This window comes from Heterodontus francisci, chromosome 5 (genome assembly GCF_036365525.1).
Source record: "Heterodontus francisci isolate sHetFra1 chromosome 5, sHetFra1.hap1, whole genome shotgun sequence".
Taxonomy (NCBI): Eukaryota; Metazoa; Chordata; class Chondrichthyes; order Heterodontiformes; family Heterodontidae; genus Heterodontus; species Heterodontus francisci.
The window spans coordinates 111,025,514-111,096,697 of NC_090375.1; the positions used below are offsets into that span (position 1 = coordinate 111,025,514).

The 71,184-nt window shown below is 45.8% G+C and overlaps 1 protein-coding gene across 1 annotated transcript; it reads right to left on the reverse strand.

Annotated features, from left to right (window-relative positions):
* Positions 1 to 19,895: 19,895 nt before the first annotated feature.
* Positions 19,896 to 58,649, reverse strand: LOC137370275 (gamma-glutamyl hydrolase-like). Its single transcript, XM_068032651.1, has 9 exons — positions 58,547 to 58,649; positions 49,188 to 49,296; positions 42,938 to 42,988; positions 38,941 to 39,022; positions 36,831 to 36,969; positions 35,366 to 35,472; positions 23,421 to 23,514; positions 20,199 to 20,336; positions 19,896 to 20,017 (listed from the first exon to the last, which is right to left on the reverse strand). The coding sequence occupies exons 1-9, from the start codon at positions 58,647 to 58,649 to the stop codon at positions 19,896 to 19,898; spliced, it is 945 nt and encodes a 314-aa protein (XP_067888752.1).
* Between the last annotated feature and the right edge of the window lie 12,535 nt (positions 58,650 to 71,184).

Genomic DNA, 71,184 nt, shown 5'->3' on the forward strand with positions numbered 1-71,184 from the left:
ATGAATGGGACTTGGTATAAGAGTTTTGGATGAGCTTAAGTTTATATACGATGGAAGATGGGAGGGCATCTAGGAAAGCACTGGAATAGTCAAGAGGTAACAAAGGCATGGATGAGAGTTTCAGCAATAGATGAGCTGAGGCAAAGGTAGAGATGAGCGACATTACAGAGGTGGAAAAAGGCAGCCTTGGTGATGAAACAGATATGCGTTCAGAAGCTCATTGTGACACCAAGGTTGCAAACAGTCTGTTTCAGTCTCAAGTGTGGTGATTAGAAATGGACATAGTATTCCAAGTTTCAATAATCAGAACAACTGCTTATAGAAAAACGATAAGTGATAATTGTTCTGTTCGTAGTACATTTTATATAACATCTACAATAATAATAGTTTTTGTTTGTCCACATTTTCTGATTGGTCGGTGGATTGATTTGCTGGGCAGATCCTAGTGCATGTGGCTTGGTACTGGTCCCTGACTCTCGCCGCCTCCCAGCCCTGGTTACTTTTTTTTATTCTTTCGGGGGATGTCGACATTGCAGGCTATGCTAGCATTTGCAGGTGGTGGTGTTCCCATGCATCTGCTGCCCTTGTCCTTCTAGGTGGTAGAGGTCACATGTTTGGAAGGTTTGTCAAAGGAGCCTTGGTGAGTTGCTGCAGTGTATCTTGTATATGGTACACACTGCTGCCACTATGTCTGTGGTGGAGGGAGTGAATGTTGAGGTTTGTGGATGGGGTGCTAATCAAGCATGCTGCTTTGTCCTGGATAGTATTGTGCTTCTTGAGCATTGTTGGAGCTGCACCTCATCCAGGAAAGTGGAGAGTATTCCAATACACTCCTAACTTGTGCCATGTAGATGGTGGACAGGCACCGGGAGACAGGAGGTGAGTTACTTGCTGCAGAATTCCCAGCCTCTGACCTGCTCTTGTAGCCACAGCATTTATGTAGCCGGTCCAGTTCAGTTTCTGGTCAGGATGTTGACAGTGGGGGATTCAGGGATGGTAATGGCACTGTACATTTAGGGGAGATGGTTAGATTCTCTCTTGCTGGAGATGGTCATTGCCTGGCACTTGTGTGGTGCGAATGTTACTTGCCACTTATCAGCCCAAGCCTGGATGTTGTCCAGGTCTTGCTGCAGTTGGACACAGACTGCTTCAGTATCTGAGGAGTCGCGAATGGTTCTGAACATTGTGCAATCATCAGGAACATCCCCATTGATGGAGAGGTCATTGATGAAGATAGTTGGACCTAGGACACTCGCCTGAGGAGCTGTATGATCCTGGATCTGAGATGATTGATCTCCAACAACCAAAACAATCTTCCTTTGTGCTAGCTACGACTCCAAACATTGGAGAGTTATTCCCTGATTCCCATTGGCTCCTTGATGCCATACTCGGTCAAATGCTGCCTTAACATCAAAGGTAGTAACTCTCACCTCACCTCTGGAGTTCAGCTCTTTTGTCCATGTTTGGACCAAGGCTGTAATGAGATCAGGAGCTGAGTGGCCCTGGCAGAACACAAACTGAGCATCAGTGAGCAGGTTATTGCTGAGCAAGTGCTGCTTGATAGCACTGTCGATGGCCTCATCCATCACTTTGCTGATGATTGAGAGTAGACTGATAGGGCAGTCAACAGCCGGGTTGGATTTGTCCTGCTTTTTGTGCACAGGACATACCTGGGCAATTTTCTACATTGTTGTAACTGTACTGAACAGCTTGGCTAGGGGCGCGACTTGTTCTGGAGCACAGTACTATTGCCGGAATGTTGTCAGGGCCCATAGCCTTTACAGTATCAGTGCCTTCAGTCATTTCTTGATATCATATGGAGTGATTCAAATTGGCTGAAGACTGACATCTGTAATGCTGGATGGGACCTCAGGAGAAGGCAGAGATGGATCATCCACTTGGCACTTCTGGCTGACAATGGATGCAAATGCTTCAGCCTTGTCTTTTGCACTGATGTGCTGGTCTCCCCCATCATTTTGGATGGAGATATTTGTGGAGTCTCCTCCTCCTGTCAGTTGTTTAATTGTTCACCATCATTCATGACTGAGGATTGCTTAGCTCTGTCTACCGCATGCTGCTTCCGCTGTTTGGCATGCAAGTAGTCCTGTGTGGTAGCTTCACCAGGCGGACACCTCATTTTGAGGTATGCCAGGTGCTGCTCCTAGCATGCCCTCCTGCACACTTCATTGAACCGGGGTTGGTTCCCAGGCTTGATGGCAATGATAGAGTGGGGATATGCCGGGCCATGAGGTTTTTGATTGTGGTTGAATACAATTCTGCTGCTATTGGCCCACACGCCTCATGAATCCCCAGTTTTGAGTTGCTAGATCTGTTCGAAATCTGTCCCATTACCACTACCACAGTGGTAGTGCCACACAACACGATGGTGGGTACCCTCAATGTGAAGGCAGGACTTTGTCCCCACAAGGACTGTGCACTGGTCTTTCTTTTCTTTCTTTCTTTTGGGCCTCCTTATCTCGAGAGACAATGGATACGCGCCTGGAGGTGGTCAGTGGTTTGTGAAGCAGCGCCTGGAGTGGCTATAAAGGCCAATTCTGGAGTGACAGGCTCTTCCACAGGTGCTGCAGAGAAATTTGTTTGTTGGGGCTGTTGCACAGTTGGCTCTCCCCTTGCGCCTCTGTCTTTTTTCCTGCCAACTACTAAGTCTCTTCGACTCGCCACAATTTAGCCCTGTCTTTATGGCTGCCCGCCAGCTCTGGCGAATGCTGGCAACTGACTCCCACGACTTGTGATCAATGTCACACGATTTCATGTCGCGTTTGCAGACGTCTTTATAACGGAGACATGGACGGCCGGTGGGTCTGATACCAGTGGCGAGCTCGCTGTACAATGTGTCTTTGGGGATCCTGCCATCTTCCATGCGGCTCACATGGCCAAGCCATCTCAAGCGCCGCTGACTCAGTAGTGTGTATAAGCTGGGGGTGTTGGCCGCTTCAAGGACTTCTGTGTTGGAGATATAGTCCTGCCACCTGATGCCAAGTATTCTCCGAAGGCAGCGAAGATGGAATGAATTGAGACGTCGCTCTTGGCTGGCATACGTTGTCCAGGCCTCGCTGCCGTAGAGCAAGGTACTGAGGACACAGGCCTGATACACTCGGACTTTTGTGTTCCGTGTCAGTGCGCCATTTTCCCACACTCTCTTGGCCAGTCTGGACATAGCAGTGGAAGCCTTACCCATGCGCTTGTTGATTTCTGCATCTAGAGACAGGTTACTGGTGATAGTTGAGCCTAGGTAGGTGAACTCTTGAACCACTTCCAGAGCGTGGTCGCCAATATTGATGGATGGATCATTTCTGACATCCTGCCCCATGATGTTCGTTTTCTTGAGGCTGATGGTTAGGCCAAATTCATTGCAGGCAGACGCAAACCTGTCGATGAGACTCTGCAGGCATTCTTCAGTGTGAGATGTTAAAGCAGCATCGTCAGCAAAGAGGAGTTCTCTGATGAGAACTTTCCGTACTTTGGACTTCGCTCTTAGACGGGCAAGGTTGAACAACCTGCCCCCTGATCTTGTGTGGAGGAAAATTCCTTCTTCAGAGGATTTGAACGCATGTGAAAGCAGCAGGGAGAAGAAAATCCCAAAAAGTGTGGGTGCGAGAACACAGCCCTGTTTCACACCACTCAGGATAGGAAAGGGCTCTGATGAGGAGCCACCATGTTGAATTGTGCCTTTCATATTGTCATGGAATGAGGTGATGATACTTAGTAGCTTTGGTGGACATCCGATCTTTTCTAGTAGTCTGAAGAGACCACGTCTGCTGACGAGGTCAAAGGCTTTGGTGAGATCAATGAAAGCAATGTAGAGGGGCATCTGTTGTTCACGGCATTTCTCCTGTATCTGACGAAGGGAGAACAGCATGTCAATAGTCGATCTCTCTGCACGAAAGCCACACTGTGCCTCAGGGTAGACGCGCTCGGCCAGCTTCTGGAGCCTGTTCAGAGCGACTCGAGCAAAGACTTTCCCCACTATGCTGAGCAGGGAGATTCCACGGTAGTTGTTGCAGTCACCGCGGTCACCTTTGTTTTTATAGAGGGTGATGATGTTGGCATCGCGCATGTCCTGGGGTACTGCTCCCTCGTCCCAGCACAGGCATAGCAGTTCATGTAGTGCTGAGAGTATAGCAGGCTTGGCACTCTTGATTATTTCAGGGGTAATGCTGTCCTTCCCAGGGGCTTTTCCGCTGGCTAGGGAATCAATGGCATCACTGAGTTCCGATTTGGTTGGCTGTATGTCCAGCTCATCCATGACTGGTAGAGGCTGGGCTGCATTGAGGGCAGTCTCAGTGACAGCATTCTCCCTGGAGTACAGTTCTAGGTAGTGCTCAACCCAGCGGTCCATCTGTTTGCGTTGGTCAGTGATTATGTCCCCCGATTTAGATTTGAGGGGGGTGATCTTCTTGATGGTTGGCCCAAGAGCTCTCTTCATGCCATCATACATTCCTCTGATGTTTCCGGTGTCTGAGGCCAGCTGAATATGACTGCATAGGTGTTGCCAGTAGTCGTTTGCGCAACGCCTAGCTGTTCTTTGTGCAGTACTTCTGGCTGCTTTAAGTGCTGCGGATGTTAAATCGCTGGGGGCTTTCTTGTAGTTCAAAAGTGCAATGCGCTTAGCAGCTATGACAGGTTCCAGCTCTTCATTATGAGATTGAAACCAGTCTGCATTTCTCTTCGCACTTTTGCCGTAGGTGGTCAAAGCTGACTCATAGATGGCGTCTCTGATGTGGGCCCACTTGGTCTCAGCATCCCCTGTGGGAGTGTTTTGAAGGGCTGTTACAAGTGAATTTAGAAATTTTTGTAACAGCTGTGGGTGAGAAATTCTGCTCGTGTTGATGCGCGGATGGCCCTTCTGCTTGGAATGATGCAACTTCTTTGGTCTGAGTCTAACCTTGCTGCACACCAGGGAGTGGTCGGTGTCGCAGTCCGCACTGTGGAAGCTGCGTGTGATTTGAACACTGTTTAAGGCGGCTCGCCTTGTGACAATGAGGTCTAGCTGGTGCCAACGACGTGATCTTGGGTGCCTCCATGAAACCTGGTGACAGGGTTTAGTGTGAAAGAACGAGTTGGTGATGCAGAGGTTATGATAGGTACACAACTCAAGCAGTCTCTGCCCGTTCTCATTCATCCTTCCAACGCCATAGCGCCCAAGGCAGGAGGGCCATGAGTCATGGTCGGCCCCAACCCTGGCATTAAAGTCCCCCAGCAGGAATAGGTGTTCGGTGTTGGGGATGCTGCTAATGATGTTATGGAGTTGTTCATAGAACTGGTCTTTAGCTTCAGGTGCGGAGCAGAGTGTTGGAGCATAGATGCTGAGTAGGTGTACTGGACCAGAGGTGGTGAGCAGTCGGATGGACAGTATGCGTTCCGAGCCATTTGAGGGAGGCTCTATCATGCTGAGCAAGGAGTTTCTGATGGCGAAGCCCACTCCATGCTGTCTTGGTTCTTCAGGATCCCTGCCCTGCCAGAAGAAGGTGTAGTCTTGCTCTGCTAGAGAGCCACTCGCGGGGAGGCGAGTCTCCTGAAGTGCTGCAATGTCCACATTGAATCTACTGAGCTCGTTGTTAATGATGGCGGTCTTCCGAGAATCGTTGATTTGTGTAAGGTCTTCCGACAGGCCAGGACACATAGTTCTGACGTTCCAGCTTGCAAAGCGAAGGGCTGGTACCTTCTTTCCTTTTTTCATGTTGTTTGGTGCGGTGTATCAGTCCACCTTTCGGGCAATGACCCTGAGCTCCAAGCACCCATTGAAGCAGGCAGACTGTGGCGGGACAGAACCTTATTGACCGGGGGCTGCCCGGTTTGAGGCGGGCGGTAGCTGTCCAGTGAGGTGCAATGACCTCTCCCACCGACAAAGGCAACCCGTGGCGCCCAGTTTCTACGCCAATTTATCTGGACTTATAACCCGTAACTGCTGCCTTCCGTGTTGTTTTAGTCGCTGTGAGGCAACTATGGAGTGACCTCTCCATGGCGCATGCCTGGGCAAATTTATGGAGGTTGAGAATTGCCCAGTCGTCAAAACCCCCCTCTCGGCCTTTCTGGTGGGGTCCAAAGGAGTGCAGGACACGACGTTTGGCACCAGTATGGCTGCAGGAACTGCCGGAAACATGCCAAAGGTGACACATGACCGCCTACGGGGTTCCGCTCCGGATTTTCTGTTAGGGTTTACTCCCTTAGCCTTGGTCTCTCCCGAGACGCCCACAAGGCAGTGGGGTTGTTGGGGCCCCTACACAGGTGTAGGATGGTGCCGGTGGGAGGAGGGGATGCAAGGGGGAGGGGTAGAGGGAGGGGGTGGGGGGGGGGGTGCAGGGGAAGGGGGTGCGGGGTGAAGATGGTGCGAGGGGGGGGCGGGCTGGGACGGGGTTGTGAGGGGGTGAGCTGAGAGGGTGGAGCAGGGAAGGGGACGGGGGTGGGGGGGGGGGTGGAAGGGGGGGGAGGGGGGGTGGAATCTGGTGCAGGTAATAAGCCATTTCCTCAGTGCCCACCATCGACGTCCGGAAAGCTCATCCACGTCCTTCGGGAGGTGAAGCATCATTTGGCAGACTTAGAGGTGATTACATTTGCTAAGGGTTTTTTTTTGCAGTGGTTTAAATAAAGGCATGCAGCATTGCCGACAGTGCGCTGCAGATGCTCTCCGAGCCATCTCCCGCGGGCGCTTTGAAGTTGCGGCCGGGGGGGCCGTTCGTGGATGTTTTGGGTGTTCGGGGCACCTTTTCACAGGACTTCTCTCGGGTCCCGCAGCTCCTTCTTCACCTCAATGGACTTACCGCATGCCGTGGCTGCAGACACTCTGGACTGTGAAGACAGCAGGATCGGAGATTGAAGTATCGGCAGCTGTGCTCGTCAATTTCATCCGGATCAATTTCATTGAGAAAACAAAGACTGGTCAACAAGACTGTGCACTGGTCACTCTTGCCAATACTGCCATGGACAGATGCATCTGCGATAGGTAGATTTGTGAGGATGAGGTCAAGTAGGATTTTTCTCTCTTGATGGTTCCCTCATCACCTGTTGCAGACCCAGTCTAGCAGCTATGTCCTTTAGGACTTGGCCAGCTCAGTCAGTAGTGGTGCTACCAAGCCACTCTTGGTTATGGACATTGAAGTCCTCCACCAGAGTACGTTTTGTGCCCTTGCTACCCTCAGTGCTTCCTCCAATTGGTGTTCAACATGGAGAAGCACCGATTCATCAGCCAAGAGCAGGGGGGCAGTAGGTAGTAATCAGCAGGAGGTTTCTTTGTCCATGTTTGACTTGATGCCATGAGACTTCATGGGGTCCAGAGTTAATGATGAGGACTCCCAGGGCAACTCCTTCCCTACTGTATACCACTGTGCTGCCACCTCTGGTGGGTCTGTTCTGCCGGTGGGACAGGACATACCTAGGGATGATGATGGTGGTGTGTGGGACATTGCATGGTATGATTCCGTGAGTATGACTAGGTCAGGCTGTTGCTTGACTAGTCTGTGGGACAGCTCTCCCATATTTGGCAGAATAGCTCAGATGTTAGTAAGGAGGACTTTGCCCAGTCAACAGGGCGGGTTTGCCATTGTCTTTTCCAGTGCCAAGGTCGATGCCAGGTGGTTCGTCCAGTTTCATTCCTTTTCTTAGATTTTGTAGTTTGATACAACTGAGTGGCTTTCTAGGCCATTTCTGCTTTGCGTGGGTCAGATAAACTTGTTGAGCCTTTATGGAATAACCAGCAGAAACCCACAAAACATTTGCTGTGAAATTAGTACCTTTATTGTTACAGTACTTCCAGGGACAGCACTGACCCTGAACATGATGATCGTGAAGTGTCAGAACCCAAAGGCATTGAGCCGATGCCATTCCATTCTTCCCATGCCATCCTCTCATCCCATTCCTTTCATCTCTCTCATATCCCCATACCATCCCCCATCCCACCCCTGGCATTAAGAGTCATCCACATTGTTGTGGGTCTGGAGTCAGATGTAGGCCAGACCAGGTAAGGACAGTAGATTTTCTTCCCTAAATTACATTAGTGAACCAGATGGGTTTTTACAACAAACAACAATGGTCACCACTAGACTAGTTTTTTAATTCCAGATTTATTAATTGAATTCAAATTCCACCATCAAACCCATGTCCCCAGAACATTAGCCTGAGACTGAGGGTTACTAGTCCACTGCCTCCCGCTGGTGTGATGGCAGCAACGGGGAGGGTGACAGACAGCCTGCGGGGGGTGGGGGGGGGGTGCGGCGATGTTATGGGGGAGTGGGATGGGAGGTACGGCTGGGGGGGGGGTGAAATGACAGCATGGGGGTGGCATGGCATGGTGGGGGGAGGGTGGGACAGCCTAGGGGGCAACTGCAGGTGAAGGAGGAGGGATGGCTTGGGAGGGAGGGAGGGAGGTAGGGGGGACCGCATGGGAGGGAGGGAAACGGCATGAGAGGTGTGGAATGGGGGATGGCAATGACATAGGAAGAAGGGGTGGGATGGGGGATGGTATGGGGATATGAGAGAGATGAAAGGAATGGGATTTGAGGATGGCATGGGAAGAATGGAATTACAAGGGATTGGAATTTAAGGAAGTACTGTAACAATAAAAGGTACTAATTTCGCAGCAAATATTTTGTGGGCTTCTGCTGGTTATTCCATAAAGGCTCAACAAGTTTATCTGACCCACGCAAACCAGAAAGTCAAACCTTTGATCCCTGCTGCGTTAGCTGATCTCCATCAGGGCATCAGTAGGGGCACTCCAATTGGGTTCATTGCCTCTGCTATGGAGGAGAAAAGGAGCAAGGACTCACTTCTAATTGCTATCTGGTCCTACCATATGAAAATACACACATATGGACATTAGCTGAGGATAGGATTAGTTTAGCTGTTTCTCCATCCTCTAGGGTATGATGGCCTGTTGAAACTCACTATTCAAGACACGCAATTGAACAATGATCAATTGGTTGTGGTACCAGAGGATGAACAGCAACTGCGGAAACATATTCCAAAGAGTGAACATCTGCTGGATAGAGCAGGAGGTAGGAACTGAAGAGAAAATTAGAAAAGTATGCAAATAGTTTGTTTCTTTCAATTATTATACTATGAAAAAACTCAGGGTGTGATATTGGCACGACAGAAGCCTACCGTCGCTTTGCTGGGACATGAGGTGCTGGGACATGAGGTGCTGACAGCCGCTTTCTGCGTAGCCCACGTGACGTTCCATTTGTAAAAATGGTGCATGCACAGGCGAGCCCTGCATCAGTGGAAGACTGTTAATCGACACTATCTCAACGTGACACAGCCCAACCAGCTGATATGAGGCCAGGATACCAAATTTGGACCACGCAGGTCCAGGCAACATATTCATGTCACTCTGTAGTCAATAGGTGCAATACTGCAAGATAGGCCAAGCACTGGTGTTTCTTAAAAGGCCAGGCACCCAAATTGCAAGTAAGGTAATTAAGAACTTCTGCCATTGCAATGTGTCTGGAAGTACTCTGGATTGTTTTTGAAGGTGCTGTGGTGAGTTCCTGGATTTGCCAGAATGTTTCTGTATTCTGAAAGGGAAGGCAGTGGATTTGATGACCTCTTCACACACAGACTGCAACAGGTATGGAGGAAACAGTGCAGTGCCGCTGGATCTGCAGCATGACAGGGGAGATGGAGCAGAGGCTGCAGAGATGGGAAGTTCTGCACCATATCCTCTGCCAACTGATGCCAGACTCCGCCATGCTCAACAGTAATAGGAGGCTGTGTGGCAGGTCAGTCAATGCACCCAGCATCTTGGTGTGTATGCCCATAAGTGCCCTCCTGTAAGTCACCCCATCGAGGTCCTTATCTGAGTCCTCAGCAGCAGAATTAGTCAGTGACCGTGCCCTCCAGGGAGAGGGCAAACAAACCATCTTTTACCACTGTGCTGGCTACACCACACTCATGCCCACTTGACTCATCACTTTCTGATCCCAACTATGAAGAAAATTTGTTTTGCGGCGTATTTAGTTTTAGAGTCTTGAATACAAATTACTTAAAAGTAAGAACTCAAATTTGAATTTCAATCATACTTGAGACTTCCCAAAGTGAGTGGCACTCCCCACTAAGAGCGTTGGATCACATAATCATCCATTATGGCCAGATGTTGGAGTCCCAATAGCAGCGAATGCACCGCAACTTCTAGTGATCACACTTGCATCAGAAACCAGAAGTTGCGGTCCGCCTCAATGGGCTCTTGGAGAAGCCTACAACTGTACAGTGGCAGGGACCTGTATTTAGCACTAGATTTAACGTTTATTTATTTACAGCTGCTATGGAGCACATCCATATCTAGTTAATTAAGTTATATGCAAGGAATGTACTGCTTCTATTGAACAGTCAGAGGCAACTTTTAAAGGATTATTTCATTTGTACCAAAAGTAAATTACTGCAAATACCGAAGTCTCAAACACTGAGCTCCAATCTTGAATGCTTATTAGACCTTCAAAAACTGCTGCAGGCAACAGGATAGTAGCCTGTCAGGATAGCTTATTCCTGATATTCAGAGGTTTATTTAAATATCACATTAACAGCTTTAGGAAAAAATTAAGAGCTGAATGCAGCCACTGACTATATTTGGGGGGTCAAAGGGAGTCAATGCCTGGGATTGCAAGCAAGGGTTAATTCATCCCAGTTGGAACTGCTGCCAATATCCATGCAACTCTATCCCTGAATTAAAGTACTGATAATCAGTATTTAGAAATGTAATAAAAGGCATGTCAACACTTAGGATAACTGCGGCCTCTATCATAACCACAGAAAAGTATAACTGGGAACAAGTTTAGCTGTCTGTTTAACAATCTTGTTTCAGGGGAATTAATGCACTAATTGGTAGAGAGTGAACATGAATAGCTGAAAAGAAAGTCATTATTGAATTTATATTAATCACAAAAATAAATTGCAATATTTTAGAATAATACAGGCAAATGTGATAATTATTGTATCATTGATATTTAAGCTTATGACCCATTTATAAAATCATTGTAATATGATTTTATTTATTTAATAAAGTGTTAATAAATGAAAACTTCCTTGCTCTCTGTTGCTGTGGGGAGTCATTTAAACTGGAAATATTCTAGTGTAATCTGTAGAAAACTTTAAAATACAAATGGTTTTAATTAAATAATTAGCAAAAAAATGGGCTCACACTTCATTGTGTTTGGAGAAAGCTGAACGCGTGTGCACAAATCAAGGGCATCTGCTGTAAATACAATTTGATCTTACATCTTAGTTTTTATTTTAGAGACACTGATTAAATGGGAGCCGACTGTCCCTGGCGAGACCTGATACTCACTTAACTTTTCCGGGGCCTCCTCCATTGTTGCTGGTCCTGGCTGGGTGCAGTCCCAGCAGTGGCCACTATGTTGCACTGCTGGGGCTGAAGAACTGCCAGCCCTTTGATTGGCCAGCAGCTCTTGGAGGCGGAGCTCCCTGCCTCAGAGGGATGTAAGTCCCGTCCGAGGCCAATTACAGGTCCGAGCCACATAAAATTGCTGCGTGGTGTCCAGGCCCAGCAGAGGCAGGCTCGCCCTGAGTTTTCAGCCGGTTGGTGGGGCCAGCCACAGCATAACTATCCAGCCACAAAACTCACATTGACATTCCTTTATCCTTAACATTTTTCCATGATTATTTTATATATCTTTCTTTGGCCTCCTTATCTCGAGAGACAATGGGTAAGCGCCTGGAGGTGGTCAGTGGTGTGTGGAGCAGCGCCTGGAGTGGCTATAAAGGCCAATTCTAGAGTGACAGGCTCTTCCACAGGTGATTTAGATTTTTTTTTAGATTTAGATTAAGAGATACAGCACTGAAACAGGCCCTTCGGCCCACCGAGTCTGTGCCGACCATTAACCACCCATTTATACTAATCCTACACTAATCCCATATTCCTACCACATCCTCACCTATCCCTATATTCTCCTACCACCTACCTATACTAGGGACAATATATAATGGCCAATTTACCTATCAACCTGCAAGTCTTTTGGCTGTGGGAGGAAACCAGAGCACCCGGAGGAAACCCACGCAGACACAGGGAAAACTTGCAAACCCCACACAGGCAGTAGCCCGAATTGAACCCGGGTCGCTGGAGCTGTGAGGCTGCGGTGCTAACCACTGCGCCACTGTGCTGAAGAAAAATTTGTTTGTCGGGGCTGTTACACAGTTGGCTCTCCCCTTGCGCTTCTGTCTTTTTTCCTGCCAACTGCTAAGTCTTTTCGACACGCCACACTTTAGCCCCGCCTTTATGGCTGCCCGCCAGATATATATATATGTATGTTGGATTTTTTGGTCCCCTTTTAGATAATAAACCTATTTCTGGAATTTTTTGAATTGGTTGATCAGCGCCTATCATATATGAAGTGAAAGCTATTTCAACCTACCATTATGGGCGTGTCTTCAGATTGTGACACCATTAGGGGGTGTGGCTTTGCCAGGAATACACCTTGATGCAAGGCCTCGCTGATCCTCTCATCAGTGGAACATGCTGCAGCAAGAAGTTGAAATTCTCGCTGAAGTCAACCAACTAAGTAAGTTCACATTTCTCAGCGCTGTCAGTGGTGAGTGCTGCCATTTCGCCACTGACTGCAAAATCCAGGCTTATATGTCTAGTGTCCTGACGACACCTCCTGAACTCTGGGAGCCACAGTTCTGACTCCATCACATGGCTCTTATGAATGGAGGTTCTAGAGTTTAATATAAAATGTTCCAAGGCACCTTACTAGAGAACAGGCCATCCTAGACTGGGTATCGTGTAATGAGAAAGGATTAGTTAACAATCTTGTGCGGGTCCCTTGGGGAAGAGCAACCATAACATGATAGAATTCTTCATTAAGATGGAGAGTGAGACAGTTGATTCCGAGACTAGGGTCCTGAATCTAAATAAAGAAACTATGAAGGTATGAGGAGTGAGTTGGCTATGATAGATTGGGCAACGTTACTTAAAGGGTTGACAGTGGATAGGCAATGGTTAGCATTTAAAGAACACATGGATGAATTACAACAATTGTTCATTACTGTCTGACACAAAAATAAAACAGGAAGGGTGGCTCAACCGTGGCTTACAAAAGAAATTAGGGATAGTATTAGATCCAAGGAGGATAAATATAAAATGGCCAGAACAAGCAGCAAACCTGAGGATTGGGAGCAGTTTAGAATTCAGCAAAGGAGGACAAAGGGATTGATTAAGAAGCAAAAATAAGAGTATGAGTAAGCTTGCAGAGAACATAAAGCTGACTATAAAAGCTTCTACAGATATGCCAAGAGAAAATGATTAGCGAAGACAAATGTGGGTCCCTTACAGTCAGAAACAGGGGAAGTTATAAATGGGGAACAAAGAAATGGCAGATCAATTAAATACATACTTTGGTTCTGTCTTCACAAAGGACACAAATTATCTCCCAGAGATGTTGGGGAACATAGGGTCTAGTGAGGAGGAGGAACTGTATGAAATCAGTATTAGTAGGGAAATGGTGTTAGGGAAATTGATGGGATTGAAGACTGATAAATCCCCAGGGCCTAATAATCTACATCCCTTAAGGAAGTTGCCCTAGAAATAGTTGATGCATTGGTGGTCATTTTTCAAAATTCTATAGATTCTGGAACAATTCTAAGGGATTGGAGGGTAACTAATGTAACCCCACTATTTAAAAAAGGAGGTAGAGAGAAACAGGGAATTATAGACCGGTTAGCCTGACATCAGTAGTGGGGAAAATGCTAGGGTCCATTATAAAAGATGTATTAGCAGAGCACTTGGAAAACAGTGACAGGATCGGACAAAGTTAACATAGATTTATGAAAGGGAAATCATGCTTGACGAATCTACTGGAATTTTTTGAGAATGTAACTAGTGGAATAGATAAGAGAGAACCAGTGGATGTGGTGTATTTGGACTTTCAAAAGGCTTTCGATAAGGTCTCACGTAAGAGATTAGCATGCAAAATTAAAGCACATGGAATTGGGGGTAAGGTACTGACATGGATAGAGAACTGGTTGGAAGACAGGAAACAAAGAGTAGGAATAAACGGGTCTTTTTCTGAATGGCAAGCAATGACTAGTGGGGTACCGCAGGGATCAGTGCTAGGTTCCCAGTTGTACACATTATATATTAATAATATAGATGAGGGAATTAAATATAATATATCCAAGTTTGCAGACGACACAAAGCTGGGTAGGAGGGTGAGCTGGCAGGAGGAAGCTCCAGTGTGATTTGGACAGGTTGAGTGAGTGGGCAAATACATGGCAGATGCAGTATAATGTGGATAAATGTGGGTTATCCACTTTGGTGGCAAAAACAGAAAGGCAGATTATTTGAACAGCGATAGATTGGGGAAGGGGGAGGTGCAGCAAGACCTGGGTGTCCTTATGCACCAGTCGCTGAAAGTAAGAACATAGAACAGTACAGCACAGTATAGGCCCTTCGCCCCACAATGTTGTGCCGAACCTTTAACCTACTCTAGGATCAAACTACCTACATACCTATCATACTACTATCATCCATGTACCTATCCAAGAGTCGCTTACGTTAGCCCCTAATGTATTTGCTTCTACTACCACTGCTAGCAGTGCATTCCACGCACCCACCACTCTGTGTAAAGAACCTACCTCGGACATCTCCCCGAAACCTTCCTCCAATCACCTTAAAATTATGCCCCCTGGTGATAGCCCTTTCCACCCCGGGAAAAAGTCTCTGGCTATCCATTCTACCTATGCCTCTCATCATCTTGTACCTCTCTATCAAGTCACCTCTCATCCTTCTTCGCTCCAATGAGAAAAGCCCTAGCTCCCTCAATCTTTCTTCGTAGGATATGCCCTCCAGTCCAGGCAGCATCCTGGTAAATCTCCTCTGCACCCTCTCTAAAGCTTCCACATCCTTCCTATAATGAGGCGACCAGAACTGAACACAATATTCCAAGTGTGGTCTAACCAGGGCTTTATAGAGCTGCAGCATAACCTCGCGGCTCTTAAACTCAATCCCCCTGTTAATGAAAGCCAACACACCATACGCTTTCTTAACAACCATCAACTTGGGTGGCAACTTTGAGCGATCTATGGACATGGACCCCAAGATCCCTCTGTTCCTCCACACTACCAAGAATCCTGTCTTTAAGCCTGTATTCCGCATTCAAATTCGACCTTCCAAAATGAATCACTTCACACTTTTCCAGGTTGAACTCCATCTGCCACTTCTCAGCCCAGCTCTGCATCCTGTCAATGTCCCGTTGCAACCTACAACAGCCTTCCACACTATCCACAACTCCAGCAACCTTCGTGTCATCGGCAAACTTGCTAACCCAGCCTTCCACTTCCTCATCCAAGTCATTTATAAAAATCACAAAGAGCAGAGGTCCCAGAACAGATCCCTGCGGAACACCACTGGTCACCGAGCTCCAGGCTAAATACTTTCCATCTACTACCACCCTCTGTCTTCTATGGGCCAGCCAATTTTGTATCCAGACAGCCAACTTTCCCTGTATCCCATGCCTCCTTACTTTCTGAATGAGCCTACCATGGGGAACCTTATCAAACGCCTTGCTAAATTGCATATATACCACATCCACTGCTCTTCCTTCATCAACGTGTTTTGTCACATCTTCAAAGAATTCAATGAGGCTTGTGAGGCATGACCTGCCCCTCACAAAGCTATGCTGACTGTCTCTAATCAAACTATGCTTTTCCAAATAATCATAAATCCTGTCTCTCAGAATCCTCTCCAATAATTTGCCCACTACCGACGTAAGACTGACTGGTCTCTAATTCCCAGGGTTATCCCTATTCCTTTTCTTGAACAAGGGAATAACATTTGCCACCCTTTAATCATCTGGTACTACTCCAGTGGACAGTGAGGACGCAAGGATCATCGCCAAAGGCGTGGCAATCTCTTCCCTCGCTTCCCGTAATATCCTTGGGTATATCCCGTCTGGCCCCGGGCACTTATCTGTCCTCATGTCTTTCAAAATTTCCAGCACATCCTCCCTCTTAACATCAACCTGTTCGAGCATATCAGCCTGTTTCACGCTGTCCTTGCAAACGTCCAGGTCCCTCTCACTAGTGAATACTGAAGCAAAGTATTCATTAAGGACCTCCCCTACCTCCTCAGACTCCAGGCACAAGTTCCATCCACTATCCCTGATCGGCCCTACCCTCACTTAGGCCATCTTCTTGTTCCTCACAGAAGTGTAGAACGCCTTGGGATTTTCCTTAATCCTACCCGCCAAGACTTTTTCATGTCCCCTTCTAGCTCTCCTAAGTCCATTCTTCAGTTCCTTCCTGGCTACCTTGTAACCCTCTAGAGCCCTGTCTGATCCTTGCTTCCTCAACCTTAAGTAAGCTTCCTTCTTCCTCTTGACTAGCTGTTCCACATCTCGTCATCCAAGGTTCCTTCACCCTACCATCCCTTCCTTGCCTCATCGGGACAAACCTATCCAGCAGTCGCAGCAAGTGCTCCCTAAACAACCTCCACATTTCTGTCGTGCATTTCCCTGAGAACATCTGTTCCCAATTTATGCTCCCCAGTTCCTGCCTAATAGCATTGTAATTTCCCCTCCCCCAATTAAATATTTTCCCATCCCGTCTGCTCCTGTCCCTCTCCATGACTATAGTAAAAGGTCAGGGAGTTGTGATCACTATCACCGAAATGCTCTCCCACCGAGAGATCTGCCACCTGGCCTGGTTCGTTGCCAAGCACCAAGTCCAACATAGCCTCCCCTCGAGTCGGCCTATCTACATACTGAGTCAGGAAACTTTCCTGGACACACCTGACAAAAACTGCTCCATCCAAACTATTTGCACTAAGGAGGTTCCAATCAATATTAGGGAAGTTGAAGTCACCCATGACAACAACCCTGTTACTTCTGCACCTTTCCAAAATCTGCCTCCCAATCTGTTCCTCCATGTGTCTGTTGCTATTGGGGGGTCTATAGAAAACTCCCAACAAAGTGACTGCTCCTTTCCTGTTTCTGACTTCCACCCATAATGACTCAGTGGACAAACCCTCCTCGACGACCTCCCTTTCTGCAGCTGTGATACTATCCCTGATTAGCAATGCCACTCCCCCACCTCTTTTACCTCCCTCCCTATTCCTTTTGAAACATCTAAACCCCGGAACATCCAACATCAGTTCCTGCCCCTGTGATATCCAAGTCTCCATAATGGCCACAACATCGTAGCTCCAAGTACTGATCTATGCTCTAAGTTCATCACCCTTATTCCTGACACTTCTTGCATTAAAATAGCCACACTTCAACCATACTGGCTGCAACTTTGCCCTGTCAACTGTCTAACCTTCCTCACAGACTCTCTGCACTCTGTATCTGCCTGTTCAACAGCAACCCCATCCACTGATCCGTAGCTCCGGTTCCCATCCCCCTGCCAAACTAGTTTAAACCCTCCCGAAGAGCGCTAGCAAACCTCCCGCCCAGGATATTGGTGCCCCTCCAGTTCATATGCAACCCGTCCTTCTTGTACAGGTCCCACCTTCCCCAGAAGGTATCCCAATGATCCACATATCTGAAGCCCTCCCTCCTACACCAGCTCTGTAGCCACGTGTTCAGCTGCACTCGCTCTCTGTTTCTAGCCTCACTAGCACGTGGCACCCGTATCAATCCTGAGATTACTATCCTGCTCGTCCTGCCTTTTAGCTTCCAACCTAACTCCCTATATTCGCTTTTCAGGTCCTCATCCCTTTTCCTAGCTATGTCATTGGTACCGATGTGTACCACGACTTCTGGCTGCTCCCCCTCCCCCTTAAGAATCCCGTAGACTCGATGCGAGACATCCCTGACCCTGGCACCTGGGAGGCAACAAACCATCCGGGAGTCTCGTTCGCGACCACAGAATCTCCTGTCCGTTCCTCTAACCATTGAATCTCCTATCACTATCGCTCTCCTATTCTCCCCCTTTCCCTTCTGAGCCACAGAGCCAGTGCAGCAGGCAGTTAAGGCGGCAAATGATATGTTGGCCTTCATAGCGAGAGGATTAGAGTACAGGAGCAAGGATGTTTTGCTGCAGTTATACAAGGCTTGGTGAGACCACATCTGGGAGTATTGTATGCAATTTTAGTCTCCTTTTCTGAGGAAGGATGTTCTTGTTACGGAGGGAGTGCAGCAAAGGTTCACCAGACTGATCCGTGGGATGGCAAGACTGACGTATGGAGAGAGATTGGGTCGACTAGGCTTGCATTTGCTGGAGTTTAGAAGAATGAGAGGGGATCTCAGAGAAACCTTCAAAATTCTACCAGGACTGTACAGACTAGATGCAGGAAGGATGTTCCTGATGGCAGGGGGAGTCCAGGACCAGGGGTCACAGTCTAAGGATAAGGGGTAAGCCATTAGGACTAAGGTGAGGAGGGATTTCTTCACCCAAAGGGTGGTGAACCTGTGGAATTCACTACCACAGAAAGCAGTTGAAGCCAAATCATTAAATATATTCAAGAAATAGTTAGATATAGTTCGGAGGGGTAAAGGGATCAAGGGATACAGGGTGAAAGCGGGAACAGGGTACTGAGTTTGGATGATCAGCCATGATCGTATTGAATGGCAGTGCAGGCTCGAAGGGCCTACTCCTGCTCCTATTTTTCTATGTTACAAGAGCATTATGAAACACAGCAAGACACCAAGGCACAAAAGGAGATACTGGGTCAGATGACCAAAAACTTAGTCAAAGAGGTAAGTTTTAAGGAGCGTCTTAAAGGAGGAAAATGAATGGAGAGGTGGAGAGGTGTGGGGAGGGTATTTCAGAGCTTGGGGCCTAGCCACTGAAGGCACAGCCACCAATGGTGCAGCAATTAAAATCAGGCATGCAAAAGAGGCCAGAATTAGAGTAGCACAGATATCTTGCAGAAATTTCCTCCAATTAAATACTGGGAAGATTGAAGCCATCATTTTCAGTCCCCGCTCCAAACTCCGTTCCCTAGCTACCAACTCCATCCCTCTCCCTGGCAACAGTCTGAAATTAAGCCAGTCTGTCCATAACCTTGATGTCACATCTGACCCCAAGGTGAGCTTCTGACCTCATACTCACGCCATCATTAAGACTGCCTATTTCCACCTTGGTAACTTCATCCATGTCTCAGCTCATCTGCTGATGAAACCCTCACTCATACCTTCGTTACTTCTAGACTTGACTATTCCAACACACTCCTGGCTGGTTTCCCACATTCTACCCTCCATTAAGTTGATGTCATCAAAAACTCTGATGCCCATGTCTGGACTCACACCAAGTCCCGTTCACCTATCACCCCTGCGCTCGCTGACCTACACTGGCTCCCAGTCAAGGTTCTTGGTTTTAAAATTCTTATCCTTCTTTTCAAATCCCTTTATGGCCTCACCTCTCCCTATCTCTAATCTCCACAACCATCCGAGATATGTGCGCTCCTTTCATTCTGGCCTCGAGCATCCCCGATTTTAATCGCTGCCCCATTGGTGGCCATGCCTTCAGTTGTTTCGGCTCCAAGTTCCAGAATACCTTCCCTACACCTCTCCGCCTCTCTATCTCACTTTCCTCCTTTAAGGCGCTCCTTAAAAACTACCACTTTGACCAAGCTTTTGGCCATCTGACCCAATATCTCCTTATGTGGCTCAGTACCATATTTTGTTTCATAATGCTCCTGTGAAGCGCCTTGGGGCATTTTATTATGTTGAAGGCACTATATAAATATAAGTTGTTTTTGTTAATTCCATTTGGCCAATATCAACATTGTTGTCTTGAGTTATTCTGCATATAAAAATTAGAGTAACTAATTTTCAGTTCACTATAGATACTCTGCAGTGAAAGTCACTTCCCTATACATTGGAAAACACAACACACTAAATAATCAGTTTCTATTAAAGAGTCGGAGAACTGCAATGAAGTGGTTATATCGGATTTAATTGACTGTGACAAGTCCAGTTGAAATAATTTTAATCAATTAAATAAATTTGCTCCAACTTAAAAATGTTTCCAATGTAAATGGGTGGATAATGATAAATTAATGCCTTCTCTTCTTCTGCTGTATTAGAAAAATGATGGAAGTTCTTCCGTGCTGAAAAACAAAATTCAATTGTTCTTCAGGGAAAAATTTTGTTAATGATTTCCAATATTTGCACTTAAAAACTGAGCAAGCATATTTGTCATAAAACCTCAGAAAACATCAATTGGAAGACCAGGATATGCACAGAAAATAAACCCTAAAAGCTGTAAAATATTTACATTTTCTATCATACCTTCATTAACAAAAAAAGCAGCTAGATACCAGGAGACTTTAACAGCTTCAGGGGAGTGTGGGATTTCCCATGTCATGTTCCACTCATAAGGACTTCTCTCAGGGTGCCACTGAACTGCATAAATAGGGTATTTGAAAGCTACATTCAAAGAAAAAATAATCAGATCAAACAAGACTATCACCTCCAAAAGCACTTTGGCTATCAGATTACATTTATTGTGCACACTACAAGGGGGTAAAACCTATGTTGAAAATCTCCAAGGTGAAACATCACAAACCTTAACTTGAAAGCACACCTAAATATAACAGCAAAAAATGCATTAAGATTGTTCAGAGATGTCAGTGTTTTTTATTGTGAAAATATATAGTCGTTGCAGGGCATTATCCCATTTTAGACTCACTTTTAGTGGTCACTGAAATACAACAGATCCATCTGTAACAGCCAACTTCATAGGAGCACAAAAATATATGGGGCTGGATTTTAAGAGGTTGCTGCCAAACTCGGCGGTGAGCTTAAAAAATGGGGGCCCGCACACCAAAGAGCCGCCGTAACCTCCCGCGTGACGGCTCATTTAAATGTCTGGGACAGCCTGCACCCTCCAAAAATCACAGAGGGGGTAGGCTGTCCGTCACCAGCAATGACATCAGCCGCCTGTCCGCAGGGGCTGGCGCCATTTTTAAAGGACAGGCAGTCCTGCTGGCAATTTAAATTTTTAAAAAAGTAACCCCCACCCCTCCCAAAAATTAATTAACGCTCCTTTCCCATCCTCCCCCATTACAATTACAGTAACTATTTGCCCTTCCCCCTCCCAAAAGAACTTCCCTTTTACATCTGTCCTCTCCCCCCTGCATCCCCCCCAAACAAACTGCACTGTTTACAGCTCAATCCTTCCTCCACCCATTATGTTTATTTGACCACATCCCCCCACCACACTGAAATCCTTACCTCCTCCACCTGCCCGCCCTTGCACCCCACCCCCCCCCCCACTCCACCAGTGTGGCGCTGCGTTTCCCTGGACGAGGATTTGAAGGCGCGGCAGTGGCGGGCTGAAGATCACGGTGGGCCCTCAAGATCGCAGGTAAGTCTATTTAAATGTATTCATTTTATTGATTTGGATATTTCAATTGAGGTCCTGTCGCTCAGTGGCCTTGGGGGGTGGGTGGGGCGGCGCCATGAAGCCTAGTCACCGCTGGTAGGATCGGGCCAGGCCCTCACGGCGTCGAGGTCTGTGGCGGTCCTCATCCGAAGTTATTTATTTATTTATGTAGAGATACAGCACTGAAACAGGCCCTTCGGCCCACCGAGTCTGTGCTGACCAACAACCACCTAACCCTAATACTAACCCTACCAACTACCTACACTAGGGGCAATTTACAATGACCAATTTACCTATCACCGGCAAGTCTTTGGCTGTGGGAGGAAACCGCAGCACCCGGCAAAACCCCACGCGGTCACAGGGAGAACTTGCAAACGCCGCACAGGCAGTATCCAGAATTGAACCAGGTTCCCTGGCGCTGTGAGGCTGCAGTGCTAACCACTGCCCCACTGTGCCGCCCCTATCTTCCGGTACCCCTGCCACTGCCTGAGGGAGAACAAAATCCAGCCCATGGAGTGGGTGATGATACGGTTTTGATGCTACAAGCACACACTACATATACATGATATGCAAGAAATAATAATTATGGTTACCACCTATAAAACAGTTAATTTTAACCAGCAGCAAACTGCAATCTACAAAGGTCCATTCCTTGCTCATTTCAATAAGAAAGGAGCTTCTCCATCATGTTTTCAGCTTTTCGAGGCTTAGGTTTTGCCATGTAAACTCCGGCGATCTATACTGGAAAAAGCAATCAGGGCTCCCTTAATAGTTCAGAAAGTTTATGCAATAAATGGCCAAGATGTACATATCAGGTAGGCCCAGTTTCAGTTTTTGGTGTGTGCTGAGTTACCTGGTCTCAGTCAGTAGGAGCACTACAATTAGCCTCTTATATGCCTTGGCTAAGGTGGTGAGAAAAACAGCCAGTGTCCCTACTTCCGCGAGCTATCCAGTGACCACTGCTGGAAATGTGGGTGTGTAGCCACTGGGTGAGAACAGGACCTGGCATGCCGGTGATGTGTTCAAGGTTGAATAACTTGCTGACATTCACGGTGAAGGCTCGGATATAACGAATTTCAATATTTATAATGTCTTATGATGTACCAAGTGCTTTACATATTACTTTACAAATTACTCTGATAAAACATGGTAGTCAATTGTGCACAGCAAAATTTCATTAATTGCAAACATAAATATTCCCCAATTCTATAAAGAAAAGCAGAGGGTGGCTGTTGCCCTTGGAACTCTAATATTGTGAGCAGTCCATTTCTCCAAGAGGATAAAGCAGAAAAATTTGTAAGAAAAAACAATTTTAGATTTTTTTTAGAATTCGAAAGCCTTGTAAGCAGCGGTGTACCGTGATGCAATTATACCATCGGCACATTATAGCCATAACGAGAGGAAGCATCTGGTAGAATGAATGACTTTTAGAACTAAATGTGAAGCTCTATAACTAATAGAGTACAGCTGGAGAATAATGTTCATCTCTCTCTCAGCCTGCTCAAATCACTTGCCCCACGTCTCCTCTGCTTAACTGTAATACAGGAAACCATCTGGCAGCTTCACTGAGTTAGGAATTACAGTAAAAATAGTGGGATCGTTACAAGTTGGAAAGCCAATAAATAACTCAAAATAAAAATTTTGGGCGGTACAGTGGCGCAGTGGTTAGCACCGCAGCCTCACAGCTCCAGGGACCCGGGTTCGATTCTGGGTACTGCCTCTGCGGAGTTTGCAAGTTCTCCCTGTGTCTGCGTGGGTTTTCGCCGGGTGCTCCGGTTTCCTCCCACATCCAAAAAGACTTGCAGGTGATAGGTAAATTGGCCGTTGTAAATTGCCCCTAGTGTAGGGGAGGGGGGGGGGGGGTGATGGGGAATATGGGATTACTGTAGGGTTAGTATAAATGGTTGGTTGTTGGTCGGCACAGACTCGGTGGGCTGAAGGGCCTGTTTCAGTACTGTATCTCTTAAAAAAAAAACACTGATTCAGCTTTCTGAATATAAAGGATTAAATAAGGATATAAAAATAAACACCAAAACTGAAATTATATATTATACATATTGCACAATTAATTTCCAATGGTTTGCTCAAAAACTCTTTTCAGATCAGTGGTAGTTATTTTCATTTACCTTCCACAGTGGACACAAATTCCACTTGTTGGCTGTCCATATTAGTACTGAGAATTCTGTAGAAGTTACTCAACATTTTGTTGTTGGTAAAGTTCTAAAATTTATCACAAAAGAATTTCAACCAGAAATATGGAAATAAATCAAAAACATTTTTGTCACAGTATCTATATTGTGCAACTGAAGTGTGTTTTTTGTATAAGAAATGGAAGTTGTATATTTGCACAATGCAGTTGACTCTATAATACATGTAAAAACTAACTGTATTTTGATTTAATGTTAACCATTAAGTAATCGTGGTAACCACCATAGGAAAACAACTGTCCAGGTTGCAGCATCGCAATGGCCCTGAATTTCAAACAAATTAATTTGAAGCAATAAAAGTTTCACTAGATTGATTCCTGGGATAAGAGAGTTATCCTAATGAGGAGAGATGGAGTAGAATTGGCCAGTACTCCCTGAAGTTTAGAAGAATAAGAGTTGATCTCATTGAAATATGCAAGATTCTAAAAGGACTTGAAAGGGTAGATGCAGAGAGGCTGTTTCTCCTGGCTGGAGAGTCTAGAACTAGGCGGCATAAACTCTGGATAAGGGGTCGACCATTTCGGACTGAGCTGAAGAGAAACTTTTTCACTTAGAGGGTTGTGAATTTTTGGAATTCTCTTCCCAGAGGGCTATGGATGCTCAGTTGTTAAGTCTATTCAAGGCTGAAATTACTAGATTGTTGGACTCTAAGGGAATCGAGGAATATTGGAATCTGGCGGGAAAGTCATGATATTATATTACCTAATGGCGGATCAGGCTCAAGGGCCCAACAACCTTCTTCTCCTGCTCCTGTTTCTTATGCTCTTATGAGCCTCTTCTTATCCTGGCAGGACAAAGTCACAAATGCAGCCGTCCTCTCAAAGGCAGAACTCCTAGGTTTGTTGGCACTAATCAAACAGAAGCGGCTTTAGTGGACCGGACACGTCCGCAAGATGGAAAACGGTCGTATACCCAAGGCCCTTCTGTATGGTGAGGTAGTCAGGGCCAGACAACCAGTGGGGCATCCAAAGCTCCACTTCAAGGATCCTTGCAAGCATGACATGAAGGCCCTAAATATCGACTATCGCACCTGGGAGTCACTAGCTGGGGAAAGAGGGAAATGGCAACACATCCTGTGGACTGGTGTGCATGACCACAATGACCAGTGGCTACAGCAGCTTGGCAACAGATGCCAACATTGAAAACAACTCACTGCATCACTTGGCAGCTTCACGTGCGGTGCTTGTGGAAAAAACTGCCTCTCAAGGATTGGCCTTCACAGCCATCAGCAAAGGTGCACCAAGAGAAGACACCCACCTAAATGGATTGTTTGCTGTGTGTCCATCATCTTTCATAGATGAAAGGATGCCAACCACATCCTTCCTCATTTAACTATCAGCATAAATCTCTTTTCCCTTCTCCCTCTTATTTAGCTTCTCCTTAAATGCATCCATGCTATTGGCAACAATTGCTCTCTGTGATAGTGAGTTCCACATTCTCATCATTCTCTGGGTAAAGAAGTTTCTGAGTTTCATAAATAAAAGCAAAATACTGCAGATGCTGGAAATCTGAAATAAAAACAAGAAATGGTGGAAATACTCAGCAGGTCTGGCAGCATCTGTGAAGAGAGAGAAGCAGAGTCAACGTTTAAGGTCAGTGACCCTTCTTCAGAACTGACACATATTAAAAATGTTTTAGAAATTTATTAGAAAATATTTTCCTCAACCGAGGATTCCCCCCCACTGTGGTTGACAGGGCCCTCAACCGCATCCGGTCCATTTCCCGCACCTGTACCCTCACCCCTTCCCCTCCCTCCCAGAACGGTGACAGGTTCCCCTTTTCCTCACTTTCCACCCTACCAGCCTCCACATCCAAAGGATCATCCTCCACCACTTCCAGCGTGGTGCCAATACCAAAGGCATCTTCCCCTCCCTGCATTCCAAAAGGGTCGTTCCCTCCGCGACACCCTCGTACACTCCTCCATTATCCTCACCACCTCGTCCCCTTACCCTGAAATTGCAGGAGGTGTAATACCTGCCCATTTACCTCCTCTCGCCTCACTATCCAAGGCCCCAAACACTCCTTTCAGGTGAAGCAGCGATTTACTTGTACTTCTTTCAATTTAGTATACTGTATTTGCTGCTCACAATATGATCTCCTCTACATTGGGGAGACCAAACGCAAATTGGGTGACCGCTTTGCGGAACACCTCCGCTCAGTCCATAAGCATAACCCCGAGCTTCTGGTTGCTGGCCAATTCAACACCACCCCCCGCTCTCATGCTCACATCTCTGTCCTGGGATGCTGCAGTGTTCCAGCAAACATCAACGCAAGCTCGAGGAACAGCATCTCATTTACTGATTAGGCACGCTACAGCCTGCGGACTGAACATCGAATTCAATAATTTCAGAGCATGGCGGGCCCCCCCTTTTTATGTTTAGTTTATTTTTTCTTTTTTATTTGGTTATTTTATTTTAGATTTTTTAGTGTTTTTAATTTGTTTCTACGGTGCCTACCAATTGTTGCGGTTTAAAAAAAAGTTTGTGTGTTTGGAGTGCTTTGTGCTTTACAGTCTATTCACACCCTCTCTGTACTAATGCTTTGTCTTTCAGCACACCATTAACATACCGTTTGCCTTTGCTCCATGACCTTCTGGCCAGTTATTCTCTGTGACCTTGTCCTATCAACACCTCCTTTGTTATCTCTTGCCCCACCCCCCCCTTTACTTGCTTAAAATCTTTTACATTTCTAATATGTCAGTTCTGAAGAAGGGTCACTGACCTGAAACGTTAACTCTGCTTCTCTCTCCACAGATGCTGCCAGACCTGCTGAGTATTTCCACCATTTCTTGTTTTTATTTCTGAGTTTCATAGTTGATTTTGGTGACTATCTTATATTGATTGCCTCTAGCTTTGCTCTTCCACACAACTGCAAATATTTTCTCTGAGTCTACTCTATAAAACCTTTCATAATTTTAAAGACTTCTATTAGGTCAGCTCTCAGCCTTCTCTTTTCAAGGAAAAGAGATCCAACCTGTTCATCCTTTCCTGACGGGTATAACCTTGCAGTTCTGCTATCATCCTTGTAAATCTTTTTTTTTACACTTTGTCTAGTGTCTCTATTGCTTTTTTATAATAAGGCAATCAGAACTGTACAGTACTCCAAAGAGTGGTTTAACTAAGGTTTGATACAAGTTTAGCATAACTTCTCAACTGTTGTTGGAGTCATAAAATCTTTTATAAAAATAATTTATTTCAAGAGGAATATTAAAATAATGGTGGAAAGCAGGAGAGTGGGATTATTTGCGTAGCTCATGTTACAAAAGTGCTTCCATTATTTTTAATTTTTATTTGAGGACGGAGTACGGGGGACATGAACAAGATACTGGAGAGTAATAGGGAATTCTGGTCAAAAGGAAAAGTAACTCCTTATCCCTCAAGTGATGCAGGTAAACGTATAGTTATACTTATGGATACAGGAGCCACCCAAACTCTTTTGCTGGGGGAAAGCATAACTTTTCCACCAGACAGCACATTGAATACCAAGATTTTAGTGAATGGTATCGGTGGGGAATATATACCCATACCTTTGTATCGGGTGCACCTGGAGTGCGACCTAATGTTTGGAACGGTAACTATAAGAGTTGTTCATAGGTTGCCTGTAGACGGAATTGACCTACTCCTGGGGAATGATTTGGCCAGAGCTAAAGTTGTAGCTTCTCCAATAGTCATGGAAAAACCAAGTAAAGTTAAAGAGACAGAACAGTTGCAGAAGTGACCCGAGCAATGGCTAAACAAGTTCCATTGCCAGAGGTAAAATTGGCACCACAGACACATAGCCGAATATCTGAAACTTTCTTTGGGGATTTTAATAATCTGAAGGAAATGTTCATTAAGTCTTTTTTGATCAAGCCTCAGCAAACCGATCATAGTTAAATAAAGAGTCATAATCGGCTCTAACTGAAGCTGAAGCAAAAGGAGTTCCGGGAGGCTACTATATTAAAAATGGGATTCTGATGAAGAAATGGAGATCTGAGGACAAAGAATGGACAGTTGTTCATCAGATAGTAGCCGCACCCAAATATCACTGGAAAATATTAAGGATAGCCTATTAAATTCCGATGGCGGGACATGTGGGGATCCGGAAGACCCAATCACGTACAGGCCGACATTTTTACTGGCCAGGTCTTTCCAAGGAGTGGTGCAGTTTTGTAAAACGTGCCATACATATCAGATTGTGGGAAAACTGCAACCAGCCATAAAACCGGCACCTCTAATTCCCATACCAGTTTTTAGGAAACCATTTAGTAGGGTGTTGGTAAACTATGTACGACCTTCACTGAAAACAAAAACGGGACACCAATATATACTCATTATCATGGATATGGCTACTTGGTTCCCAGAGGCCATTCCTTTGAAAACAATTTCAGCTAAGAAAGTGGTAGAGAAGTTAACCCAGTTCTTGACTAGATATGGATTACCGATTGAGATTCAGTTGGATCAAGGTTCCAATTTTCTGTCCAAAATTTTCCAGCAAGTTATGAATAATTTGGGTATAACACAGTTAATGCCTTCAGCCCACCACCCACAGACACCAGGAGCTTTAGAACAGTACCATCAGACCCTCAAAACGATGATCAGGGCAAACTGTCGTGAATCTGAAGATCGGGATAAAGGGCTAGAATTTCTTTTATTTGCCACTAGGGATTCATCTAACGAGTCTACCAGTTTTAGTTGTTTTGAATTAGTTTACGAACATGAGATAAGAGGTCCTCTAATATTAATTAAAGGTTTTTAGAACAGAGGGATTAATCTTCTGATAGATTACGTACTCGTGTTCCGGGAGCAGCTCACGAGAGCCTGCAAAGTGGCTCAGGACCACCTGAAAGCTTCCCAAACAACCATAAAGAAATGGGGAGACAAGCATAAGACCCGAACATTTCAATCAAGGAATGAGGTGTTAGTATTACTGCCTTTACAGGATGAAGCGCTGAATGCACGGTTCAGTGGTCCGTATCAAGTGGTCAAAAGAATTGGTAAAGTAAATTATTTGATTGACACCCCAGATCGCCAGAAAAATCAGCTGTGTCATATCAATATGTTGAAACAATATCATCGCTGGGAGGAGGATAAACAAGCACAGGTATGTCAGGTAGCAAGGAACAGTGAAGGATGAAAGGGATAGTGAAGTTGAGGCAGGAGGAGACCTAGACAATTCTCATATTAAACCTCCGACTATCCTGTTAGCTAATACTGAATTGTTAGGGAGATTGGACATTATACTTTCATATTTAGTTGCAGAGCCAAGCAAGGCTACTCACAGCAGTTAAAGAAATCTGTAGGGACAAGCCATGATGTACAACCTTAACCACACATGATGTGGATGTCGGGGAATCCTTTCCTATAAAACAGCATCCTTATCACCCAAGTCCAGAGAAACAGGCCCAGGTGAAAACAGAAATCCAATACATGTTGGAAAACCACCTAATTGAACCTAGTCAAAGTAGCTTGAGTTCCCCAGTCATGTTAGAGCCTAAACTTGACAGTTCAACTAGATTCTGCACAGACTACAGAAAGGTTAATGCAGTAACAAAGGCAGACTCCTACCCAATTCCTCACTTGGAAGACTATATTGACAGAGTGGGCAGTGCCATGTTTCTTACAAAGATAGATTTATTAAAGAGATACTAGCAGGTTCCTTTAACAGCCCAAGCTAAAGAAACATTGGCCTTTGTCACACCGTACGGTCTTATCCAATGCCGAGTGATGCCATTCGGGCTAATAAATGCCCAGTCACTTTTAAGAGACTAATGAACCAAGTGGTAGCCAGTGTTCTTAACTGTGTGGTTTACCTTGACGATGTGCTGGTACACAGTGACAGTTGGAAGAACCACTTGGAACAATTAGAAGCTCGGTTTACAAAATTACAGTCGGGTGATTTGGTAATAAACTTTGCCAAAAATTCAAAAATGCCAGACTATTCCGATGGGGTTTACTATTACAGCCCCATGACTTAAAGATTATCTGCACTGCAGAACAAAAACATAATTGTGACTACTTTTTCTGGAACCTAACTTTTCTTTGAGTTATCGGAGTGCAAAGATGGTACAAAGCCGAACTGTATTAGCTACAGGTGAAGAGTGAATGAGAATGAGTATGTAAATGTGTTTTAATATTTTTCATCTTCTGTTTTTTTCACTTTGTAATAAAACGCATTTAAAAATGGCATTGTATTCCTCCAAGGATGGAGGTGTTACAAAAGTGCATCCTTTTTAAAATATTTTATTTTTTGAGGACTTGCGTTAAGACTAAAACGATTCCACGGATGTGTTTTTTTTTTAAAAACCAAGTTCACCAAAAGAACACTTGAGAAGTGGCTTGAAAACCACCTGTGCAGGAAATCATGTGCGTTGGGCTCAATAAACAACAGAACCCTTGGTGATGTGGGGAAAAACAGTTACAGAGAAGCCATAGGTCAAGAGTTATACAAGTCAGCAGATCGAATCTCTGTTTGGGGTTTGGGCATTGTTTTCAGCAGTTGGGGTGTGAACTGCTTGAAGACAATTGGTATTTTCCTGCCAAGGAAAAAAAGAAACCAGCTCTCCTCCTTCTCTACCTCTTTGAAGAAATCCTGCAAAGAGCCAGTGCGGGACAGCTAAAATCCCTGGTGCTGCATAGCTCCCGAGAAGCTGGAGAAAAAAAAACGGCGATTCATAGGAATAGGAGTAGGTCATTCTGCCCATCGAGCCTGCTCTGCCATTCAATATGATCTATGCCTTTTTCCCCACACAATCCTCATATCCTCTTATGTCATTTGCACTTAGAAATCTGTCAATCTCTGCTTTAAACATACTCAATGACTGAGCTTCTACAGCTCTCTGGGGGTAGAGAATTCCAAAGATTCACAACCCGCTGAGTAAAGAAATTTCTCCTCATCATTGTCCTAAGTGGCTTCCCCCTTATTTTGAAATTGTGTCCCCTGGTTCTAGACTCCCCAATCAGGGGAAACATCTTAGCTGCATCTACCCTGTCTATCTCTAAGTATTTTGTAGGTTTCAAGGAAATCACCTCTCATTCTTCGAAACTCTAGAGAATACAGGCCCAGTTTCCCCAATCTCTCTTCATAGGACAGTCCCGCCCTCCCGGGAACAAGTCTGGTGAACCTTCATTGCACTCCCTCTATGGCCATAATATCCTTCCTAAGGCAAGGGGACCAAAACTGCACACACTACTCCAGGTGCAGTCTAACCAAGATTCTATACAATTGAAGCAAGACTTCACTACTCCTGTACTCAAATCCTCTTGTGATAAAGGGCTTCTTAACTGTTTGCTGCGTCTGTATGTTAGCTTTCAGTGACTTATTGACATGCACACCCAGGTCCCTTTGTACATCTACACTTTCTAATCTCTTACCATTTCAGAAATAGTCTACACATCTGTCCATCCTACCAAAGTGGATAACCTCATATTTTTCCACATTATATTTCATCTGCCACGTTCGTGCCCATTCACCAAGTCGGTCCAAATCCCCTTGAAGCCACTTTGCATCTTCCTCAACACATATTCCCACCTAGTTTTGAGTCATTCGTGAACTTGGAAATACTACATTTGGTCCCCGTGTCCAAATCATTGATATATGCTGTGAACAGCTGGGGCCCAAGCACTGATCCCTGCAGTACCCCACAGCCTGCCAACTTGAGAATGACCCATTTCTTCCTACTCTCTGCTTTTTGCCAGTTAACCAGTCCTTAAGCCATGTCAGTATATTACCTCCTATCCCATGTGCTTTAATTTTGCTAACCAACCTCCTGTGGAAGACTTTATCAAAGGCCTTTTGAAAATACAAGTATATCATGTCCGACTCCCCTTTATCAATTCTGTTAGTAACATCCTCAAAAAACCCCAACAGCTTCGGCAAACGTGACTTCCCATTCATACATTCATGTTGACTATGCCCAATCAGATTATCATCCAGGTGTCCACTTATCACATCCTTTAGAATAGATTCTAGCATTTTCCCCAACGACTGATGTAAGGCTAACAGGTCTGTAATTCCCCGTTTTCTCCCACCCTCCTTTCTTAAATAGCGGGCCGACATTTGCCACCTTCCAATCTGCAGGAACCGCTCCAGAACCAATAGAATTTTGGAAGAAGATCACCAATGCATCCACTATCTCCATAGCGACCATTTTTAACACTCTTGCATGTAGGGCGGCACAGTGTTTAGCACCGCAGCCTCACAGCTCCAGCGACCTGGGTTCAGTTCTTGGTACTGCCTGTGTGGAGTTTGCAAGTTCTCCCTGTGACCGCGTGGATTTCTGCCGGGTGCTCCAGTTTCCTCCCACAGCCAAAGACTTTTGCAGGTTGATAAGTAAATTGGCCATTGTAAATTGCCCCTAGGTGGTAGGAGAATGGTAGGGAATGTGGGATTAATTAGGATTAGTATAAATGGGTGGTTGTTGGTAGGCACAGACTCGGTGGACCGAAGGGCCTGTTTCAGTGCTTTATCTCTAAAGTAAATAAATAAATATCAGGTCCTGTGGGCTTATCAACCTTCAGCCCCATTAATTTCTCCAATACAACCTTCTTACTAATATTAATTTCCTTCAATTCCTCATTCCCCTAACCCCGTGGATCTCTAATTCTGGGAGATTTCTTGTATCTTCCTCAGTGAAGACAGACACAAAGTAATCATTTAGCTTCTCTCTCATTTCTCTATTCCCCATTATAAATTCTCCTGACTCTGCCTTTAATGGATCCACATTTGTCTTAGCTAAACATTTCCTTTTTTCATGCCTACAGAAGCTTTTACAGTCCATTTTAATAGTTTTTGCGAGCTTACATTCATATTCTATTCTCCCTTTATCAGTTTCTTCATCCTCCTTTGCTGTATTGTAAAATCCTCCCAATCCTCAGGTTTACTACTATTTCTGGCAACTTTACGGGCCTTTTCTTTTAATCTTATACAATCCTCAACTTCCTTTGTTATCCATGGATGACTGCCTTTACTTTTGGGATTTTTGTGCCTTAAAAGGAATATATAGTTGCTGTAAACAATGTAATATTTCTTTAAAGACTATCCATTGCCAATGTACTGTCATCTCAGCCAATTTGCCCCTCACACCTTCATAATTTCCTTTGTTCAAATTTAACACCCTGGCTTCAGATTGAACTACCCCATTTTCAAACATAATGTAAAATTCTATCATATTATGATAACTCATACCTAAAGGTTCTTTTACAACACGATTAATTAGCCCTTTTTCATTACAGAATATTAGATGTAAAATAGCCTGTTCTCTAGTCGGCTCCTCAACATGCTACCCTAGAAAACCATCCCCAACAGACTCCAGAAACTCGTCCTCCATAGCATTAGTACTCATTAGGTTTATCCAGTCTATATGCAGATTGAAGTCACCCATGCTACATGCTTCTCATCTCCTGATTAATACCATGCCCCACACTACTGCTACAGTTTGGTAGTGAAGGGGTTAAGTAGAAACAAGTTGAGTTTTAGAAAAGCATCTCAGCAGAATTTAACAGTCAGGTTAAACAAACCTGAAACAAACACGCTGCTAGGGTAAAGGGCAGGATTAGGAAGTGAAGGTTGGAGCTGGGGCTACAAGGCCACTGTTTCCGTGGAAGGTTGGTGTGATGGAAAACAAAGAGATAATAGGCTTCGGATGGAGCCATCTGGTATGTGTATTGATAAGGTTGAGGATGTGAGTGCATTGGAATATGTAATCAATCACCATTGTTTTATGATCGGTCATATCAATCATCCGCTGTTTGAACACATGGCATGATAAGAATGGTATATAAGTTTGTGCTCTTGAATGTAAAGTCACAGTATTACCTCGGAATACCCGAGGTGGTATCTCTCCCTGCGTACGCTTGAATAAACGATTGAACAACCTGTACCCGAGTCTCCTCGTGTGGTGATTGAGTTGTCCCACAACAGTAGCCTATAAACAACTCCTACCAATGTTTGCTGCCCCTTGCAGTTTCTTAGCTGCACCCAAACAGATTCCACGTTTTGTTCTGCCCATCGGAGATCCTCCTCTACAAATGTACTGATCCCATCCCTTATTATCAGCGCACCACCACCCCCTTTTCCTTTTTGCCTGTCCTTCCTAAATGTCAAAATATCCTTGAATATTCAGTTCCCACTCTTGGTCACCCTGTAGCCACGTTTCTGTTATGGCAATTAAATCATACCCATTTACCTCTATTTGGGCCTTTAAATCAGCTACCCTGTTCTGAATGCTGTGTGCCCTTTACCTTGTCTTCTTGACATTCTGCATTCTAGCCTAGTTGATGCTCCCCTTTGTTTCGCCTGCCTTCTAATGTCACTTGCTACTTTTCTACCCCGTGTTGCCAGCTTTATTTCCTTCCAATTTGAGTTACCCTTCAGACAAGCTAGTTTAAACCCTCCCCAACAGCACTAGCAAATCTCCCTGCGAGGATGTTAGGTCCGGTCCTGTCAAGGTGTAGCCCGTCCATCTTGTACAGGTCCCACCTGCCCCAGAACCGGTCCCAATGCCTCAGAAATTTGATGCCCTGCCTCCTACACCAATTCTCCAGCCATGTGTTCAGTCGATCAATCCTCCTGTTCCTATGCTCACCAGTACGTGGCACTGGGAGTAACATTTACTGCCACAGGAACGCCTGTCTGATCCCCTATCAAATCCCATATCACTATTGCTCTTCCACTTTTTCTTCCTCCCCTCCTGTGCAGCTGACCCACCCGTGGTGCTACAGAATTTGCTCTGGCTGCAGTTCCCTGAGGAACCATCGCTCTCACCAGTATCCAAAATGGAAAGTGTGCACTAGCAGAAAACACTGATGCCACATTTCTCCTGGAAAGCCTACTAGAATAATTCTCGACATCTTCAGAATGGACTGCTTCTAAAATGATCCCAGTGTCCCATCTCCGTATACCCGGACGCCAGACAAAAAAGGGACAACTGACATCCTTCCATATCTTCTTTTTTCATCAATTAGCAAGTATTTGGCCAAAGCAGTCTTTTTTTTTGTAACAGTCCTCTGCAGAGAGAATTTCTGTATTTTCTTTCCAGTGTGTGTGTGTATAATTAGGGAATTTAAAAAAGGAACTTTCATATTTCAATCTGTGTGTATTAACTTTGCTTTGTTACTGGTTAAAGTTTTGTTTTATAATAAACTAATAATTTTGTTTACTACAGAAACCTGTTAGGTGTGCTTTATTCCAGGATATAAAAAAAAAATCGGTTATATGACTGGCTGTATCGGTAACTGGGTAAACATTTAAATATATGTTTTAATCTGTGGAGAAGTGGAACTAGAAAAGACAGTGCACTCCTGCCTTGGTCATAACACTCATGTGGTACGCTCTTTTGAAGTTGTGGCTGGGTCACATTGTTGAAAGAGAATAAAAAGAATTCTACCTATAGCTAATTTGCTCTTTATTGCAACTGAGTCCCAATGTTGACACTGTGTGCCAACAATGAAATGTATTCCATTCCCCTGCATTAACTGTGCCTCATCTTAATCACATTTTCTGGTTTTGCATTTTTAAAATGGAGATTTTTGCATGTCTTCAGAGTCAACTTGCAAACCAGCTTGAAACAGCTACATGTCAACTTAGATTAAAGGAAATATATACCAACTGTCAAAAATCTCCAATCTGTAATCAGAGTTGAACTTTATTCAACAAATGAGTCACAATAGATACATAAATGATCAGGTTTAATAATATAAATCTTTATTTTTTTTAAAATTATATTTTAAATTTGAAGAAAATCTCCCTAAAAGACGCCACGTTTCTACATCTTAAACTTAAAATGAGTATCTCAAGGAACAGTGTAACTACAGTTTAAGGATAATTACAACTTAAAAGTATATTAAATAAAATAATGGTAGTTGAAAAGGCTTCCTAAATCTTACCTTCATAGAGATGCTCCAATCGTGGTGGTGTCCTGTCAGAGGTTTAATTTGTAATGCCTGCAACAGATCTTTCGGAAAGTTCCTGAACATTCGACTATGCAGAGCATCTGAACAAAATAACAGAAACTGAAACAAACGCTTATTCAGCTATTCCTTCAATCGCTTGATGATTAATTCTTCACTTTTAGGATCCTGATCACTCTCGACCAGTAATTATCCCTCAACCAGCATCACTAAAACAGATTATCCAGTCGTTATTGCATTGGTGATTGTGGGACCTTGCTGTGCATTCATTGGCTGCCACAGTTCCTACATTTCAACTGTAACTACACATCAAAACCACTTAATTGGCAGTACAGCGCTTTGGGATATCCTGAAATCATGCAAGATGCTATATAAATGCAAGCCTTTCTTTAATTGGACGCCAAGTTGTAGACAGTTTTACAGACTGAAATTATAAAATTTTATGTTTGTAATAATCAAATATTACCTATTGATAGCTTTAGTAAATGCAACAGGTTTAATTAAACACTGATGAAATTGAAGTCACATCTGTTGAGAGTACAAGGATACATCTGTCCTGTGGATATGCTTATCACAGTAAATCACATTTCACGAGCAATGCAAGAGCTGTCATATTATTGCAGAATGTACAGTGGTGGACATCTTCATTTATTATTCAGGAAGCCAAACAAAAAGGGGTTGCTGTAAGAGATTTTTAATTAAGTATGGTTTCATTTCTAAATTTGCGTAGCAAACCAACTTAATAGTATCATCACTGCTTATCTGATCAGGAGCAGCAGCATCTATCAGCTAATTATAAAAATGTAACTTGAACATATATTGGAATGTAAAACCTAAAAAAGGGACGGGAGGAGGCATGTGTGTTTATTCTTTAACATCATGTGGAAGGAAAAGCCAATGCACATGCACAAAGCAGATACATATAGTGGTTAGCACCGCAGCCTCACAGCTCCAGGGACCCGGGTTCAATTCTGGGTACTGCCTGTGCGGAGTTTGCAAGTTCTCCCTGTGACCGTGTGGGTTTTCACCGGGTGCTCCGGTTTCCTCCCACAGCCAAAGACTTGCAGGTGATCGGTAAATTGGCCGTTGTAAATTGCCCCTAGTGTAGGGAGGGAATATGGGATTACTGTAGGGTTAGTATAAGTGGGTGGTTGTTGGTCGGCACAGACTCGGTGGGCCGAAGGGCCTGTTTCAGTGCTGTATCTCTAAATAATAGTTACAGACTTATGTGTTTTAGGATTATATTGGATTTAAAGAAAACAATTCAGAGTAATTGCAAATGAACAGTACCCAATACAACGAACATCTGGCCAGCAGGAACCTTGACAACAAAATACAAGTTGTTGTACTGCACAGTTATCTAGATCATCAGAACAAGATAGTTTGTGGCATAATAAGCAATATTAGCAAAATTTTGAAAGGAATTTTCAGCATATCTTACCTTTTGTAAGATTCAAAGGGAGAGGTAGATTAGAAGTATTTGTTGTAGTAAGGAGGTTTTCTCCACTGGTAAGAACTGTCAGTTCTTCAAACCCAAGACAAATTCCCAACACTGGGAAGTGAATCCCTTCATCTTTTGCCTGCTAAGTCAAATAAATAGTAATAGTACCCTCTACCAAAAATAATACTCCTAATAGCTAGTGCTTTTAGATTTTATTAGCAGTGTCTCTCCAGTTACTTAAATGAATGTTAATGTAAAAAAGTATCATCTTTAACAGGGCACGAGCTTCAAAAAAAATAGATATCAAATATAGATGGGGAGTTAAGAGAGGTGACTTTTTAATGGTTGAATTCGTAGGTTTTAAAAAGGCATTTAAACACAGAGAAAGATGATGTGAGATAGAGTTGTTTCGGGAGAGAGTCCAAGGAGTAGAGCCAAGACAGCTGAAAGTTCTGCCATAATTGATAGAACCTGAATAAAAGGGGTAACATCAGAGGCCAAAATTAGAGGAACACAGGACCTGGGACATGCCATAAAGCGATTTGTAGATGAGGACAAGAATTTTGAAATTAATGTTCTGGGAGATAGGGAGGTAATGTAGGTTGGCAAGGATTGGAGTGATGGGCAAGTGTAACTTAGTATGCAATAGGATGAGGCAATTTTGGATGAGTTGGAATTTATGGAGTGCAGCGTGAGAGGATGGCCAAGAAGCCACTGGAGAAATTGGTATGCATTTCACTGGTTTTTGGTGGATCGCAAAACACATCAATTTAGCTGTGGGATGACCTTGTGCATTCCACTGCAAGATTCACGAGGCCCATTTTTAAGCATACCAGCCAGGTATGTAAAACAGGAGTGAGGCCCCTTAAATATGTAAATTGGGGGCCTAAAGCCTGTTAAAGGACTCTGACAAATTCGGCACTAATGGGATTTTTCAGTGGTCCCCATGGCCACCAAAGGTGAATGTTCAAAATGTGTTTTAAGATGCACCTTCCTGTTGAGCTAGGAGGAACAGGAGTGCTCCCTTTCCCAACTCTCTCCCATCCCCACCTGCTCTATGCCCCGCATGCCTCTCCATCCTGGGGGTTACCTGAGGACCACTGCTCCAAGGCAGGTAGCCTGACATTGACATCTCCCATCATTTGAGCTGTCTGTGGAGGAGCAACAGTGCCAAAGAGACTTAGCTACTCCACTTCAGCAGCAATCTAGCTGACTGAAATGACTGAAATTTCAAAGTGTAGACAGCAAGGACACCTTCCTGAAGCCAGTAGGGTCTTTCTTTAAATAAGCAGATTGAGTTCCAAGTGCATCATTGAGTTCCAAATGGTATTTTTACCTGCCTGAGCAGGGGAAAAGTGGTAGCTTCCTTGCTAAGACAAAGCTACAGGATATAGATCCAGAGCCAGAAGACACCCAAGCAAGTGTGATTTTTCAATAGGGTTTTGATTGCTGTACAAGCATTTGTAGAAGTTCCTTGATCCATTTCTTTGTGTTAACCATGTGCAAATTTTCTGTTCATGTTTAAAATAATATGCAAACAAATATGGTCTGTATCACCTGATGAAACAAGACAGTTTGAGCATATGAACTCTTCTGGTTCAGGACAAGGTAGGAAAAATTAATATGTCCCCTAAGCAAGGTGGTCAAAGTCCAAGAGTTACCGTTAACAAACAGCACGATCAAAATCATCTTGCACCTTTCAGTTTTTTCGAGGCTCCATGAAAGAGACAAGCAAATTGGAAGAGACTACCAAGAAGAGGAATACTATCCAAATGGAAAAAAAAATGTCCCGAGTCCTAAAAATAAAAGTGGGTTAAAACAAACAAGTCCAAACAACGCCCAATAGTGAGACAGGGCTTTCGCTGCTAGTTATTTTGATATTTTATAGCTAAGTAATTACACCAACCTTTCAGTCCTCTATCAGACTCCAGAATATATTTTTTGTGAAGTCTTGGTTCTAACTCTCTCAGTTGTTATCCTTACCATGGAGACCAGTTAAAATGTAATGTTCTTTGCGGAAAAAGGACAATGACTTAGTTAAAGACTTCCTCTCTGCCTTATATATTCTTACTAAATTCATCTACACTTTGTACAAGTACTATAGTATTACCTTTAGTGCAAGATTATAAAAGATGGCTGAAACCTCAGCAAATTTAGATGTTTGAAGATGAGCAACACCTGGAAACAGAACCCTGAATGAAGATAGTGAATAGACATATTTCATGTACATAAATAGTATAATTATCTGACTTAACACTAGTAAAGCAAGATGTACTTAGTAATAATAATAAAGTTATACCCTCATTATCACAGTCAGTCATAATGTTTTAGGAGCATGTAGCAAATTTTTACAGCACAAATAACAAGAGAATTATTCTTCTACTCCTTGTGCAAGTTCTTCTGACATCTATATATTAAAAATCTGTGTTTAGCATGTTCCTATTGTTTATGACACAATTTCAACATACCTACAGTAATGCTTGGGTATTTCCATGCATATTTATATTTACGTGTCAGTCTTGGCAATTCTGGGTGGCACTGATGCTGTTGCAAGCTGTTTGGATAGGTAGGTGAGGGGAACAGAAGAGAGGTGTTGGTGTTGACTGTCTCAAAAGTTGCAGAGGTCACACAGGAAAGTGCCAACTAGCCGGGGGCCAGGAACGACAGTCAGCAATTTAGTGGGATTTGTTTTTTAATTCGTTACAATTTTGAAGAGACAGTAGAACAACTTTTCACAGCTCAGATCTGCCCCATTTGCAGAACCCAAAATAGAAACCCCTAAGTAAGCATTTTTAAAAGCCAGAAGCCATAAAACGGTGGCATATTGTCACTGGACTAGTAACCTAAAGACCCAGGGTATTGCTCTGGGGACATAGGTTCGAATCCCACCACGGAAGGTGGTGGAATTTGAATTCAATTAAATCTGGAATTAGCTAGTCTAATGATGCTCATGAAACCACTGTTGATTGCCATAAAAACCCATCTGGTTCACTAATGTCCTTTAGGGAATGAAATCTGCTGTTCTTACCTGGTCTGGCCTACATGTGACTTCAGACCCACAGCAATGTGGCTGACTCTTAAAATGCCCTCTGAAATGGCCGCGCAAGCCACTCAGCTGTATCTAACCGCTACAAAGTCAACAAGGAATTAAATCGGACAGACCAACCGGCATCGACCTAGGCACCGGAAACGATAAGGGAAAACCCAGCCCTGTTGACCCTGCTATGCCCTCCTTATTAACATCTGGGGGCTTGTGCCAAAGTTGAGAGAGCTGTCCCACAGAATAGTCAAGCAACAGCCTGACATAGTCATACTTACCGAATCATACCTTACAATGTCCCAGACACCGCCATCACCATCCCCAGGTATGTCCTGTCGCACCGGCAAGACAGACCCAGCAGAGGTGGCGGCACAGTGGTATACAGTCGGGAGGAAGTTGCCCTGGAAGACCTCAACATCGACTCTGACTCCATGAACGCTGATGGCATCAGGTCAAACATGGGCAAGGAAACCTCTTGCTGATTACCACCTACAGTCCTCCCTCAGCTGATGAATCTGTACTCCTCCATGTTGAACACCACTTGGAAGTAGCACCGAGGGTGGGATCTTCAATGTCGATCACCAAGAGTGGCTCGGTAGCACAATACTGACCGAGCCCTAAAGGACATAGCTGCTAGACTGGGTCTGCGGCAGGTGTTGAGAGAACCAAGAGTGAAAAACATACTTGACCTCATCGTCACCAATCTGTCACAGATGCATCTGTCCATGACAGTATTGGAAGGAGTGACGATCGCACAGTCCTTGTCGAGACAAAGTCCCGTCTTCACATTGAGGACACACTCCATTGTGTTGTGTGGCACTATCACCGTGCTAAATGGGATAGATTTCGAACAGATTTAGCAATGCAAAATTGGGCATCCATGAGGTACTGTGGGCCATCAGCAGCAAAACTGTACTCAACCACAATCTGTAACTTCATGGACTGGCATATTCCCCCACTCTACCATTACCATCAAGCCGGGGGATCAACCCTGGTTCAATGAAGAGTGCAGGAGGGCATGCCAGGAGCAGCACCAGGCATACCTCAAAATGAGGTAACAACCTGGCGAAGCTTCAACCAGGACTACTTGCATGCCAAACAGCATAAGCAGCACGCGATAGATAGACTGAGCTAAGCGATCCCACAACCAACGGATCGGGTCTAAGCTCTGAAGTCCTGCCACATCCAGTTGTGAAAGGTGCTGGACAATTAAACAACTAACTGGGGGAGGTGGCTCCACAAAATATCCCCATCCTCAATGATGGGGGAGCCCAGCACATCAGTGCAAAAGGCAAGGCTGAAGCATCTGCAACAACCTTCAGCCAGAACTGCCAAGTAGATGATCCATCTCAACCTGCTTTTGAAGTCCCCCAGCATCAGAGATGCCAGTCTTCAGCCAACTCGATTCACTCCGTGTGATATCAAGAAATGACTGAAGGCACTGGATACTGCAAATGTTATGGGCCCTGACAACATTCCAGCAATAGTACTGAAGCTCCATAACTTGACACACCTCTAGCTGTTCCAGTACAACTACAACATTGGCATCTACCTGGCAATGTGGAAAATTGCCCTGATATGTCTTGTACACCAAAAACAGGACAAATCCAACCCGGCCAATTACCGCCCTATCAGTCTACTCTCTATCAGCAAAGTGATGATAGGTGTCATCGACAGTGCAATCAAGCAGCACTTGCTTAGTAATAACCTGCTCACTGACACTCAGTTTGGGATTCACCAGGCCCACTCAGCTCCAGACCTCATTACAGCCTTGGTTCAAACATGGATAAAAGAGGTGAACTCCAGAGGTGAGGTGAGAGCGACTGCCCTTGACATCAAGGTGGCATTTGACAGAGTCTGGCATCAAGGAGCCCTAGCAAAATTGGAGTTAATGGGAATCAGAGGGAAAACTCTCCGCTAGTTGGAGTCATACCCAACGCAAAGGAAGATGGTTGTGGTTGTTGGAGGTCAATCATCTCAGCTCCAGGACATCACTGCAGGAGTTCCTCAGGGTATTGTCCAAGGCCCAACCATCTTCAGCTGCTTCATCAATGACCTTCCTTCAGTCATAAGGTCAGAAGTGGGGATGTTAGCTAATGATTCACAATGTTCAGCACCATTCGTGACTCCTCAGATACTGAAGCAGTCAGTGTAGAAATGCAGCAAGACCTGGACAATGTCCAGGCTTGGGCTGAAAAGTGGCAAGCAACATTCACGCCACACAAGTGCCAGGCAATGATCATCGCCAACAAGAGAGAATCTAACCATCTCCCCTCGACAGTCAATGACATTACGATCACTGAATCCCCACTGTCTACGTACTGGGGGTTACCATTGGCCAGAAACTGAACTGGAGGAGCAATGGCTACAAGAGCAGGTCAGAGGCAAGGAGTCCTGCGGCGAGTAACTCACCTCCCAACTCCCCAAAGCCTGTCCACCATCTACAAGGCACAAGGTCAGCAGCATGATGGAATACTCTCCACTTGCTGGATGGTTGCAGCTCCCACAACACTCAAGAAGCTCGACACCATCCAGGTCAAAGTAGCCCACTTGATTGGCACCCCATTCACAAACATTCACCATCAATGCACAGTGGTAGCAGTATGTACCATCTACAAGATGCACTGCAGCAACGCACCATGTCTCCTTACACAGCATCTTCCAAACCCATGACGTCTACCACCTAGAAGGACAAGGGCAGTAGATGCATGGGAACATCACCACTTGCAAGTTCACCTCCAAGCCGCACACTATCCTGACTTGGAACTATATCACCAGGTCAAAATCCTGGAACTCCCTTCCTAACAGCAATCTGGGTGTATGTACCCCACATGGACTGCAGAGGTTCAAGAAGGCAGCTCACCACCACTTTCTCAAGAGCAATTAGGGATGGGCAATAAATGCTGGCCTAGTCAGTGACATGCACAACCCCCAAACGAATGAAGAAAAATTAAAAAAAGGCAAGCTACAGCACAATAAAGAACGCCAATAGCATTATTACCAATGTAAATAAATATTATTGTTATGAAAAGACAATAAAATAATTCCAATCAATTGTATAACTCACCCATTTATGGAATGAAACAACTTCTTATATTCAGCCTCGGTTAGTTTAATACTTTTGAGAAATAAAAAAGTGCATAAATTAGTTGTTGTAAAATTTAGTTAAACACTAATTTTCTTGTGCAAAAGTTGTGTAGTTCAGGGGCATGGAACTGGAATGTGGGATGCAAATCAGATATGCCAGCATTACATCTGTAGTAAAATACATGTTAATTTCCAGTAAAATCGGCTACTCGCAGAAGATGTATCGGCCCTAAAGTCTTGGATGTAGGCAAACAACAGGATAGAGAAGGCAAAAGCTGACCCAGAAGTTCTACAATCTACATCAGATTTGTACCTGATTTAACTTAGCCTGTCAAAAACAGGGGTGCTATCTGCCTGACTCGCCAAACCAGGAAGTAATTGAGTTCACAGGTGTTGAATGTTCACACAAGTTGTCTGGAACATCAATTTTGACTGAAACGATTCAAAATATATTTCCTGAATCGTATAACGGAGAAAGGATTCTAAAAATTGCCTTGCAGCTGTTGCAGCTAGGGAAATATTTTATTTCTACTTTTCTACCTTGGATTCCTCATCATAGGGTCCACAGTGGACATTTCCATTTACATCTTTATGATACAAGAAGAAGAGGAAGAGAAGGAAAATAAAATGAGGATAAATCTGCACCAAAAGGAGAAAACCTTTTACTACAATCTACAAACCACTGCTTCCTTGAGGAGGTCTCAGAAGATGTCTGTTTAAGGAGGCAACACTGAAGGAATTGTATTTCCCATTGAAATCAATGTAAATCAGGGGGAAAACTTTCCACTGGTTGGAGAACAGTGAGGCTTGGGCTGGTAAGTGGCAACTAACATTCGCACCACACAAGTGTCAGGCAATGATCATCTCCAACAAGGGAGAAGCTAGCCATCTCTTTTTGATGTTCAACAGCATTGCTATTACTGAATCCCCCACCATCAACATCCAATGGGTTACCATTGACCAGAAACTGAACTGTACCAGCCATTTTGTTATGATCCCCATGGATACCAGCAACAAACCAAAAGAACTCCACCAACTGACCCAAATTTAGGAAGCCAAACAGACAAGATTCCATTTTCATAAGGACAAGGAAGCAGATATGGAAGTAATGAGGTCCTGCTGATAGTGAGCAACGTAATCTTTCCTTTAACAGTTCTGTCTTGTTGCATCGCCAACAACCTTGGCCCAATACTGTCCTGATGGCATGCTAAGACTGATAACTTTTCAATCACCGAAGACAACTGCCGTAAGTTATTTACCAATTGTCTGTGGTCAAACTGCTTCAAACAGCTACTTTGTGGTCTGATTCTCTAGAAACCCTGAAACTTGCAGCTCTCAGCCTATCTCCATAGAACCATTGAAAAGTTACGGCACTGGAGGCTAGTCAGCCCATCATGTCTGTGCCGGCTTAAAAACTAGCTGCCTCACCGTCTCTTTAAAACAAACAATCTGGCTGATTTTTCATGCACTGTACAGTCCTTCACAACTCTCCAAAAGTCTTTTTTCGAAAAACACACAACCTCTAGCTGGCTTAACACTGTAGAGTTTTTTTGACAAACTGAAACTAAAACCTCCAGTCATATGTCCTTGGTTAAGAAAAACAATGCTTGTTTGTTCGTCTAACCTGTGTTTGACTCCCAGAACCTGGAAACCTCCAGCCACAAATCAGGGACCGTCTCCAAAAAAAAAACACAAGCTGTACAGCATCACAATATAATACTCTGGCTACAAGAGCAGGCCAGAGACTGGAAATTCCGCATCTCTGACTGCCCGAAGCCTGTCCACCATCTACGAGGCACAAGTAAGGAGTGTGATGGAATATTCTCCACTTGCCTGGATGAGTGCAATTCCAACACTCAAAAAGCTCAACACCAAACAGGACAAAGAAGCCTGCTGGATCAGCACCCCATTCACCATCTTACACATTCATTCTCTCTACCACCGATGCATAGTGGCAGCAGTGTACACCATATACAAGATGCATTGCAGCAACACGTTAAGGCTCATTTGGCAGCACCTTTCAAACTCATGACCTCTAACACATAGAAGACAAGGACAGCACAAGCATAGGAACACCACCTGTAAGTTTCCCCCCCACCCCCAATTCATAAGCCATCCTGACTTGGAAATATATCTCTATTCCTTCACTGTCAAAATCTTGAAACTCTCTCCCTAACAGCTCTGTGGATGTACCTACACCACATGGACTGCAATAGTTCAAGAAGGTGGCCCACCATCACCTCAAGGGCAATTAGGGACGGGCAATAAATGCTGGTCTTGCTAGTGACGCCCACATGCCACGAACAAATAAAATGAAAACTTATCTACAAACATCCTCTCAAACATTAAAGAAAATCAAAGAACAGTTTGACTTCAGAACACTGGACTGCATACCAAAAAGTGTTTTACTGTGCACATATATATTCTTTTCATCGGTGCCTCTCTGAAACCTATCCTGTTGCTGCACTGATACCTTGAGAGCTAGGAATGCTAGTGGTGCTTGGCTATGCTGTGGAATCGTGGCCCTCTTGCATCAGTTTTTCAGGGCTTCATTCCTTCATACTGTATTCCAAACAAAAAGCAAAATTTGGAAGGAAGAGAGAGAGCACTGCATTTCACAGGCAGTAAAAACTCCTACAAGCTGAGTGATAGCACTGAACAGACACCATGATATATAAAACTGATACAAATTATAGTTCACACTTCTGCATCTAGGTGATTTTATCTATAGTTAATATCCTAGATCTTCCACTCAGCTATGATGCCAGTGTAGCAGGGTGGAAATCTCAGATCACAAGAATGCATTCCTGATCCCTGTTGAGATTCCAGGGTCAGGGTCAATTGAATAACTTTGGTGGGTTCCCTGGATTGCCATATGCGTGCAGTCAGTGACACCCTGTACCTGTTACAATCCAGCTATTGCAGTGAAGGCAAAAGTCCTCTGTGTTTGACTGACCTCAGACTGTGGCAGAGTGTGCATAATTGATGGTCTTGGAAAGCAAGGTATCAGTGAACCGGGAGATGCACTAATGGATTGAGATATCCTCAAAATGTCATCAGCAGATTCCTGGAAGGAGCTGGAAGTGGAGAAATTCAGCACTGTGGTGACCTTGATGGTTCCTGGCAATGTGTGCCCACCTAGGCCTCTTGGAAGGTCGTTTTGTTCCAGGGGGCTGCAGATGTCAGCTACAATCTGCCGTGAAAGATTGAGCCACAAATCTTTTTTTTTTCTTTGGCCTCCTTATCTCAAGAGACAATGGGTAGGTGCCTAGAGATGGTCAGTGGTTTGTGCAGCAGCGCCTGGAGTGGCTTTAAAGGCCAATTCTAGAGTGACACTCTTCCACAAGCGCTGCAGATAAAATTGGTTGTCAGGGCTGTTACACAGTTGGCTCTCTCCTTGCACTTCTGTCTCTTTACCTGCCAACTGCTAAATCTCTTCGACTCACCTCTCTTCAGCCTTGTCTTTATAGCTGTCCGCCAGCTCTGGCGATCGCTGGCAAATGACTCCCACGACCTGTGGTCAATGTCGCAGGACTTCATGTCGCGCTTGCACGCGTCTTTAAAGCGGAGACATGGACAGCTGGTGGGTCTGATAGCAGTGACGAGCTCGCTGTACAATGCGTCCTTGGGAATCCTGCCATCTTCCATGCGGCTCACATGGCCAAGCCATCTCAAGCGCCGTTGGCTCAGTACGGCATATATTCTGGGATGTTGGCTGCCTTGAAGACTTCTGCGCTGGAGTTATGGTCCTACCACCTGATGCCAAGGACTCTCCAGAGATAACAAAGATGGAATGTGTTGAGATGTTGCTCTTGGCTGACATATGTTGTCTAGGCCTTGCTGCCATAGAGCAAGGTATTGAAGACACAGGCTTGAAACACTCGGACTTTTGTGTTCCGTGTCAGTGTGCCATTTTCCCCACACCCTCTTGGCCAGTCTGGACAAAGCAGCATTCGCCTTTCCCATGCGCTTGTTGATTTCTGCATCAAGAGACAGGTTACTGGTGATAGTTGAGCCTAGGTAGGTGAGCTCTTCATCCACTTCCACAGCGTGGTCACCGATATTGATGGATGGAGCATTTCTGGCATCCTGTCCCATGATATTCGTTTTCTTGAGGCTGATGGTTAGGCCAAATTCATTGTAGGCAGCTGCAATCCTGTCGATGAGTCTCTGCAGATATTCTTCAGTGTGGGATGTTAATGCAGCATCGTCAGCAAAGCGGAGTTCCCTGATGAGGACTTTCCGTACTTTGGTCTTCGGTCTAAGACAGGAAAGGTTGAACAACCTGCCATCTGATCTTGTATGGAGGAAAATTCCTTCTTCTGAAGACTTGAATGCATGTGAGAGCAGAAGTGAGAAGATGATCCCGAACAGAGCAGGTGCGAGAACACAACCCTGTTGCACGCCACTCAGGATAGGAAAGGAGTCTGATGAGGCACCGCTATGCTGAATTGTGCCTTTCATATTGTCATATAATGAGCTGATGATATTTAGTAGCTTTGGCGGACATCCGATCTTTGCTAGTAGTCTGAAGAGAACACATCTGCAGACCAGGTCAAAGGCTTTGGTAAGATCTATGAAGGCAACGTGGAGGGGCATCTGTTGTTCGCGGCATTTCTCCTGTAGCTGGTGAAGGGAGAACAGCATGTCAATGTTGGATCTCTCTGTTCGAAAGCTGCACAGTGCCTCTGGGTAGACACGCCCAGCCAGCTTCCGGAGTCTGTTTAAAATGACTCTAGCGAAGGCTTTCACCACTATGCGGAGCAGGGAGAGTCCACAGTCGTTGTTGCAGTCGCCGCGGTCACCCTTGTTCTTATGGAGGGTGATGATATTGGCATCGCGCATGTCCTGTGGTACTGCTCCCTCGTCCCAGCACAGGCAAAGCAGTTCATGTAGTGCTGAGAGAATAGCAAGCTTAGCACTCTTGATTATTTCAGGGGTAATGCCGTCCTTTCCAGGGGCTTTTCCACTGGCTAGAGAATCGAAGACATTACTGAGTTCCGATTTTGTTGGCTGTTCGCTCAGCCCATCCATGACTGGCAGAGAATGGGCTGCACTGAGGGCGTTAACAGTGACATCATTTTCCCTGGAGTACAGTTCTAGGTAGTGCTCCACCCAGCGCTCCATTTGCTTGCGTTGGTCAGTGATACAAAAGCAAAATAATAACAGAAAATGCTGGAAATAATCAGGTCAGGCAGCATCTGTGAAAAAAATTAAGGTTATCAACCTGAAACGTTAACCATGTTTCTATCTCCATAGATGCTGCCTGACCTGCTGAGTATTTCCAGTATTTTATGTTTTTATTCCTCCTGAGGCACTGTTGCTCTGTCATGTTGAGGAAGCTCACCCGCTGCCAATGGACCCTGTGCTGGGGTATCGTCTCCTTTGAGCTGGAGCTCCCTGTCCATACTCTGTCCTGTGGAGCAGCATGTGGTTGCAGAGAAGGAAACTGCTGTAGATATTTTTGCAGCTCTTGGTGCTAGTGATGTTGTTCCTCATCAAAGGTCCAGGCTCCTGCTGCATGGGTTGCTTCCATGTTGCCGTGAAGGCTGACAGCAAGGAAGTTGAGATGAAGGTGAATAAGCTCTAAGACAGTTGAAAATACTTCCAAAAAGTTGAAATTGACCCTCAAAATAGTAATTTCAGGCTCTCACGTTTGCGCTTGCAAGATTAGTTCTTTCACTGTGGCTGGCCACAAGCTTTGTGATTTCACTTTTTATACTCTTTGCAGCACGTCAATTTCATTAAACAATCACACCCCACCGTGCTCTCACCTCAGTGACCCTGGCGTGATGGAGAGCTTGGGAAACCTGGGTGCTGGCTGTTAAAGCAAGAATGCAGGATTGAATTCAAAGTCAATTACCTGTTTGGATATTGTAATGACTTTCCTGATAGCTGCATGGGGTTGCCCGTTGGCCTGCAAACCTGCCCTGGGTCAAACCTGGAAGTGGACGGGATTATGTCGCGTTCCGACCCGACGCCACTTTTCAGGGATTTAACCCAGCACCCACCTGCTGCTGGCAGTTAAAATTCTGCCCGTTACACTCATGAAGAGTTCCCCGACTCATTTTGCTCAAGTTACATCTGGGAGTTAGAGCAAGTCTAGCAGGAAATCTAAGCTAGTGTTCCTACTGCGGAGTTCAGGTAAATTACTGTAATAACTTTAATCATTTATTGAGAAAGGAGTTCTGTATTGGATAAACAGTGAAAAATCAGGGTTACAAACCCACCTTATGGGCACCACTCTTGCACCAGCAGATTCTAGAAACTTCACATATGAAGCAGCAATATAGCTGTTGCCAAATTGAAAAATATCATCTGTTTTCTGAGCCAACACACCTTAGCAAACAAAAATAATAAAAGGAGCACAAATGTAAAGACAGATTTAATACCTAGCGAGTCTGCATTGATAATTTACCGTATGAATGCGACAATTGTAAATCTTATTCACTATATCATTTTGCATTACTGTTTTAATTTGAATGCTGCAATACAGAAAATTTACAATTCTTAATGATTTTCTGGCAAGTGCACCATGGATGCAGCTGATAAAACAAATGAAAGTATATTAGTATATTATATAGTATATAATTTATTATTTTATAGTTCAGGGGTGAGAAACCTTTTAGGGTGCAGCACCCACAGGAAGGCTGGCCCCCAGGTCTCCCACTCTTTCCTGGAGGTCCACCTGTGGAAGCTGAGGAGCTACAGTGAACTGAGTTCTCTTAAGCGCAGGAGGCAGAGGAAACCTTCTTCAACCAAGCAGGCATGACTGGAAGTGGCCGAGGAAATGAGCAGCAGCAGTGTGGCCCCTCTAACCTGGATACAGTAGACCAGGAGGATCCAGGACCTCAGAAAGGTATAACATGTGAGTGGTGCAAAACTGCCAGGAGCCAAGCCTCGTACTGACCTGTACAGCATTCTTCTGCACAGCACGGCTCTGGTCAACACACCTTGCAGCTCCATTCATTCCTCTCTCTGCAGGCACTTCACATGCCTATCTGAGCAACCAACACTCGCAATGACCCTCAGCCAACTGTCCTCTCGTACCCATGCCTCACAATCACCATAAACAAGGTTGTCCTTCACTCCTCTAAATAAAATCCATTCCTAGCATGCCCACCTCCCTGATTTCTCCTTGCAGGAAAAGAGATTAAACAAGTTGGCAAGAGTTAAAGATGCGGGATTGCGGGAGGCGGTGGGGTGGGGGAGGTGGGTGGACCTCCAGCCACTGGCAATACGTGCCCGCCTGATCTATTGGGAAAGTGTCTTACAGCATGAGGATGAAGATGTCAGCAGTGACATGCCGTGACAGGCTTCACTTCCTGAGGCACTGGTGCTCACATTTGTCTGGATAGCTGGTCCTCTGCAATGCAGACACTCTGTTGAGGGTCTTGCCTCCTTCCACCTGCATCTCAATGGTCATCCCCTCTATCCTGTAAAGGGTCACGTGGCTGTAGAGAAGGCAACTGTTGCAGTGGAAAGCTCCCTGCCCTAGACCCTCAGCAGAGGGGGACAAGTGTTACTCCATAAGCTGCTCCCGTGCCACTCGGAAGGCTGGCAACAGGAAGTGCAGCCGAGGGTGGGCAAAGTGGTGGTCAGGTGAAGTGCCTTCCAGGCAGTTGGCAATCACCCATCAAGCAATGATAGTGCTCTCTGACAGATGGAGGGCTTTGCAAGGCAGCCTCATAGCCTGACCATGTCTGCAGTTCTTCAGTGCAACTGATCAAAGCCTTCACAACTTGTCAGTTTCACTGAGGCAGTCCCTCCCACTGTGCTATCATCTTCTCTTGACTGCCAGACTGGAGATAGTATGAGACTGCTCCCCTATTAGGAAAGATGTAATCCCCTGCCATTATAGTTTAAACCCTCCCCAATCACTCTAGCAAATACTCCCCCTAGGACATCAGTCCCAGTCTTGCCCAGGTGTAACCCATCTAGTTTGTACTGGTCCCACCTCCCCCAGAACCGGTCCCAATGTCCCAGGAATCTAAAACCCTCCCCCTCACACCATCTCTTCAGCCATGTATTCATCTGATATATCCTGCTATTTCTACTCTGACTAGCACGTGGCACTGGTAGTAATCCTGAGATCACTACCTTTGAGGTCCTACTTTTTAAACTTACTTCCTAGCTCCTTATATTCTGCTTTTAGGACATCATCCTTTTTTTTTAAACCTATGTTGTTTGTACCAATGTGTACCACGACCACTGGCTGTTCACCCTCCCCCTTCAGAATGTCCTGTAACCATTGAGACATCCTTGACCCTAGCACCAGGGAGGCAACATACCATCCTGGAGTCTCTTTTGCAGCCACAGAAATGCCTATCTATTCCCCTTACAATTGAATCCCCTATAACTATTGCATTCCCACACTTTTTACTCCTCCCCTGTGCAGCAGAGCCAACTGTGGTGCAACGAATTGGACTGTTGCTGCCTTCCCCTGAGAGGCCATTCCCCCCCAACAGTATCCAAAGGAGTATATCTGTTTTGCAGGGGAATAGCCATAGGAGATTCCTGAACCGCCTGCCTAGTCCTCTTGCTCTGCCTGGTCACCCATTCCCTTCCTACCTGTGGAGTCTGAGCCTGCGGTGTGACCACCTCTCTATACGTGCTATCCACGATACTCTCTGCCTCGTGGATGCTCCACAGTGTTCCGTTCCAGCTACGAAACCCGGGCTTCCAAGAGCTGCAGCTGGAGTCAGTTCCTGCACACATGCTGGTCTTGGGCACGGGCAAGGGAGCACACCACGGCATTGAGCTCTCCTGCCATGACTTAATCCTTTAAATTAACCTTGTGGAAGATCTTAATGTCAAATAATATCAGTTACTCTAGGGCCCTTCTTCCCTGGTCCTCGTTACCACAGAACTCCCTAAAAAAAAACTATATATGAAATAAACTGTAAACCTTTCTTACCTTAGATACTTAACCAGCTATTTAGAGCTATTCCCTAACAGCAGTGACTCACCAACCAATCACCTTGCAGCTTTCCTGTGATGTCACTGTTGGCTTTTTTTTTTCCAAACTCCGGAGCTCTTGAAGAGGTCCGACTGCTCTCCGCTCCTGAAGAACATATAGAACATAGAAAATACAGCACAGAACAGGCCCTTCGGCCCACAATGTTGTGCCGATCCTTTGTCCTCTGTCAAGGACAATTTAATCTATACCCCATCATTCTCCTTTATCCATATACCTATCCAAAAGCCTTTTGAAAGTCCCTAAAGTTTCTGACTCAACAACTTCCCCGGGCAAGGCATTCCATGCCTCGACCACTCTCTGGGTAAAGAACCTTCCCCTGACATCCCCCTTATATCTCCCACCCTTCACCTTAAATTTATGACCCCTTGTAACGCTTTGCTCCACCCGGGGAAAAAGTTTCTGACTGTCTACCCTATCTATTCCCCTGATCATCTTATAAACCTCTATCATGTCACCCCTCATCCTTCTCCTTTCTAATGAGAAGAGGCCTAGAATGTTCAGCCTTTCCTCGTAAGACTTATTCTCCATTCCAGGCAACATCCTGGTAAATCTCCTCTGCACCCTCTCCAAGGCTTCCACATCCTTCCTAAAATGAGGCGACCAGAACTGCACACAGTACTCCAAATGAGGCCTTACCAAGGTCCTGTACAGCTGCATCATCACCTCACGGCTCTTAAATTCAATCCCTCTGCTAATGAACGCTAACACCCCATATGCCTTCTTCACAGCCCTATCCACTTGAGTTGCAACTTTCAATGATCTATGCACATAGACCCCAAGGTCTCTCTGCTCCTCCACATGCCCAAGAACCCTACCGTTAACCCAGTATTTTGCATTCATGTTTGTCCTTCCAAAATGGACGACCTCACACTTTTCAGGGTTAAACTCCATCTGCCACTTTTCAGCCCAACACTGCAACCTATCCAAGTCCCTTTGCAGACGACAATAGCCCTCCTCGGTATCCACAACTCCACCAACCTTTGTATCATCTGCAAATTTACTGACCCACCCTTCGACTTCCTCATCCAAGTCGTTAATAAAAATCACAAACAGGAGAGGACCCAGAACTGATCCCTGCGGCACGCCACTGGTAACTGGGCTCCAGGCTGAGTATTTACCATCTAAGACCACTCTCTGCCTTCTATCAGTTAGCCAATTCTTAATCCAACTGGCCACATTCCCCACTATCCCATGCCTCCTGACTTTCTCCATAAGTCTACCATGGGGGACCTTATCAAATGCCTTACTAAAATCCATGTACACCACATCCACTGGTTTACCCTCATCCACTTGCTTGGTCACCTGCTCAAAGAATTCAATCAGGCTTGTGAGGCAAGACCTACCCCTCACAAAACCGTGCTGACTGTCCCGAATAAAGCAGTGTCTTTCCAGATGCTCAGAAGGTAAGTGAAGGCCCTGAGCCCCGCGCTGGATTTATCCGCTCTCAGTTCTGGTTGTTTCTACACAGGTCCGACTGCTCTCCGCTCCTGAAGGTCCTTATGCGTCCTCAAGACACATAATTGAATTTTTCTTGTTAAAAAAATAAAACACAGTTCACACAAAACAATTTGAACATATGGAACTCTGCTTTATATGTTCTTTGTGATCCACAGGTATTCAAACAAATTCTTCCTAAAATCTGAAGATTTGAGTGTACCGTATTGTCAAGTGCGTCCTGTTCCCCCGACACTAATTAAAAAACACCAAAATGCCCATAAATAACTGCCTGCTCTTCAGTTCTTTTGACAACTGGTGTGCATTTCCTGGTTTGAGCTGTTCTCCACTGCTCATGCTCTGCCACCTGCCTATTCTTGCTCCACGATTGTCTGCTGTCCTCCGCACTTTGTATGATGATACACTAAGCTGAGGCTGTGGCATTCCCCAGCAAAAGGGAAGGGAAAATTTGAGAAACCATCACATTTTCCATGGTCTGTGGTGCATCTGGTAGCTTGCTATGGAGGGGAGGGAGGGCAAAACAGTTATTCCTTGGGGCATGTTTTGTGTCCTCTCAGTTACATGCAATGGGCTAGTATTATGCCAATGTGTTATGCTGAATGATAATTTTCTTTAATTCACTGACTGGACACTCTGAATTTGTATTTTTGTTTAAAATGACATTTTTAAAAAGACATTTCAAAAATGACTGATAGCAATTTAGGATGACCACTAATTTGTAACACTGTAATGCTTGAGCAGAGAGAGACGAAATGACTGCTAAGTCCCCAGGAAGTTTAAAGGAACTACCTGTTCTCTCAGCAAGAAGGAATACTGCTAACTGCTACGTTTGAATTACCAAGTGACTGTCATGGGACAAGCCTCTCCCCATCTGTGGTTTAAGCTGGTGTTTGCTCTGCAGCAGAGGAGAAGCTTTTGGACTCTGACATGAGCAGACCCAAAGTGGGGCTCCCCCCCTCTCTCTCTCTCTCTACTCCAGCTTGAAAGCTTTCAATCCTGTTGTTGACTGACCACCTTGGCATATTCTGGCTACAATCAGAAACCCCGTTGGAGGAAATCATCCGCATTGCTATTTCCACAATACTCACCGAACCCATCTTCAAACTAAAAGCTTCAGGACACCGAAGTTAGCTAGAAGCCAGCCGATTCACCAAAAGGACACAGACTGTATACCTTTTTGTTTTATGGACTCTAACTCAACCAATCTACCTTTCCCCACTCTGTAACCTATTTGTGTGTATGTGAAAATTGGCATGTTGTTTCTTATTTTATTAGTTCGTTTTGGGTACAATAAAGATAACCTGTTTCTTTGTTAACTCAAGAAAACCTGTCCAATTGGTTCTTGTTATGATCATAGCAAGTAAGTAATCAAACACCTACTGAATTGGCCAGTACATCCACTTTAGGAATTAAAGAACTTTAAGAAAGTTGTGGTCTAACAAGGAGAGGGAAAAAAGGGAAGCCCTTCAACCCCCTCCTCACTTGACTGTAACACTAGATAGACAAAAATAGGGTAAAGACACAAGATAAAGGGGAAAAGTTAAAAGAGTGGACCATAAACAAATGAAGTAATTTTGAATAAACAATAGTAGTATGGCCACATGTTGAAAATAAGTCCATAAAATATGTTAACACCCTGCTCAAGACCAAATTCATTGCATTAACTTTTCTGAAATTCATGATTTTTTCCTCCAGATTTGATTCTTTTCGTACTTGAAGATTATAGGATAGATTGTCCTCTCTGGGTGCTTGACTGATGCAGTGTGACTCTGGTGCCCTGAGCTGTTATCAGGGGAGCATGCATTTGTCCCCCTTTAGGCAGCTGGACCATTCACATAACTTGGAACAATTCCAAGCACAGACCTGCTGCTGGCTGGCCCTGGTGCTTGGAAAGTGGAGGGCAGCTACAGGTCTATCAGGCTTGCAGCTGCATCTCAGGCCTCTGAGATAGGGGCCCCCTCGCTATTATATTGAGAACAGCTAGGAAGCCTCAATTGCATCACAACATCCTTGAGGAAAGGGTCTTAATATAAAAAAGAACATTTGACCTTCTGGCTACAACTTGTCCTAAGATCCCCACCAGCCATTCAATTGGAAGGGACCCAGGGGTGGCCACAGCATCAGGTTTCAGCTGGCACCACTGTGCTGGGGCACACAGTGAGCATCCCGGGAAAATGAGGCAGGGGAATAAGAATGATAACATAAGGCTTGCACTAACGACAGGTATAGGCCCAATTGTGTCAGTGAATGGAATTCCAGGAAATCCCAGGGCAGCACAATGGGACTGGACACCTGACATAATAGGGGGAGATTTTAACAAAGCGGGCCCAGCATGAAGCACACGCCAATGTCATCAATTTGAGTCCCTGGCTATTTGAACTCCCATGTTTCATTTGCATCCTGTTGGAAGCACAAGTTTGGCCTGAACTCAGGACCAGAATGTATATGTATTAACGAGACTCCTCCCCGATTCAGGTGGGCACTTCAACTATCTAATAGAGGCCCAGTTAAGGTGGAAGAGGACAGGAATGGAATGGAGACAGGATGAAGCAAGCTTGCAGAGGTGAACTTAGTTGCGTGGCTGTCCCAATCCCACTGGGTGGGCTTGATTAAAATTGTCCTCAATGGATGTCTGCTGATTCCTCAGGTGCAAGGCAGAGAAAAATCTATCCTTATTAATCTATACTGAAAGAAGATACTACTTAATGAGTGCAAACCAAACAAGAATCAGTGACAACATGCTCTTAGAAAAAGAATAATTGTGGTTAACCAAGAAAATCAAGACAACTAATGTTGAAAAAACACTGGGGGCTAGAAATTCATCTGCTGATTCCTGAGCACAGGGCAACAGCTCACGACGTGCCTACTTGTGGCTTGATTGGGGATACCACAGAAATCTTCTCAGTGGCAGATGGGCCACACACTGTTGCCAAAGTCCAGCAGGTGCCTGGAGGCAGCTTGCCGGTGGCTGGTTAGGGGCCCACAAAGACTCCTATATTTACCCCTTACCAGAGCAGCATTGCTCAGCGGGTCACGGGTGCTGCCGCCGGCCATCCTGTGGAGGAGCTTCCCCTCCACAGGGATGTCCTGGCAGTTGTGGCCAGAGTTTTTTTTAAAAATTGAAACCTCTTCAGAGAGCACCTCAAGATCGAGGAATACCGTGGCTGCAAGAGCAGGTCAGAGGCTAGGAATCCTGCAGCGAGTAACTCATCTCCTGACTCCCCAAAGCCTGTCCACCATCTACAAGGCACAATTCAGGAGTGTGATGGAATACTCTCCACTTGCCTGGATGAGTGCAGCTCCAACAACACTCACGAACCTCAACACCATCCAGGACAAAGCAGCCCACTTGAATGGCATCCCATCCACAAACATTCACTCCCTCCACCACCGACACACAGTGACAGCAGTGTGTACCATCTACAAGATGCACTGCAACAACGCACCAAGGTTCCTTAGACAGTACCTTCCAAACCTCTACCAACTAGAAGGACAAGGGCAGCAAATGCATGGGAACACCACCAGTTGCAAGTTCCCCTCCAAGTCACACACCATCCTGACTTGGAACTATATCGCCGTTCCTTCACTGTCACTGGGTCAAAATCCTGGAAATCCTTTCCTAACTGCACTGTGGGTGTACCAACCTCACGTGGACTACAGCGGTTCAAGAAGGCAGCTCACCACCACCTTCTCGCGCAATTAAGGATGGCCAATAAATGGTGGCCTGGCCAGCGACGCCCACATCCCATGAATGAATACAAAAAAATTGTACATATCTCAACTCTCGAAGTTGCGGGCGTTTCTTTTTTTTTTAGAACATTACAGCGCAGTACAGGTCCTTCGGCCCTCGATGTTGCGCCGACCTGTGAAACCATCTGACCTACACTATTCCATTTTCATCCATATGTCTATCCAATGACCACTTAAATGCCCTTAAAGTTGGCGAGTCTACTACTGTTGCAGGCAGGGCGTTCCACGCCCCTACTACTCTCTGAGTAAAGAAACTACCTCTAACATCTGTCCTATATCTATCACCCCTCAACTTAAAGCTATGTCCCCTCGTGTTTGCCATCACCATCCGAGGAAAAAGACTCTCACTATCCACCCTATCTAACCCTCTGATTATCTTATATGTCTCTAATGGAGTAATGACGGTGAATGCTGACAATGTCACCATAATTACCACAACTAAATTTGGTCAGTGTAGTTTTTACTTAAATTTTATTTTAAAATAGCAGCTTCCAATAAAATAGAGTCATAGAGTTATACAGCACAGAAACAAGCCCTTCGGCCCATCATGTCTGTGCTGGCCATCAAGCACCTATCTATTCGAATCCCAATTTCCAGCATTTGGCCCGTAGCCTTGTATGCTATGGCGTTTGAAGTGCATATCTAAATACTTAAATGTCGTGAGTGTTCCTGCCTCTACCACTCTTTCAGGCAGTGTGTTCCAGATTCCAACCAACCTCTGGGTGAAAACATTTTTCCTCAAATCCCCTCTAAACCTCCTGCCCCTTACCTTAAATCTATGCTCCCTGATTATTGACACCTACATTAAGGGGAAAAAGTTTTTTCCTATCTATCCTACCAATGCCCCTATAGGAATATAGTTGATAGTGATTTTAATTTTTGGTATATTTGTCACTGATCTGAACTGAATGAATACCTTAAGAACTTTAATCCTTCCACATCATGACATAGAAGTCAGCAGAGAATTAAAAAAGACTATTTTGAAAACAAGACTTTCAACGGTTAAGACATTTTCCAACAAAGACAAACTGCATAGGTGACAACTGTAAACATACAATATACAATGTTCGCAAAATTGAATGCTTTTTTTCCTCTGTATTTTTCTGCTTTTGCATTGACTTCCAACTCTTAGACAGAAATATACGCTTAGCAATTCAGGAAAGCAGGCTCACAAAAGACTCTCTAATGTATTTAACCAGTTCCGAAAACTCATACTCAACATCTCAAATGATTTCTATGCAATCTAACGAGCTCGTGTGAAACGGGACTGTCCCTTTTCTCCCAGTTATTTTGTAATCGAGCAGTAAGAACTTCAGGCGCCCTTATCTCTCAGTAAACCGGGCTGCACTGATGTTCCCCCTTGATTTTCTCTATGGCCTAGTATCAGTGAGAGGCGCCTCTTACCGATGATGGGCCGCTGGTTGAGCGGAGCGGCTGAGAGACGGTCCCAGAGCAGGAAGGAGACACACAGCAACAGTGCAATGATGGACGGACGAACGGCCTCCATCCTCACTCCAGCCGCCGCCCCTTAGCTACACCTTACCCCGCCCCCCCAAGTAACCATAGAAACCACATCAGCTGGAGATTGCGCACTGCACTGCACAGCACGCGCACCTGTCCCACGATCCAGCCTCAGGAGGAAAGCAACATGCAAAGCCACTTATCATCGTCTGTCATCAGTCTGCAGCGACTTATTAGCAACAGTTTCATGCGGCATAGATACAACCAACAAATCAAATGAGGATGGGGACGCCAACATTTTCATATTTGCTTAGGCATAACACCATTGTGCAGCTTCTTTCAGTAGATTTGTATTTTCAGATGCACAACCAGCTTTGAGCGGCAAGCATTGAAAAAAATACAAAATATCGAACAGCACTGTAGCAGGAATAGGTAATGTAGTCCCTTGAGCCTGCACGGTCATTCAATGAGACTAAGGCTGGTCTGTATCCTAACATTTTGTTCAAGATGGCTCATGGGCTGTAAGGTCCCTCGGAAGCTCCCTTGCTGTTCAACTTTATCCATGGCCATCTGCTCCCATTTTTAGTGTTTTCTCCCCCAATCTACCCTCTTAAACTGTTTAAACACCCCTGGCTCTTTAATCAGTTCATTTTAGCCCTAACTACAAGCTAACAGCTAGTTTATGTTACCTGGGCCCACTGCCCTCCCCCAGCCATACCTGCTCTTTGTTTTCTCAATGAAATTGATCGCAGTCCGGACGAAACTGAAGAGTGCAACTGGTGATACTTTGATCTCCGATCCTGCTGTCTTCACCGTCCAGAGTGTCCGCGGCCACGGCGTGCGGTAAGTCCATTGAAGAGAAGAAGGAGCAGCGGGACCCTAGGGAAGCCTTGCGAAAAGGTGCCCCGAACACCCAAAAAGCCACGAACGGCTCCTCGGCCGCAGCTTCAAAGCGCCCGCGGGAGATAGCTCGGAGAGCATCTGCAGCGCACTGCTGGTACTGGCGCCCGAGGATGTCGCTCACCTCCCGAAGGACGCGGACTAGACTTCCAGGCGTCGATGGTGGGAACTGAGGAAATGGCTTATTACCTGCACCCCCTTTCCCCCCCCTTCCCCCCCTTCCACCCCCCCTTCCCCTTCCCAGCTCCACTCTCTCAGCTCACCCCCCCTCGCACCCCTTCCCCCCTCACTACCCCTTCCCAGCCCCCCCCCGCACCATCTTCCCTCCTGCACCCCCTTCCCCTGCACCCCCCCCACCCACTTACAGTCCCCTTCCCAGCTCCCCCTCGCACCACCTTCCCTCCAGCCCTCCCCCTCGCACCCCCTCCTCCCACCGGCATCATCCTACACCTGTGGAGGGGCCCTAACAACCCCACTGCCTTGTGGGCCTCTCGGGAGAGACCGAGGCAAAGGGAGTAAACCCGAACAGAAAATCCGGAGCGGAACCCCGTAGGTGGTCATGTGTCATCTTTGGCATGTTTCCGGCAGTTCCTGCAGCCATACCGGTGCCAAACGTCGTGCTCTACACTCCTTTGGACCCCACCAGAAAGGCCGAGAGGGGGGTTTTGACGATTGGACAACTGTCAACCTCCATACATTCGCCCAGGCATGCGCCATGGAGAGGTCACTCCATAGTTGCCTCACAGCGACTCAAACAACACGGAAGGCAGCAGTTACGGGTTATAAGTCCAGCTAAATTGGCGTAGAGATTGGGCGCCACGGGTTGCCTTTGTCGGTGGGAGAGGTCATCGCACCTCACTGGACAGCTACCGCCCGCCTCAAACCGGGCAGCCCCCGGTCAATTAGGTTCTGTCCCGCCACAGTCCACCTGCTTCAATGGGTGCTTGGAGCTCAGTGTCATTGCCCGAAAAGCGGACTGCAACACCGCACCAAACAACATGAAAAAAGGAAAGAAGGTACCAGCCCTTCGCTTTGCAAGCTGGAACGTCAGAACTATGTGTCCTGGCCTGTCGGAAGACCTTACACAAATCAACGATTCTCGGAAGACCGCCATCATTAACAACAAGCTCAGTAGACTCAATGTAGACATTGCAGCACTTCAGGAGACACGCCTCCCCGCCAGTGGATCTCTAGCAGAGCAAGACTACACCTTCTTCTGGCAGGGCAGGGATCCTGAAGAACCAAGACAGCATGGAGTGGGCTTCGCCATCAGAAACTCCTTGCTCAGCATGATAGAGCCTCCCTCAAATGGCTCGGAACGCATACTGTCCATCCGACTGCTCACCACCTCTGGTCCAGTACACCTACTCAGCATCTATGCGCCAACACTCTGCTCCCCACGTGAAGCTAAAGACCAGTTCTACGAGGAACTCCATAACATCATTAGCAGCATCCCAACACCGAACTCCTGTTCCTGCTGGGGGACTTTAATGCCAGGGTTGGGGCCAACCATGACTCATGGCCCTCCTGCCTCGGGCGCTGTGGCGTTGGAAGGATGAATGAGAACGGGCAGAGACTGCTTGAGTTGTGTACCAATCATAACCTCTGCATCACCAACTCGTTCTTTCACACTAAACCCTGTCACCAGGTTTCATGGAGGCACCCAAGATCGCGTCATTGGCACCAGCTAGACCTCATCGTCACAAGGCGAGCCTCCTTAAACAGTGTTCAAATCACACGCAGCTTCCACAGTGCGGACTGCGACACCGACCACTCCCTGGTGTGCAGCAAGGTTAGACTCAGACCAAAGAAGTTGCATCATTCCAAGCAGAAGGGCCACCCGCACATCAACACGAGCAGAATTTCTCATCCACAGCTGTTACATAAGTTTCTAAATTCACTTGTAACAGCCCTTCAAAACACTCCCACAGGGGATGCTGAGACCAAGTGGGCCCACAGCAGAGACGCCATCTATGAGTCAGCTTTGACCACCTACGGAAAACGTGCGAAGAGAAATGCAGACTGGTTTCAATCTCATAATGAAGAGCTGGAACCTGTCATAGCCGCTAAGCGCATTGCACTGTTGAACTACAAGAAAGCCCCCAGCAAGTTAACATCCGTAGCACTTAAAGCAGCCAGAAGCACTGCACAAAGAACAGCCAGGAGCTGCGCAAATGACTACTGGCAACACCTATGCAGTCATATTCAGCTGGCCTCAGACACCGGAAACATCAGAGGAATGTATGATGGCATTAAGAGAGCTTTTGGGCCAACCATCAAGAAGATCGCCCCCCTCAAATCTAAATCAGGGGACATAATCACTGACCAACACAAACAAATGGACTAAAAACAAGAAATGCTGGAACCACTCAGCAGGTCTGGCAGCATCTATGAAAAGAGAAGCAGAGTTAACGTTTCGGGTCAGTGACCCTTCTTCGGAACTGAACCGAAACGTTAACTCTGCTTCTCTTTTCACAGATGCTGCCAGACCTGCTGAGTGGTTCCAGCATTTCTTGTTTTTATTTCAGATTTCCAGCATCCGCAGTATTTTGCTTTTACAAACAAATGGACCGCTGGGTTGAGCTGGACTCCAGGGAGAATGTTGTCACTGAGACTGCCCTCAATGCATCCCAGCCTCTACCAGTCATGGATGAGCTGGACATACAGCCAACAAAATCGGAACTCAGTGATGCCATTGATTCTCTAGCCAGCAGAAAAGCCCCTGGGAAGGACAGCATTGCCCCTGAAATAATCAAGAGTGCAAAGCCTGCTATACTCTCAGCACTACATGAACTGCTATGCCTGTGCTGGGACGAGGGAGCAGTACCTCAGGACATGCGCGATGCCAATATCATCACCCTCTATAAAAACAAAGGTGACCGCGGTGACTGCAACAACTACCGTGGAATCTCCCTGCTCAGCATAGTGGGGAAAGTCTTTGCTCGAGTCGTTCTAAACAGGCTCCAGAAGCTGGCCGAGCACGTCTACCCTGAGGCACAGTGTGGCTTTCGTGCAGAGAGATCGACCGTTGACATGCTGTTCTCCCTTCGTCAGAAACAGGAGAAATGCCGCGAACAACAGATGCCCCTCTACATTGCTTTCATTGATCTCACCAAAGCCTTTGACCTCGTCAGCAGACGTGGTCTCTTCAGACTACTAGAAAAGATTGGATGTCCACCAAAGCTACTAAGGATCATCACCTCATTCCATGACAATATGAAAGGCACAATTCAACATGGCGGCACCTCATCAGACCCCTTTCCTATCCTGAGTGGCATGAAACAGGGTTGTGTTCTCGCACCCACAATTTTTGGGATTTTCTTCTCCCTGCTGCTTTCACATACGTTCAAGTCCTCTGAAGAAGGAATTTTCCTCCACACAAGATCAGATGGCAGGTTGTTCAACCTTGCCTGTCTAAGAGCGAAGACCAAAGTACGGAAGGTCCTCATCAGGGAACTCCTCTTTGCTGACGATGCTGCTTTAACATCTCACACTGAAGAGTGCCTGCAGAGTCTCATCGACAGGTTTGCGGCTGCCTGCAATGAATTTGGCCTAACCATCAGCCTCAAGAAAACGAACATCATGGGGCAGGACGTCAGAAATGCTCCATCCATCAATATTGGCAACCACGCTCTGGAAGTGGTTCAAGAGTTCACCTACCTAGGCTCAACTATCACCAGTAACCTGTCTCTAGATGCAGAAATCAACAAGCGCATGGGAAAGGCTTCCACTGCTATGTCCAGACTGGCCAACAGAGTGTGGGAAAATGGCGCACTGACACGGAACACAAAAGTCCGAGTGTATCAAGCCTGTGTCCTCAGTACCTTGCTCTATGGCAGCGAGGCTTGGACAACGTATGTCAGCCAAGAGCGACGTCTCAATTCATTCCATCTTCGCTGCCTCCTGAGAATACTTGGCATCAGGTGGCAGGACCGTATCTCCAACACAGAAGTCCTCGAGGCGGCCAACATCCCCTGCTTATACACACTACTGAGTCAGCGGCGCTTGAGATGGCTCGGCCATGTGAGCTGCATGGAAGATGACAGGATCCCCAAAGACACATTGTACAGCGAGCTCGCCACTGGTATCAGACCCATCGGCCGTCCATGTCTCCGCTTTAAAGACGTCTGCAAACGCGACATGAAGTCCTGTGACACTGATCTGAAGTCGTGGGAGTCAGTTGCCAGCGTTCGCCAGAGCTGGCGGGCAGCCATAAAGGCGGGGCTAAAGTGTGGCGAGTCGAAGAGACTTAGCAGTTGGCAGGAAAAAAGACAAAAGCGCAAGGGGAGAGCCAACTGTGTAACAGCCCTGACAAACAAATTTTTCTGCAGCACCTGTGGAAGAACCAGTCACTCTAGAATTGGCCTTTATAGCCGCTCCAGGCGCTGCTGCACAAACCACTGACCACCTCCAGGCGCTTACCCATTGTCTCTCGAGATAAGGAGGCCAAAGAAAAAAAAATGCCCTACGATCCTTGGCTAGCAAAAATCTATCGATCTCAGATTTTAAATTGTTATTAAGTTGCATTTATTGCTTTTTGTGGGAGTTCCACATATCTTTTGCAAGAAAAAGTTTCCTAACTTCTCTCCTGAATGGCCTCAATCAAATCGTCCCTTAACCTTTTATATTCCAAGGAATGGTTTATGTAATCTCTCGTTTTATGCATTTGCAGCATGTTGGTATCACATGTAAGACCAGCATTTATTGCCCATCCCTAATTTCCCTTGAGAAGGTGGCGGTGAGTCACTTTCTTGGCAACTCACTGGCTTGGTCGGTCATTTCAGAGGGCAACTAATAATTAACCACATTGCTGTGGGTTTGGAGTCACATGTCGGCCAGTCTGGGCAAGAGCAGCAGGTTTCCTTCCTTAAAGGACATTAGTGAATGACTGTATTTTTTTACACCATTCTGTTTGTTTCATGGTCACCATTACTGATAATAGCTTTTTGTTCCATTCATTGAATTTAAATGTTTCAGCTACCATTGTGGGATTTGAACTCATGTCTCTGGATCATGATAAAGGTCTGATGAAAAGTCATCGGTCTGAAACATTGGGCTCGATTTTCAGTTGCTGATGGGGGTAAATACCGGTGTGGGCGCGCATCAAAATCGCGCGCCCGGAGGTTGTCACTGGATCCCGATGCCTGTGGAATGTGACACAATTTTCAAAGGGAGGAACAGTTTTAAATTTTCAATTGATAGGCACAGGGAAAACGTAGTGTCTGGGACACGTCAAAGTGCAGCTGTTGTGAACACAATGGGGAGCCATGAGGGCTAATGGATGCATTGGTCAACAAACTTAAGAAGCAGAGAAAAATGCTTAGTTGGTCAACCAGCGGCACACAGTTGCCATTGCTGGTACTGAGAGGCATGCATTTTTGAGCTGTGAGTTGTAGGACTCCTGAGAGGGATGTGAGGCTGCTGGCATCCCTGGTGAACGTTCGAACACCAGCTAAGGGAGTTGAATTGGGAACAGGCTACTCTGACATTGGACAGAGTAGTGAGGAGGAGCTTTAGCAGATGCATCCTCCTGGTCAGGAGATCAGTGGATCACAGGGAGGGACTGCAATGGGAAGAAGGCGCTACCCAAGACATTTGGTCCACCGCCCAAGAGTTAGCCAGTGCTGTAGGAGACTGCATCTATCCAGGCAGATGGTCTCAGACATTTGTGCTCTGATCCACAATGACCTGAGACCTCGTGGACCCCTATGGCAGTCCCCTACTTGCAGCCGTCAAGGTCACCATCGCCCTGAATTTTTATACTTCTCAGTTGTTCCAAGGATCAGCTGCAGATCTAGGTGGCATCTTGCAGCTGGCAGTTCATCACGCCATTAGACGTGTCACCGATGCCCTATTCTGGAGGGCAGAGGACTAAATCCATTTTGAGACAGATGGGCCAGCCACCATTGATGTGTTCCTTCAGGTCCAGGAGTCATTGATTGCACCCACATAGCCATCAAGGCACTGACAGACCAGCCAGCCAGATTCCTGGACAGAAAAGGCTTCCACTCATTGAACGTTCAGCTGGTCTGTGACCACAGGAAGTAAAGCCTGCAGGTCTGTGCCCAGTTCCTGGGCAGCTGTCATGACTCCTTTATCCTGCGAGAGTCCCAGGTGCTACATCTCTTCAAGCTAACATCCAGACTCCGTAGGTGGCTGCTTGGAGATAAGGGTTATTCCCTGAAGAGCTTGCTCCTGTAGCCAGTCCGGTACCCAGACACGGACGGTGAGAGGCACTACAACCAGAGCCATCTACGAACACGAACCTGTATTGAACAGACCATTAGGATCTTGAAGATGCGCTTCCGTTGCCTTGATGTGTCAGGTGCTGCCCTCCAGTACGAGCCAGCCAGAGTGTCTCATATTGTGGTCGCATCCTGCGTGCTGCACAACATGACTATACAAAGAGAACTGGAGCTTGATGAAGAAGGGGACCTGGAATGCCACTCTTCCTCGGAGGAGGATGAAGGGGACACTACAGAGGAGCCTGGTACCCAGGCATTGGAGGAAGACCGCCAAGGCGGTCTCAGGCCTCATGGCGTTCGGCAGGCTGGCTTGGCCACAAGGGCGATGCTGATTCAGCAACATTTCCCTTGAGCGCCTCTCAGCCCTTATGACAGATGACTGTGTAATTCAACTTCCATCAGACAAAGAAATTATGCAGCATGCGCACACACCTGAAGAATCCCATTGCCACCCCAAAAACACTGAGAACGGGGTCTCCACCGCAAACATTCTCCCACATCACAGATCATGGCACCACAACAAACACAGGCCATCCCCCACTCCTGCAACTCCATTTCCCTATCGACATGTAGCAATAATGACACAAAGTCTGATCAAAAGCAGAAGTAATTATTATTAAAGGAAATGTCAATGAAAAAACAAATTGAGAAAACTTCACCCTGGTGACTCAAAAATTGCAACTAACAACATTCTTGTCCACTTCTACGGGATGCTCCCCCTGTAGCTGAGGATGAGATGGATGCTGCCTGCCCCATTGTCTCAATGCCTGTGGCTTCCATTCTCATTGTTGAGGTGCCGGTGGGGGCTCCTCCACAGGATGCTGCACCTGAGTCCTTGCTGGGACAGCCTCTGTCATAGGGCCTTGTGGCATGGTTGCTTCTTTAGTTGGAAGGTCCAAGGAGGTGAGGGATGAGATGATGCCGGAGCCCTCTGAGGGGTGGCTCCCACATCAGCCTCTTTGACTGCCTCAGCCCTTTCATGGCACCCTTGCATGCTGGTGAGGCCACCAGATGGGACGCAGCTGGATTCCACTCCAAGGATCTCTGCGCCATCAGCAACACTGAGCAGTCCATGCTACAGAGAGTCTCCTTCTTCTTGTGCATATCAGCATGCTGCTCCTGCAACCATTCACAGTGGTGCTGCATATGGCTCTCCAAGAGGTTGGTCACTCTCTCAATGGAGGAGCTCATGCGATTGAATCCCTAAGTCATAATGTTGCACATGGGCCGCATGGACTCCTCCATTGTCTGCCCATGGCTCCGCAATGCCTCTGGGATCTCCGACGTACGGGAAAACATCTGCCTCCGATGCGCCAGAAAAACCCTCCTTGTTAGTGACACTGGAGGCCCAGCAACTTTGCCTAGCAATGCATGGCTGTGTCTGTCCTCCGTCCACTGAAGGGAACTGCCCACAACTGACTCTGCCTCACTCTCCTCCTCCCATTTACTTGTGATGTGCAGCTCAGTCAGTGCTCCCCGTTCTAATCTTGATTGAAACGCAAATGGGATGAGTGTGTCTGATCTGGTGGAAGATGCTGAAAAGTAATGTGACGATGCAGGCTCTGGAACATCTCTCCCCAATGAGGAGGCCGGCGACGACTGGGCTGGGACACTCTGCTGCTGCTCTGATTCTTGCCCTCTGGCAAACACAAGAAGGTGGTGATGAGAACTCGGACTACTCAGCAGGTACCTCAGCACAACCAACTCAATAGATGACAGCGGTCAAAGAGCCACAGTGCATATTGGACAGGTGTTGCCTGCATGTCCTTCACCTAAAGACAGAGCAATCAAATGACCCTGCTCTTCACAGCTTCTTGTCTTGCCCTCGCCAACGGCCTGTCGCCATGGCACACCCGCAATGTCCACCGCAGCCTCCTCCATCAGTGTCAGATTGTGCAGGTCCCCTGCACCACCACCTGTACAAGACATCAGGCGACTGTTGTGAGCTCTCTTTTCCTGCAGGATGAGGAGAGAATGATGTATGAGAGGCCTGGCCTCCCTCACCTACTATAGCATGACATTGACATGAACTGTTGCGCTCCTCAGTGATGCCCACTTATCAATTGCGCCCTGTATATGAGGGTGCCTGATTTCTCAGTGGCGCAGTGGTTAGCACCGCAGCCTCACAGCTCCAGCGACCCGGGTTCAATTCTGGGTACTGCCTGTGCGGAGTTTGCAAGTTCTCCCTGTGACTGCGTGGGTTTTCGCCGGGTGCTCCAGTTTCCTCCCACAAGCCAAAGACTTGCAGGTTGATAGGTAAATTGGTCATTATAAATTGCCCCTAGTATAGGTAGGTGGTAGGGGAATATAGGGACAGGTGGGGATATGGTAGGAAAAATGGGATTAATGTAGGATTAGTATGAAGGGGTAGTTGATGGTTGGCACAGACTCGGTGGGCCGAAGGGTCTGTTTCAGTGCTGTATCTCTAAAAATAAATTTAAAAAAATAAAAAACTGGCCACTAGATCTGACAATGTTCGGGAGAACTATGGGCACTCAGACTGGTCAGTTCCTGTGCATGCTGGTGTATACAGAATTAGAGGCCTGTCACCTGGATGTCACTTGCCATTCACCTTTCCAGACCTTATCAGGTCATTGAATCTTTTACGACAGTGGACCACGTCCTTCCAGTCACTCCTCTACTGCTGACCTCTGTCGCAAACTCGATCCAGGCCCTTTTGGTGTCTCTGGGCGGATTTCTTCTACCGGACGCCAAGAACAATATCTCGCGCCTCTCACCAACTGCCTCGATTAATGCCTCAAGAGAGGCATCTGAGAACTTTGCCGTTGCCTATGGACATCTGCCCGTGCCAATGCTGGCGTTCTGCAAACCCTCCTGCCCCATCTCCTCAGTGAATGGCAATCCCTGTCATGGCTATTGCTCGCCTTTTCAAAGGGCCCTCTGTTTCTAGCTCCCGCCTCCAGACAGCCCCGATGCCACTAATTGGGCACCGAACTCACCCCCTGCCATTTATCTCCTTTGCATTTTACAATCCTGTCACATCACTGACACTGACACGATGTGGGGCTGGGACCCGGAAATGTTCTCATGTTGGGTTCCCAATCCCAGATTGAAAATCCAGGCCATTAATTCTTTTTCTCGCTCCACAGATGCTATCTGACCTGCTGCATATTTTCAACATTTTCTATTTTTATTTCAGATTTCCAGCATCTGCAGTATTTTGATTTTTTTCTCTGGATCATTAGTCCAGGCCTCTGGATTACTAGTCCAGTAATATAACTTCTATGTCCTATAATCCTTGTCATCTAACCCTTGGACCCTGATAACATTCTGCTGAATCTGCACTGCACTCCTTCCATGGGCAATATATCCTTTCTAAGGTGTGGTGCCCAGACCACTTCAGATGTGCTCCAACCAGGGCTTTGTGTACTGTAGCAAAACTTCCTCCCCTTCATATTATAGCTCTCTAGTTATAAAGGAATACAGTTATAAAATCAGTCAATAATAAAATAGTCAATGCACAGTAAATAATTTTGAGGAGCAAATGAAGCTCCTCCAAGGGTATCTTGATAAGATGGTGACATGTACAACAAATGGCAGATAAAATTCAAAGTCTGTAATTGTGAGGTGTATTAATCAGTAAGAACAGGAGATTAACAAGGTACTACATTGAACTGTCCAAAATAGTCAAAGCACTTAATACATTTTAATTGACTCCTATGGTACTGGCAAATGTGCTTGGGTTGTTTTCATTCATCTGCCACCTAATAAAAAGTGGGTGGAGTTGTTGCACAGTACTGAATAAGGGCATCCATCATGAAACGTAAAGGACTAGTAGCATTCTGCAAAAAGCACTGAAGCAGTAAAATGTTAATTTAAATTCAAAATGGAAAAATAAATATTAATTTTGACAATAGCAGAATCTCCTTTAAGGCATCTAAACTGCACCTCAGGAAGCTGTAGTGCCAGGTTTTTATGGGGCAGTTATTAGAGAGAATCTGTGTGAAAAGCCCTTTGAAATTCATCGCACATAGTATAAATTACTGCCTCCTCTTTAGGCACAGTCTGGTGCAAAAAGCAAAAAATATGTAGAGGACGTTTGGATGAGAATGGGAGAAAAAGAATAGTGCTCATTTTCCCTCTGCATTGCTACATTTTCTGGACACAAATTGGCAGCAGGCTAGAGGAAAATTGGTCCCAAGCTATCACTTCCTCCAAAAAGTCAGAAAGTTTGGTTTGTCAAGATCTTTCCCAGTTGAATCCCACTTGTCTGGTTCTTATTATTTTAGAGGTACTCCTGAATTTTACTCCTGATAATTGAATTTATTATTTTACGTAGTATTGAAGTATGATTAATTGGGTTTATAATAAAAATAGAAGATGTTGAGGCAGCAGCTGTGGAAACATAGGCCAGGATTTTACGGTAGGCAGACAGGAGCTGGCCACCAACTGAAAAGTCGGTGGCGAACCCGCTTCCGCCTCGCCTGGGGATCCGACCCGTATTTTGCGGGTCCACGGGCTTCCATTGGTGTGAGGTAGGACTTCCACCCGCTTGATGTAGGAAGTCCCGCCTAATAGAGCTGCTGGCCACCGGGAGCCCAGCACTGGGAGCCGGGAAGGCAGGTAAGTTTTGGCTGTTTCGCCGGGGGTAATCGGTCGAGCCCCGGCGAGGCAAGGGTGGTTGATTGGGGGGAAGGGGGGTGTGTTGGGTGTTGAGGGTGGTTGGGATAGTGGAGGTGGCCCTCCAATGGCACAGGGTGCCCGAACATGAGGGCACCCTCCAGGACGTTCGAGAGCCACTTGGTTTTGTTAGGCGGCTTCTCTCGGCTCCTGGATGCCCGCTTGCCATGCATAAAATCTGCGTGGAGGCGGCCGGAGGCCATTAAGTGGTTGTTAAGTGGCCACTTAAGAGCCTTGATTGGCCTGGGGCGGGCGGGCCATTTTTCGATGCTGCCTGCCTGTGGAAAGTGGCGGCGGAGGCGGGAGCGGGTTGGGACGGTCTCCCGGAGCCTGCCGCTCCATTTTACGGCACCATCACGCTCGTCGGGGTGGCGTAAAATTCCAGGCATAGTTAATGTTTCAGGTAGATGACCTTTTGCTCATAGTTGCTTCTACTTTAACACACCCTTTTGAAAATGAGCATCGTGTCACCCTGGTGCCTGTCTATTGATACCTCCTGAATGATCATAGGCATCCTGGTAATCATTGTCAATGTGTCAAAAAACTCCTCCTCTATATCTTGTACTCTGGAATATTTTCCATCTATTCTTGGGAATTTATTTGTTTGAGCCCTTTTAACCTGTCTAGTTTTTTAAAATCTCATTTCTATTGAAGTCTTTGAATAGAAAGAGTTTTGTCTTCACCATCTGGATGCGAATCTGGTGGGATGGATCGATGTCACTTAATGGAACCCACCATATTTTCATCCCATTAATTATAACTAGAATCCTGACATCAGGGCCTTGACATTAACCT

Bases quoted from the DNA above. Each gene is read 5' to 3' on its own strand.
- LOC137370275 (XM_068032651.1), bottom strand. From the start codon at position 58,649: ATGGAGGCCGTTCGTCCGTCCATCATTGCACTGTTGCTGTGTGTCTCC. The intron at 49,297-58,546 runs GTAAGAGGCGCC...TTGTTTGCTAAG, and splicing joins CAACCAGCGGCCCATCATCG to GTGTGTTGGCTCAGAAAACA. The intron at 23,515-35,365 runs GTAAGATTTAGG...GATAAATTTTAG, and splicing joins ATTGGAGCATCTCTATGAAG to AACTTTACCAACAACAAAAT.